Here is a 72,089-nt window from a genome sequence, read left to right as displayed (position 1 = left end):
TACAAGATCACCAAGCAGAATTTCACAGAAATAATCTGATTCCAGCTGAGAATAACCAAGGCAACCAACTGTCCAGTTTTTGATACGCATGCCTTATGCGGTCTCCTGCTGTACCTCTGCTTTAAAATCCTGCCTATAACCTTTTTTGGTCGGGCGTAGACAGAGCTTGCGCTGTCGCTTAACTGCTTGCTTAAAGCTGACAACAGAAACCAAGCTTCCTGCAACAGAAACCAAGCTCCCTGCAACAGAAACCAAGCTTCCTGAAACCAAGCCTCCTGAAACCAAGCTTCCTGCAACAGAAACCAAGCTTCCTGCAACAGAAACCTAGCTCCCTGCAACAGAAACCAAGCTCCCTGCAACAGAAACCAAGCTCCCTGCAACAGAAACCAAGCTCCCTGCAACAGAAACCAAGCTCCCAGCTCCCTGCAACAGAAACCAAGCTTACTGCAACAGAAATCAAGCTTCCTGCAACAGAAACCAAGCTCCCTGCAACAGAAACCAAGCTCCCTGCGACAGAAACCAAGCTCCCTGCAACAGAAACCAAGCTCCCTGCAACAGAAACCAAGCTCCCTGCAACAGAAACCGAGCTCCCAGCTCCCTGCAACAGAAACCAAGCTTACTGCAACAGAAATCAAGCTTCCTGCAACAGAAACCAAGCTCCCTGCAACAGAAACCAAGCTTACTGCAACAGAAACCAAGCTCCCTGCAACAGAAACCAAGCTCCCTGCAACAGAAACCAAGCTCCCTGCAACAGAACCCAAGCTTACTGCAACAGAAACCAAGCTTACTGCAACAGAAATCAAGCTTCCTGCAACAGAAACCAAGCTTCCTGCAACAGAAACCAAGCTCCCTGCAACAGAAACCAAGCTTACTGCAACAGAAACCAAGCTTACTGCAACAGAAACCAAGCTTACTGCAACAGAAACCAATCTCTCTGCAACAGAAACAAAGCTTCCTGCAACAGAAACCAAGCTTACTGCAACAGAATCTAAGCTCCCTGCAACAGAAACCAAGCTCCCTGCAACAGAAACCAAGCTCCCTGCTCTCTGGTGCGCCGTGCACTCTTCAGGGATGTTTGATTTGCTTGTATTTATCCCTTAATTAACCGCTGCCCGACTACTGCCTGAGTCGGTGCTGAGAAAGGTCAAGCTACCTGAGTGGGGCTCAAGTCCTCATCCAGCTCTCAGGCCATGGATGGAAGACTCCTCAGCCATCCAGCCTGGCAAACCCATTGGAGGAACTCACCCAGTTCCATGCAGACACATATATTTAATTAGCCCCTTAAATCCACCCGGAGAAGGCCGACTCACTCTCTACACTGACTGGACAGTGCTCGGTGGAGCCGGTATGAACACATTTTCCAGGCCTGCAGACAACCTGGGAGGACTAAACATTTATAATGCATTCATAAATAAAACGTATTATCTTAAAAATGCAATAGTTCTCTTCTTCTGCTTTGCATTTGGTATAATCAGCTGCTCTGATAAATTATATTTCAGTATTTTCTGAAATTAATATTTATCATTTGTCAAGGTTTAGTTATTTCTAAAGCCATTAGTTCACCTCCAAATGCCCTCTTGACAACTTTTAATCACTGGATCGCGCCTTTATCTTTTGCTTCCACTCACTCATTAATGGAACACGGGATCACTGCTGCATCCATTTTCGCGAACTCCATTTACATTTTGTCAAACGTTTTTTCGCAGTAATTACTTTTGGTCTCTCCATCTCAAGGTTAATCTGCACAAACACCCTTCAGTCTATTTCCACACGAGACAGCAGCCTCTGGTCAATTGTATTAATTTCTACGACCTGTCATTTGTTATAGGAGCTGTGGCAATTTTATTATGCTCTTGAATCACAATAACATATTTTCAGACAAAATGTTGTATTAATTATTAGCCGATTGCTAAGATACACTTAAAAAGAGAATGTCACCGCTTAAAGTAGTGCCTTAACCATAAATTTGATGGTATGCTCAGGAGGTGTTATCTACCTTTTTAGGTACTCCTTGTATAAAACAGTAGGCCACAGATGGACCAAAAATCAGTGTTCCTGCACTGAATCTCTGTTGGTATTCCCCCTTTAGAGACCTTTATTTCATCACCACTTTTCTCCTGCTTAATTAAGTGAAATGTCTGGGGCAGTGCTTAATCAACTCAACACGTTTCAAATACACACCACATAATTCAACAAAATAACCACATAATACAAATCAGCAACACAATTACATAACACACCACAATCATACAATCCACACCACATACTTCCACAGCACACCACATAATTAAACTCCAATGCACAACACAAAACACCATACCACATAATTACTCTCATTAACCCACAATCCCACTCCACATAATTCCTAAACGCTAAATACCACATCATTTATATCCACATATTTCCACCACACAACATACCACACAATACCACTACACACCACCACATACATCCACTCCACTCCAAACTCCAACACACATAAGTAAAAAAACATTTACAACACCAATACCTCTAATTCTTGCAAATGTGAGACCTCTTGCATTGCAAATGCCTGTTTTATCTCTTTTTGTATCCCCTGGGGCAAATTCCTTCCTGGCATAGGGGTACAGGGTTGGAATTTGCCAGTGCATGGTCTTTTCCGGAAGTGGCAAACTCCTGTCCTGGTGCTCACCTCTCGGCCACCTCATAAATATGGGTGTGAACACACACATTTTGCATGGGCCTAGGAGGGATTGCCTAGCCTGGTCAAAGATCGAGCTGTTGAGTGGGGCTATGGGGGAATCTAAGGGCAGGTATTACTGCCCCCAATCTTCCTTAGCCATGCCCAAGAACTCAAGTAACTTTTTTATGCTGGTGGGAGGGTAATATGTGGCAAAAGGGTGGGATGAGCAGTCCAGATAAACTCCAGCTAACTGTTTCTTATCCCTCCCTGTATAATCCTCACTTTCGGATTCAATTTCAGACAGATCATTCATCTCCAAATACGTCTTTGTCAAAAAGAAGATTGGAAAGAAGCTCATGTTAGTGCCAAAGCAAGGAGCCAGACTCTGTTTGGATTTTTTTCTTTAGCCTAAGAAAAAATGCTTAACAGTGTCTGACTCCTTTAGGGTCACAGACACACAATGTTGCATCCCACCTATGAGTCAGTAGCCATTTGGATTTTGTTTTATCCTAAGTAAGAATCAACACGGAGACTGACAGGCATGCACCACTGCGCCCCACTGAGGAACCCAGATACTGTTTGGATTTTTCTTAACCTTAGAAAAAATAACTGCTTGCGTAAAGCGGACAACAGAAACTAAGCTTCCTGCAACAGAACCCAAGCTTCCTGCAACAGAAACCAGGCTTCCTGCAACAGAAACCAAGCTTCCTGAAACCAAGCTTCCTGCAACAGAAACCAAGCTCCCAGCAACAGAAACCAAACTCCCTGCAACAGAAACCAAGCTCCCTGCAACAGAAACCAAATGACAGGCATGCACCACTGCGCCCCACTGAGGAACCCAGATACTGTTTGGATTTTTCTTAACCTTAGAAAAAATAACTGCTTGCCTAAAGCGGACAACAGAAACTAAGCTTCCTGCAACAGAACCCAAGCTTCCTGCAACAGAAACCAGGCTTCCTGCAACAGAAACCAAGCTTCCTGAAACCAAGCTTCCTGCAACAGAAACCAAGCTCCCAGCAACAGAAACCAAACTCCCTGCAACAGAAACCAAGCTCCCTGCAACAGAAACCAAATGACAGGCATGCACCACTGCGCCCCACTGAGGAACCCAGATACTGTTTGGATTTTTCTTAACCTTAGAAAAAATAACTGCTTGCCTAAAGCGGACAACAGAAACTAAGCTTCCTGCAACAGAACCCAAGCTTCCTGCAACAGAAACCAGGCTTCCTGCAACAGAAACCAAACTCCCTGCAACAGAAACCAAGCTCCCTGCAACAGAAACCAAGCTCCCTGCAACAGAAACCGAGCTCCCTGCAACAGAAACCAAGCTCCCTGCAACAGAAACCAAGCTCCCTGCAACAGAAACCAAGCTCTCTGCAACAGAAACCAAGCTCCCTGCAACAGAAACCAAGCTCCCTGCAACATAAACCAAGCTTCCTGCAACAGAAACCAAGCTCCCTGCAACAGAAACCAAGCTTCCTGCAACAGAAACCAAGCTCCCTGCAACAGAAACCAAGCTCCCTGCAACAGACACCAAGCTCCCTGCAACAGAACCCAAGCTTACTGCAACAGAAACCAAGCTCCCTGCAACATAAACCAAGCTTCCTGCAACAGAAACCAAGCTCCCTGCAACAGAAACCAAGCTTCCTGCAACAGAAACCAAGCTCCCTGCAACAGAAACCAAGCTCCCTGCAACAGAAACCAAGCTCCCTGCAACAGAAACCAAGCTCCCTGCAACAGAACCCAAGCTTACTGCAACAGAAACCAAGCTCCCTGCAACAGAAACCAAGCTCCCTGCAACAGAAACCAAATGACAGGCATGCACCACTGCGCCCCACTGAGGAACCCAGATACTGTTTGGATTTTGTTTAACCTTAGAAAAAATCCAAACAATGCCCAACTCCTCGCTGAGGCACAGAAACACACATGTGCCTGGGGTCATCCAAGATATACGCAGACAAGCCAATCATAGCCTTACGGAATACTAGAGATCTGGATGATGTGGTCTGCTACTGCTTTGTCTTACCCAGAATTCCCTACGCAGGTCAAACATTGGTTAAAAAGGGATTTCCTCACACTTCTGTTTGAAAGTTCCAGAATGTGTGGGTCCAGCAAAACTCCCACCATCCAATGTTCCCCACAGATCACACAATAAAGACAGCACCTCGTATGTGTGGGGGGGGCTATCACAACTGACAGCAGCAGCCTATACTTGTGACCACGTGAAGTCAGTAAATTGTCAATGTGATCATCACTTGATCACAAATTTATCCTATTTCTGTCCCATTCAACAAGCTCACCCATGTGGTGTACAGTTTTTATTGGAAGAAGTGTGGGAACGCTGGATATTAGGACATTTGCCATGTGGCACGAATACTGGAGTTTTCTGTCGCAGAAAACGGAGGAAGTGCGATTTTTTAACCATACTTCAGACTTTTACAGGAGATGCTGGGTGATAAAAGGCATTGCAGTTCATGCAAGCTACATCACCATGGATTCCCCTTTCTCTAGTTTTCAGAACTGTCTGGTCCCCTTTGTGCTGGTTGATCCTGCACCCAAATACCCCATGGAACATCCCCTGGTGTCCAGTGTCTAGAAGGAAATTCTAAACATCTGACAAGCGTAATGTTCATAGCAATTTCCTCGACAGATAGTCAGGGTGAAGGAGGTCTGGCACTCTGCAATAAAAACGTTAGGATGCATAGCTGTTGAAAATATGTAGATGGGTATGTTTCAATGCAGCCTTTGGTAATATCAGTGACCAAAACACTGGTACTCTAAACCAGCATTTTGCTTGCAGTTGCTTTCCAAAATTCCAAAATGTTCTGCACCCAGTTTATAACCTCTGGACCCCCTTAACCATTGAAAAACGATACGTTTCTGGCACCAGTCACAAAGCTGACCCTTATGGGCAAAGATGATGGTCAAGTCTTGGCAGGGTTATGTTTTTGAGCAAAGGAGACCGGAGGGAATTATTATGCTTCTGAAAAAAATTCAAAAAGTCTGACAAACATCATGTTACATGTGACTTGCCAGCCAATCAGTGCGAGGCACCCAATAATAGATAGTTAGGATGTGTAGATGCTACAAATATTAGTTGCGGTAGGTCCCCTTACAGCCCGGGGGTGCTACCTGCGATCAAAGGACACATCGCCTAAACTGATATTTCACTTGCTGTAGCTCTCAAAATTTTCTAAATGCACTACACCTAGTTTATTGCCCGTGGGCTCCCGGAGCCCAGAGAAAACTCATACATGTCTGATAACCCTACACTTAGGATACACAGATGACCATAGTTGGGTGTAAGATCTTGGCAGGCATAAGGCATGGACAGATTTCAAACCTCCCAGGGGTGACCAGGACACACAAGAGCACAATACCAGCCATAGCTAAAGGTTATTGGTGTAGCAGGAAGTAGAAGAAACAGCAGCTGCGGAGACCAGGCGATGTTGCAGGAGCCCAGCAGCCTTTCAAGAGCTGTCCTACGTCAGTCTACAAATGCAGGATAGCCAGTGGCCGGCAGGACCACCAACAAGCCTTGACAAATGCGAACAACAGTTTGCGGGAGGAGATGGTAGTTTGCAGACCAGCAAGGTCTGAGGGAATAACCCAGCAAGTGTAAGTCAGGACCAGCCCTCAGCATGCTGGAGAGTCAGTAGGAATCAGTGGAACCAACTCGAGGACCCTCTGGCAGCAGGCCCAGGATGTTGCAGGGAAGCCCCAGTAGCAAACAGGAGATGGAGGAACACAATGCAGAGGATGCAGACAGGATGATGTGCTTGGAGCTGAGCTGTGTAGTGCTAGAGGTAGGGGCTACTAGAAGATTGAAGATCTTCGGTGAAGAGAGCCAACAAGCCTTGGTAATGACAAACAGACATAGTGCACAAACAGGTGGTCTACGTTCGCTTGAGAGGGATTACAGTCTCCCCACTTAAAGGGAAGAGTGGTCAGGCCTCCAGGGAACCAACAAACCACCACCTGTGTTGCGGAGCCAGGCGATGTCTATAGGACAACAGGATCAACTAACCGGTCGTCGACATCGAGGTGCCTGAAGATGCAGGGAAGTGACTCCTTCACTTCAAGGGAGATTCCTTCAGGCTGGGATGCAGGCTCAGTCCTTGGTGCCTCAGAGGATGCATGACCACAGAGGTACAGAGATTCGGAAAAGCGCAGGGATGAAGATGCAGCAGGATTCTTCCTACCGGGAGCAGTCTTGTTGTGGGTACTGGCTTGAAGAACAGCAGAATTCGTGTCCACCAATAGAAGAGTCTTTGATCAATCTTCAGACTACAGGCAGTCGGTTCCAAAAGTTGTTGTCATGGCGAATCTAAGAACCCACCCTCAGGAGAGCCCTTAAGTAACTTAAAATGGTAAAGGACCTCTTCTCTGGTGACCCACCTATAAGAGGGGGTCAGGGGCACTACTCATCTGTCCTCGCTAGTCAGATGCTCCCAGGGGCCAAGATTCAACATGGCAGAATTAAGTGGCCACCTGGAGGAGCTCTGGGGCACCTCCCCAGGCAGGAGCTGGGCAGGAGGGTGGTCACTCCCCTGTCTTGAGAGTGATTACAGTCTCCCCACTTAAAGGGAAGAGTGGTCAGGCTACCAGGGAACCAACAAACCACCACCTGTGTTGCAGAGCCGAGCGATGTCCATAGGACAACAGGATCAACGAACCGGTTGTCGACGTCGAGGTGCCTGAAGATGCAGGGAAGTGACTCCTTCACTTCAAGGGAGATTCCTTCAGGCTGGGATGCAGGCTCAGTCCTTGGTGCCTCAGGGGATGCATGACCACAGAGGTACAGAGATTCAGAAAAGCACAGGGATGAAGATGCAGCTGGATTCTTCCTACCGGGAGCAGTCTTGTTGTAGGTCCTGGCTTGAAGAACAGCTGAGTTTGTGTCCACCAACAGAAGAGTCTTTGATCAATCTTCAGAATACAAGCAGTAGGTTCCAGAAATTGTTGTCATGGTGAATCTAAGTATCCCACCCTCAGGGGAGCCCTTAAGTAACTTAAAATGGTAAAGGACTCTGGTGACCCACCTATGAGATGGGGTCAGGGGCACTACTCATCTGTCCTCACTAGTCAGATGCTCCCAGGGGCCAAGATTCAACATGGCAGAATTAAGTGGCCACCTGGAGGAGCTCTGGGGCACCTCCCCAGGGAGGAGCTGGGCAGGAGGATGGTCACTCACCTGTCCTTTGTGTAGTTTCACACCAAAGCGGGAGCCAAGGGCTCCTAAACTGGGCAAAACTGGTTTATGCAAGGCAAGCTCCAAATGTGCCCTTCAATACAGTCTGGTGGCACTTGGAAGCGCTCCCCACTCTACCTAATTCTAAAGGAGAGGTAGTCACACCTCCCCTTCACAGGAAATCCTTAGTTTAGATTCCTCTGCCTGAGTGAAGCTCATCAGCAGTGCGGCAGAGCACTGTCTAGGGTCGGCAGCAGCACGGGCTGGCAGTCAGACCTTGTAAAGCTACACAGGTGGGTACTGGGGGTCCTCTAAGGAGCCCCCAGTACATGTTATCATGCAACTAAAACTGTAATCGGTATAGTTGCATAATTCCAACATGTTTGATACCAAACATGATCAGGTTCGGGCATGCACCCTGCTCTTGGACTGAAGGGCCTACCTTAGGGCTGACTTATAGGTTAAAAGTGCAGTGACCAGGATATAAGGGAAACCTTATATCCAAAGTGAAAGGTGCAAGCACCATTTCATGCAACTGCCATGGCAGCTCTCCAGTCACTGCATGGGCTTCCAAAGGTGACACAATACATGCTGCAGCCCATGGGAGACCCCTGGTGTTCCAATGCACTGGGTACCTCAGTACCATATAGTAGGGACTTACAATGGTACCCCAGTATGCCAATTGTGGAGTGCACAAGGTACTTACCAGAGAATTTAAAGGAGAGAGCACTGCTACTAGGGACCTGGTTAGCAGGATCCCAGTGAACTACAGTAAAAACACACAGACACCATGCAAAAAGTGATGTTATATATACCAGCAAGGTCCTACTTTCCTACACCATACCCGTGGCAATATCACGGCTGCAGTGTGCCTTCTGTCTGGATGTTGATGGTGCTTTGGGACAGGACGCTGATGGTTGTGGATCGTCTGTCTTCTGGCCTACTAAGACTGCTTAGACTTGCGAGCATGTGTTGTTGTCCCTGCTGTTGCTGCTCTCACCGTTCAGAGCAGGACAGTGAACCTTTATGGCATCAGAACTCCTTCCTGCAGGCCGTATCGCAGACCATTGACTTTACGCCCCAGTCCAACCATGGCTGACTGCTGGCGCTGCACGGGCAGCAATGATTTTTCCAAGAGAACTTTCCCACATGTCATGATCCCCACTCTCCTATCATGGCTCACACGTGCACTCTTTGGGCAGAAATTCAAGCTAAATATCACAATTTTCTATAAAGCACTATATAAATCCGTAGCGTCAATGCTTTAAAATGACGCTATTCATCAAGTATGCTTTACAAACGCATTCATTCATAAACTCATTCATTCATTGCTTGCTTTCCCTTCATTCACAGGAATGCTTGACATTGCTTCGCTTTTCTAATTTATGTCACTTTCCTGTTTTGCATAAGTCCCATGGTGCCATCCGGGCTGTGTTTATACTTGGGTGAGGACGGTAAGAGGTCTGCACTCCGCCCTCTAGTGGTAGGGCAGATGCACACACTAATGATCACTTGTGATCTGAAAAAGCTTGCGATTCATGGTTAAAAAAACACCGAAAGCTAGCAATGACAAAAATAGCTGTAACACAGAACAGAACAATAACAAGATTTGCTCACATGTCAGCACAACAGTTTCTCACCCTTTGTGTCCGCTGCCTTTCTCCGTGTGGGAAGGTTTAGCTCACACAAAAAAAGCCAGGAACATATATTAAGGTTCGTGGCAGATTTCTTCACACCCATCATTAAGCGTCCTCCATTTTTTTTTCATTAGACATAGTTCACATTATTTCCATTCGATGCTTTGTTTTGCTGCTCGGCTCAGTAAAAATAGCTTTTTTACACTAGCGACTCCCAGTTTAGCAGGTCTGCGACTGCACAGCTTCAAGAAAGGCGCAGCTGGAGAAACAAAACACGTGTAAATAGCTGAAAAGATAGGTAAATGTCTGGGCACCGGCCCAAAAACACTAAAGCATAGACTGCGAACATCTGCTTCGGGGTGGACTCCGCCGCGTGCGCGCTGGAATGAAAGAGAAAAAATACAGTATTAGTTAACATTTCTCCCCTATGATTGTTTCAAACTTTTGCAGTTATTTTCTTCTCTGTCCTACAGTTCTATTAGAGTTAATTATAGGAAGAGGCCGGTCTGCAATAGCTCCCGACCACCCTGGAGTTTTGACTTTTATGTTGTTTAGTGCTTAGGTAAGAAAATTCCAGCCATTCTTATCAGAGATATGTTCTAGGTGGGACCAAGTGTGCGGGGTGCTGTCTGCCGGAGTGTTTATCCTTCTCCGAGCGGTCCACCGGCGGCATGTGTGTGTAAAACTGCCACGCTCCTTCGGGTTCACCTGACAGCATCTTAATCAGTTAATGGACTGTCTGGGCGCATTACCTGGCCCTTCCAGCATTCCTCTGGTTTTATGAGGGATGCGAACTGCAGGTGGCCTGGAAGAACTGAGAAATCTTTCACTTTGCTTCAGCCCATGCCAGGCAGAAGCTCGGCTGCACAAGAAGTGCATTCCACCGCTCATCACGCATTGCAGCAAAGCACCTCCCACACACTCATAATCCACACCCTTCCAACCACACACCACAATAAACCACTCACCAAAGTAATGAAAGGCTCCTGCATTCTATCCCTCACTCTTGCTCACTCCTCTGCCCCTTTAGGCACAGTCAACGATGCCAGGATAAGAGCATCACTCCGGTCATTAGGTACACCACCGAAACACCACCCACACACTCATAATCCACACCCTTCCAACCACACACCACAATAAACCACTCACCAAAGTAATGAAAGGCTCCTGCATTCTATCCCTCACTCTTGCTCACTCCTCTGCCCTTTAGACACAGTCAACGATGCCAGAATAAGAGCATCACTCCGGTCATTAGGTACACCACCGAAACACCTCCCACACACTCGTAATCCACACCCTTCCAACCACACACCACAATAACCACTCACCAAAGTAATGAAAGGCTCCTGCATTCTATCCCTCCCTCTTGCTCACTCCTCTGCCCCTTTAGACACAGTCAACGATGCCAGGATAAGAGCATCACTCCGGTCATTATTAGGTACACCACCGAAACACCACCCACACACTCATAATCCACACCCTTCCAACCACACACCACAATAACCACTCACCAAAGTAATGAAAGGCTCCTGCATTCTATCCCTCACTCTTGCTCCCTCCTCTGCCCCTTTAGGCACAGTCAACGATGCCAAGATAAGAGCATCACTCCGGTCATTAGGTACACCACCGAAACACCTCCCACACACTCATAATCCACACCCTTCCAACCACACACCACAATAAACCACTCACCAAAGTAATGAAAGGCTCCTGCATTCTATCCCTCACTCTTGCTCACTCCTCTGCCCCTTTAGACACAGTCAACGATGCCAGGATAAGAGCATCACTCCGGTCATTAGGTACACCACCGAAACACCTCCCACACACTCATAATCCACACCCTTCCAACCACACACCACAATAAACCACTCACCAAAGTAATGAAAGCCTCCTGCATTTTAACCCTCCTCTTATTCACTCCTCTGCCCTTATAGGCACAGTCAACGATGCCAGGATCAGAGCATCACTCCGGTCATTAGGTACACCACTGAAACACCTCCCACACACTCATAATCCACACCCTTCGAACCACAATAAACCACTCACCAAAGTAATGAAAGGCTCCTGCATTCTATCCCTCACTCTTGCTCACTCCTCTGCCCCTTTAGGCACAGTCAACGATGCCAGGATAAGAGCATCACTCCGGTCATTAGGTACACCACCGAAACACCTCCCACACACTCGTAATCCACACCCTTCCAACCACACACCACAATAACCACTCACCAAATAATGAAAGGCTCCTGCATTCTATCCCTCACTCTTGCTCACTCCTCTGCCCCTTTAGGCACAGTCAACGATGCCAGGATAAGAGCATCACTCCGGTCATTAGGTACACCACCGAAACACCTCCCACACACTCGTAATCCACACCCTTCCAACCACACACCACAATAACCACTCACCAAAGTAATGAAAGGCTCCTGCATTCTATCCCTCACTCTTGATCACTCCTCCGCCCTTAAAGGCACAGTCAACGATGCCAGGATCAGAGCATCACTCCGGTCATTAGGTACACCACCGAAACAACTCCCGCACACTCATAATCCACACCCTTCCAACCACACACCACAATAACCACTCACCAAAGTAATTAAAGGCTCCTGCATTCTAACCCTCCTCTTATTCACTCCTCTGCCCCTATGGGCACAGTCAACGATGCCAGGATAAGAGAATCACTCCAGTCATTAGGTACGCCATGAAACACTTCCCACACAGCTCACACTGCAAATCAACACCCTACCAACCACACACCACAGATAAGTAATATCAGGCTCCAGCATTCTACCCCTCCTCTTATTCACTCCAGTGCCCCATTAGGCACAGTCAACGATGTCAGGATAACAGCATCACTCCAGTCAGTAGGCACCACATCAAAAAACGTTCCACACAGCCCACACTGCAAATCAATTTCCTACCAACCACACACCACAGATAAGTAATATCAGGCTCCAGCATTCTACCCCTCCTTTTATTCACTCCAGTGCCCATTAGGCACAGTCATCGATGTCAGGATAATAACATCACTCCTGTCATTGGGTACACCACTAAAACACAGCCCACACTGCAAATCAAGACTCTACCAACCACACACCACAAATAAGTAATATAATGCTCCAGCATTCCACCCCTCCTCTTATTCACTCCAATGGTCCAGGGAGATTGGCCTCAATAAAGCAAACATGGCCGGAGGGGTACGCGCTTTCCCAAAACACCATAAAGTCAGAGCCACATGAAGTTAGGAACACATAGCCAATCAGGACACAGCATACACAGTACACGTAGTGATCATGCACTCCCCATGCGGACATCTGGACAAGTTACCCACTGGCCGCATTGTGTCCACGCACGGTCGAGGCCCACCTGAATTCCTCATCAAATACATCAATTTATGGCTCAGCGGTTCACATTCCTTGCCAAAAAAGAATCGCCAGAACCGTTTTATTGTATTCAACAAATTGTATAAAATTCCATGGCTGATCGATTGTAAGTTGAAACAGTCCTCAGACCCTATACCCGTAACTGTTCTACCGGCCACACTGTTTAATTAAACACACTATTCCTGTTTTGCCAAATGCCTCTTGTCTCTTGTGTTTTTCTAGGTATTCACGTTCAAGCAACAAGATCTTCAATCATCTCTAGGTCATAGTTTTCCTCTTTCCATAGATACTAATTTGGATTTCACCTGATGTTCCTTTTGCATCAATCTTTTTTTCAAATACTGGCCCTCGTCTATTATAATATTTACCTTATGCGTGCCCTTTCCCCCTGACTATTCTTGTAGATGTGCGTGTGTGATTCCAGACTAGTATTAGTGTTTTTCTGTTGTTTCTTATATGTTAGTCTTTGTCCTTTTTTCTTTCTTGTCTGTTCTTTTCTCAGAGCTACTTCAGTCTTGCGGTTATGTTCATATTTTTCCTGTTCCATTATTTAGGATGGCATTTCAACTATCTTCGCCTTGCCAGTGAAGAAATTAAAATAGCCATTAATTCATGGAAACCACTTAAATTACCAGGGTCAGAGGGTATCCTGGCAGAAATGTACAAAACATTTTCCCCTCAGCTCACTCCTTACTTGTTTCAATTATTTACTAACTTTAGCAATACGGGTGTAATTTTAGGATCTTTTACTGAAGCATTGATTAATGTACTCCCAAAACCAGATTAAGATCATACTAAAGTTTCTAACGCCCTATATCTTTAATTAATCAAGACTGCAAACTTTATGCAAACATTCTTGCCAATAGATTATCTAGCATGTTATCAACTATTATTCATGTGGATCAAACCGGTTTTATGAAAAATGGATACCATACTTTTGTTCCATATAATTGCAGCTATTGCATTGTTATCTTTCCCATCTGGCCTTCTTGTGCTTAATGCTGAGAAAGGTTTTGATAAAGTTCATTGACAATATTTATTCATACTCTTTCTGCCTTTAATTTTGGTATTATTGCAGAGGAAGCAATTGATGGGCGGAATGCTGGACAATGCAAGCATTCACCCTCAGTCACAAGGATCTGGGTTAAATCCATCATTCTTTTGCTCACCACACAACCCCAGTTTGGACCCAGCCATATGCAAATCAGTCTTGACCCTGTTCCTTGTGGGAACAGTCCAGCCCGAACTGCCTAGCCAGGTCCTCCCTGGACGGGAAACAAGCATCCTGGGACCGGTTACAGAGCATCATCCTTCATCAGCCAGGCTAGCTTGAATCCAGTGGTGTAGTGAGCATGGGACCCACATCTGGGCATACCCTTCCCACTTAGGGTGACAGATGCAAAAGAAACAATTAATGGACGAAATGCTGGACAATGCAAGCATTCACCCCCAGGCACAAGGATCGGAGTTAATTTTGGGGAATCATTTATACAAATGATATCGGCTCTTTACTCACATCCCTCTGCCAGATAATTTATAAATGGACATTTTTCTAATTCTGTTCAACTTTGTAGGGGCACTAGACAAGGCTGCCCAGTATCACCTTTTGTTCGTTTGAATGGTTTTATAAAGCCCGAACAAGACCCAGATCGGGTATCAGAGCGCTGTACAAAGAGGACAATTAGCGTTGCCGTGAGGAGACAGTAGAAGTACAATACAAAAAAGGCAGCATTGGAGGAACCAGGTGAAGGCCCTACTAGATGAGGCTGTTCAGTTTAAGCAGCACACTACGCCCCAAGAACGATACAGTACATTTCGAATCAAGTACATATTTCAAAACATATAGAGAAAATGATTGTCAGGCATTCATTACAATACACAAAGTAAAAATGATTGTCAAGCACTCGAGGGAAGTGATTATCACATGACATAGAAGCTATTGCTGCCTAAGTTCTTCCAAAAGTAGCCATTTGACTTGTTTCTTGAATTAAGCAGTTGAGGGGTTGGCTCTGATTTCTGTCAGTAGGGCATTCCAGATTCTTGGACCCAGCCCTGAGAAGGTGCGATTGTAAGTTCTTTTTTTGTTGAATTTGGGTGGTTTCAGGAGTAAGGCATTAGAGCTTTAAGTTTTGACTGGAACCAGAGAGCTCTAGTTTCTTTGCCAGGTAAACGGTGCTATTGCGGTGTACAGATTTATGTGTCAGACATGCTATCTTGTAGCGGATCCTTGCTTCAATGGGAAGCCAGTTAATTTGAATTAGGTCAGGTGTAATATGATCATTTTTTCTGGAGCCTGTGATTAGTCTGGTGGAAGCGTTCAGAGTAGCTCTTAGCGGAGCTACCCTTGCTTTAGGAAGCCCTGCTAGGGTTACCAAGCCATATTCTACTCGCCAGATAACAAGGGATTGGACTGCTGACTGGATGTCCTCTGGAGGTAGGAAAGGTTTGATTTTCCTGAGAGTGTTGAGCTGATGATTGGCACTCTTAGTAGTGGCACTATTGTGTCCTTGCATGTTTAGATATTTGTCAAGGGTGACACCTAAAGAGCAAGCGGAGTCCACCACGTGCGGGGCGCAGTTGAGTGCAGAGATATTTTTGATCCAATTTTGCGTTGAGGTCTCTTGGTTGCGGGGTGTAATCAGGAGAAATTCTGTTTTGAGGGAGTTTAGTAACAGATGGTTATGTGTTAGCCATCGTTGAGTCTTTTCAGCGCTCCATTAAGAGTTTTAATGCCATCTGGAGAGGAGATCTTCAAATACAGTTGAGTATCGTCCCCGTACATGTGGTATTAAATGTTTGACCCGTTCAGAATAGCAGTTAGCGGTTCCATGAAGAGATTGAAGAGCGTGGGCGAGAGTGCAGATCCCTGAGGTACCCCAATAGTGACCGGGGTGGCTGCAGCCAAAGATTGGTTGACTTTGATTCTCTGTGTTCGGTTGTGCAGGAAGGAGGAGAACCAGTTTAAGACAGGGCAGATAGCCCCATCCTATATTGCAGAAGTTTAATCAAGGTATCATGTTTAATAATGTCAAAAGCAGAGGACAAGTCCACTTTTACTTTTTTTACTGGCTATCAAACCTTTACTTTCCATCATCAGATATTCTAATGAAATTCAAGATATCACTATTAAAAGCTTGAACCTTAAAAGCTGTGTATATGCAGATGATGTTACTAGCATTAGCAACCCAGAAACCTCCATCCCTCATATTCTCACTCATATGCATAACTATTCCTTTGTTTCGGGGTATACCTCTGGAGCAGTGTAATTTTAGCTCCACCCTACTATGGTATGTATAAACATTCATGGACTCATATATGACATTTATATCCAAAGAGTGGTTTAACTTCAAGAACATGTGTGGCACATTTTAATGAATTAATGATATGTAATCACTCATTTATTAGAGTTTCCACACATAAAGTGTATCACGTTTATTAATAGATTAATGTAATACTAGCTAATGCATATTCCTTACATATTCGCATTTAACCATGACTGTTTGCTTTTCATTGGTTTATGATATTGTAACATGCATCCATTTTCATTCTCGAGTTAACTTAGCTTGACATCGGGCCTTTGCTGAAATGTTTGCTTTCATTTTGCAAGCATGCTGTTTTCTGTCCTTTGTGGATGCGATATTGTGATCCTCGTTAGCTTGAGAAAGGCTTATTATTATGTATTAGACTGCTGATAGTAAGGCCCAAAAGGTAAATATTGGCAACAAATGTGGAGCGATGATGGTAAGAGAAACTCTCCGGTACACGATGTACCAGGGGAGAGAAACATCCAAGGCCAACAGATGTGTGTCTCATTGTATGAAGATGGGAACTTAGGTAGTACATTGACTCCCCTCAAATGTGGTTTAGTGATTGGTTCCCAGTGCTGGAAATGAGATATGGGAGTTCTGGAAACTGCTTGTTGTATTTTTAATTGGTGTTTCAACGTTAGTTAGGAAGACATCATCCTGACTTTGAGCTGGAGCAGATTTCTCTCTGCTGGGCATCCCTGAGTGTAAGATCTCATGCTGAACACTCAATCAATCAATCAATCAATCAATCAGAACATTTGTAAAGCGCACTACTCAACCATGAGGGTCTCAAGGTGCTGGGGGGGGCAGGGCGCAGCTACTGCTCGAATAGCCCGGTCTTGAGTAGCCTCCTGAAGGTTAGTAGGTCCTGGGTCTGCCGTAGGAGGATGGGGAGGGAGTTCCAGGTCTTGGCGGCGAGGTAGGAGAACGATCTGCCGCCGGTGGTTGCTCTACGGATGCGGGGGACGGTGGCGAGGGCGAGGTCGGCGGAGCAGAGCTGGCGGTTCGGGTGTAGAAGGTGAGTCGCCTGTTGAGATATGCTGGTATGGTGTTGTGGAGTGCCTTGTGTGCATGGGTGAGGAGCTTGAAGGTGATCCTCTTGTTGACGGGAAGCCAGTGCAGGTCTCTCAGGTGGGGCGTGATGTGGCTGTGGTGAGGGATGTCGAGGATCAGGCGTGCAGAGGCATTCTGTATGCGTTGTAGTTTGGCCGAGGTTCCTGCGTAGAGGGCATTTCCGTTGTCCAACCTGCTGCTGATGAGGACCTGGGTGACCGTTTTTCTTGTTTCGGTGGGGATCCACATGTAGATCTTGCGGAGCATGCAAAGGGTGTTGAAGCAGGAGGACGAGACGGCGTAGACTTGCTTGGTTATGGAGAGTGTTGAGTTGAGGGTAAACCCCAGGTTGCGTGCGTGGTCGGTGGGTGTCGGTGCGACTCCCAGTGCGGTCGGCCACCAGGAGTTGTCCCATGCTGAGGGGGTGGAGCCGAGGATGAGGACCTCCGTCATGTCCAACTTCAGCTTCAGACGGCTGTTCTTCATCCACTCGGTGACGTCTTTCATTACTTCGTGGAGGTTGGTTTTGGCGGTGATGGGGTCCTTGATGAGGGAGAGGATCAGCTGGGTGTCATCAGCGTAAGAGATGATGTTGAGGTCGTGCAGTCGGGTGAAGCGGGCGAGCGGTGCCATGTAGACGTTGAACAATGTCGGGCTGAGGGATGATCCTTGGGGTACGCCACAGATGATCTCAGAGACTTCGGAACAGAAAGGGGGAGGCGGACGCTCTGGGTTCTGCCGGAGAGGAAGGAGGTGGTGCATTCCAGAGCCTTGTCTCGGATCCCTGCGTGTAGAGGCGTGTGCATAGGGTGCGGTGGCAGACAGTGTCGAAGGTGGCTGATAGGTCCGGGAGAATGAGTACCGCGGTTTCGCCGTTGTCCAGCAGGACCCTAATGTCAGCGGTGGCGATGATGAGGGCAGTTTTGGTACTGTGGTTGCTGTGGAACCCGGACTGGGACGGGTCCAGGAAGTTGTTCTCCTTGAGGTAGCGGGTCAGCTGTTTGTTGACGGTCTTCTCAATAAGCTCCGCCGGGAACGAGAGCAGGGAGATGGGCCGGAAGTTCTGGAGGTCCCTCGGATCCGCCTTGGGTTTCTTGAGTAAGGTGTTGATCTCGGCGTGCTTCCAGCTCTCCGGGAAGGTCGCGGTCTCGAAGGAGATGTTGATTGCCTTGCGGAGATGGGGTGCGATGGTGGCGCTAGCTTAGTTGAAAATGTGGTGTGGGCATGGGTCTGACGGAGAGCCGGAGTGGATGGTGTTCATGATTTTGACAGTGTCGTCGTCGTTTATTGTGGTCCAAGTGAGCAGGGGATCGATGTAGGTGGTGGCCATGGGGTCTGAGGTGTTGGTGGCTGTCGGGCCGTTCAGGTTGTTGAAGCCGTCGTGGATGTCTGCGATCTTGCGATGGAAGAAGGTGGCAAGGAAGTAGCACAGGTCTTGTGATGGTGGAATGTCGTTGGGTGTTGGAGCTGGGGTTGGAGAGTTCCTTCACGATGTTGGAGAGCTCTTTGCTGTTGTGTGCATTGTTGTCGAGGTGGTCCTTGAAGGAGGCCCTTTTGGCGGATCTGATGAGATGATGGTGTCTGCGGGTGGCGTTCTTATGGGCTGCGTAGCTCTCCGGTGTCTGTTCGCAGTGCCATTTCTTTTCTAGTTTTTCGGCAGGTTTGCTTGGAGGACTGGAGGTCTACGGTGAACCAGCTGGCCTTCTTGCTAGTGCGTCTGTTGGAGGGTTTCTTGATCGGGGTGAGAGTGTTGGCGCAGTCGTCGATCCAACGCCTGAGGTTGCTGGCAGCAGTGTCGGGGTCGGTGGGGTCGGTGGGTGGGCTTCGGGCGAGGGTGGTGTTTAGCTGGTCTTTGGTGATTTTGCTCCAGCTACGGCAGGGGATCTGTTGGGTGTGGTGGTGCATGGTGGGTTTCCGGAAGGTGAAGTGGATGCAGCGATGGTCGGTCCAGTGGAGTTCAGTGGTTTGGCGGAAGGAGACGTGGGAGCTAGTGGAGAAGATGGGGTCAAGCGTGTGGCCGGCAGAGTGGGTGGGCATTGTGACGAGCTGTCTGAGTCCGAGGTTGTCAATCAGGGCGGTGGAGTTGGTGTCGTTGTTGTTCTCGAGGCACAAGTTCAGGTCTCCGAGGAGGATGTAGTCTGTGGAAGCGAGGGCGTGCGTGCTGAAGAAGTCGGCGATGGAGTCCCTGAACTGAGGCCGTGGTCCGGGCGGTCTGTAGATGAGAGTTCCTCTGAGGGTCGTGTTAGGATCAGTGTGGATCTGGAAGTGCAGGTGTTCGGTGGTGCTGAGGGTGTCGTTGGTGCTAGTCGAGACCTTGAGCGTGTTCTTGTGGATGATGGCGATTCCCCCTCCTACTCCATTGGTGCGGTCTCTGTGGGTGATCTTGTAGCCGTCTGTGATGGCTATGGCGATGTCCGGTGCCAAGGAGGCGTTCATCCAGGTCTCTGTCAGGAAGGCGATGTCCGGGGAGGATGTGTCGAGCAGGTCCCAGAGTTCGACGGCGTGTTTGCGTGCTGAGCGTGTGTTCAGTAGTATGCATCTGAGGTGGTTGCGTCCTGTCACAGTGGGCGGTTTCGCAGGTCGGAGGCTGGTGAAGCTGCAACTCAGGCAGGAGAAGGGTCCTTTGGTGTGCTTCGGGGTGGCCAGGAAGCAGGCGTGTGGTCGTCCGGTGTTGAGTGCGTGGAGGGTGCTGGCGGCGTAGTGGCGGTAGTCAGTGTGGCGTCCGAGGGGACCAAGGGGTCTGGCGCTGGGCACGATACAGGTGTGGATGGGCGCAGACGGGCTGCGCGCGGCCAGCATATAAGGGGAGGTGGGAGGGAGGAGCAGCTGGGAGGCGGGAGCGGGCGGCAAATGGGCGAGCAGAGGGGCGGGGCCGCAGGGGACGCAACGGCAGGAAAACGAGAGGGTAGAGCGGGCGGAGGAAACAGAATTCAAAAAGGGCCCAACAACAGTACAATAGTGCAAAAAAGGAATAACGGGGAAATACAGCGGAACACAATACAAGGGCAGAGTGCACAATTACAGTGAGGCAGACAGGGAAAAAAGGGGCAGAGCGAGTGCAAGGAGCTTACGGCCTTCCACTGGCCACCAGGGATGAGGCGCGGGTGGTAGGCTGCGGGTGGAGGAGGGCCTTGAACTTCCAGCAAGCGGCAGCAGCGTGCTCACAAGGACACGGACACACAGGTGGTGCTGTGTGGCATGGGGAGCAACCTGCCTGGAGACAGGGTCAAGGGTCGCTCTCCTCACCACGCAGCGGCCGCCATATAAGGGGAGGTGGGAGGGAGGAGCAGCTGGGAGGCGGGAGCGGGCGGTGAATGAGCGAGCAAAGGGGCGGGCCGCAGGGAACGCAGCGGCAGGATAATGAGAGGGTAGAGGGGGCGGAGGATACAGAAGTCAAAAAGGGCACAATAACAGTACAATAGTGCAAAAAAGGAATAAAGGGGAAATACAGCCGAATACAATACAAGGGCAGAGTGCACAATTACAGTGAGGCAGACAGGGAAAAAGGGGCAGAGCGAGCGCAAGAAGCTTACGGCCTACCACTGGCCACCAGGGATGAGGCGCAGGTGGTAGCCTGCGGGTGGAGGAGGGCCTCGAACTTCCAGCAAGCGGCAGCAGCGGGCTCACAGGAACACAGACACACAGGTGGTGCTGTGCGGCGTGGGGAGCGACCTGCCTGGAAACACTCTTTCACTTTCCTCTGAGCTTCTATTGAAGATTCAAACCAATGCTGACACCTTCTATGATTCTCTTCAGACGTCATCTTTAGAGTTTCTGTTCTAGCACATTGTTAGATTAAAAAGGGAAAGTTTATTTGTAGAACACCTGATCGTATCAATCCATTTCCTTTGCATTGTGGCTGTTACTATTTTGTATCTAATTATTGCGCCTTAACTTACTGGCACATTTCACTTTTCAGACTGCATTACTATATCTTTGAAATCCGATCTTGTATTGCATCTATACTGGTTGGATACATGTTTTAAAATACACCTTTATGGTTGAGATAACTGATTTTTGGTCTTTATTGTGGAGTCACTTTGGCTTCACAGAGAGGCAAATATATTTTTGATGTTAGCTGTCAGTTCGAGGTTCAGATATCCATGCTCCATCCCTTTACATGTTAATAAAACTACGTATTCGATTCTCCCACTCTATCAACTATTCCATTGCAGCGAATTGTGACTACCAACTTTCTAAAATCACATATAAAATTCATAATTGATCTCCCTTTCATCTCTCATGGCGGGACGATATTAAATTTATTAAAATGGTTATTGATCCTCAAATAGTTTATATTTTTTCTATGCTTCCAATACAATTACCTAACACATTTTATAAAAAGTTAGACAGACTTACATCCCAATTGATTTTGAACCACAAACCACCACGTTTAAGCTATACTAAATTTAAAATTGCAAAACGTAATGGTGGCCTTGGCTTACCAGATTTCCACAAGTACCATAAAACATTCAAGTTAAAACAAGGTTTGTTATGGTTTAGACAGGTAGACCCAAGTAATTCACTCAAATGATTTAATATTGAACAAGGATTAGTCTCACTCTTTCCTCTACCCACTTTATCATCAATGTCCAACTCCAATATTTCAGTAAAACCCTCTACCATTCCTAAATCCAGTAAATTAGTTTTACATGATTGTATTCTTAATTTCAATCATCTATTTCTGCTTCTACAAAATTATCCCTTTGGCATAACCATCAAATTCTGGCAATCTTGGATCAATGTTGCTATTTCCCATCTCAGTGATATTTGTAATAATGATATATTTTTAGCCTTCAAAATTGTGACTTAGGTTTCAGAAATTTGAATCAATGCTTTTAATGCTTCAATGAATGCAATGCTTCAATGCATGCTGTTTCAAAAAAAAAATCAATTATATTACACAACTGATGCTAATGTACTTTTTCTTATTAGTTTTGGAATAACAAATGATCCAACATTTACCCTTTACATACTTAGAGAAACAAAGTATGGCTAGCAAATATTTCTGGCTGGCTCCCTGTAGCCTGTATCAAACTAATATCTCTATCTCATTTAACTGTCTATGAATCCCTTATAAATTATTTAAAGGCAAACTTTAGACTCATTACTGTGTTGGCATTGCAAAATTGTTGATGGTTTATTAATACATTTTTTTTAATGTACTATTATTTCACAATTTCGGAAACATCTATGGGTCATTATTATGAAAAGACTTCATATTTTTACCACTCTTTCAAACGATATGCTTATCTGTAAATCTACTTCCTTATCTGAGACGCACAACACATTATTGGATTTTCTGCTACATTTTGCTCTCATATCTGCTAAGACAAATTGGAAAAATGCATCTTTATTATCAGTACACTCCTGGTGATTCTGAATTACCTTCACCCGAGGAGGAGCCCATTTATCTATTACGGGTGTTCTTGATACCACTTCCTCTTTTCAATTGTTTCGGAAGCCTGTTGATGATTATATTGCATTGTATATGTAATGGTTATTATTTATAGCTATAGATTCTTTTATTCTATTAACTTTGTTAATTTGCATCAAGTAGCTCTTGTTTGTTTCCCTCATTTTCAGTTTTACTTTTATTCTAAGTATTAAGTGTATTTTAATATCTTCATTTACTATGTGCCATTTCAGTATTTTTTTTATTGTCCCTTTCATTTTATAATTCAATTAAATATTATGAACTCAAAAAAACAGCGCATAGCACAACTTTGCGCTACTTTGGGATAATATCCAACACAAATCCTGATTTATGTTGGATAATAAATCCCACCTGAATACTTTGTGCCAGGCTTGCATCACAGATTTAATGCAAACCTGGTAAAAATTATTAGTAAACCGGGGCCTGAGTATCAACAAGTATGAGTGGGTGGTAATGAGTGACATCAAGAGTTTGAGGGGAAGGGGTCCTCAAGGAACCCCTTCCTCTTTGTGAATGTTCGTAGAAACATGTTTTAAGAGCAGACAGTGGCCCCAGCTAAAGAATGTTTTAATTTTTCTTTATTAAACGTAACTCGCTTTCCTTTAACCCCTTCGACGCGCTTGACGGAACGGTTCCGTCATGCACGTCGGTTGGGCTGTGCTTATGACGGAACCGTTCCGTCATGGCCCCGCCTGCGCACGGAATCTTCAGCGTGGCGCGGAAATCCGCGCCGCGCTGAAGGGGTTAAGGAAAATGGGCTGTATTAAAAAAAATTATTGCTTTATTTAGAAGCAATCACAGACATGGTGGTACGCTGACTCCAGCAGGCCACCATCCCTTTGATTTTCATGATTCCTAATGGGTCGCAAATTGCGACCTACCTCATTAATATTCATGAGATAGGCCGATGTGCGACCCACTAGGAATTGCTAAATGAAACTAAATGAGATTTATACATTAGGAATAGCAATTACCTAATTGTGATTTTCAGAAAATCACAATTAGGTAATCACTATTCCTAATAGTGATACATCCGGCCCTTTATCATTTGTACACACTATAGGTGTAGGAGTAAAGCTGCAAGACTGATGCAAATTTAGGGGCCATTTCAAGAGGACATTTCAATGAAAATGTATGCTCTCTGTAAAAGGCAGTGACCTCGCGCACCACGGTGCAGTCATCTACCTACAACGACAGCGTGTTTCATGTGTGCTGCATGAAGCAGCACACATAAAAGTGACAAAATGGCATTTTAGGATTGTTTATGTGCAGGAAGGGGCACCTTCCTACACATAAACAATCCTCCCCTGCACGCAGACACTCTTGCACTATGGTGCAAGGATGCGTCCGTTGCCGCTAAGTTGATAAACGTAGCGCAATCGCAGGTCGAAACACAAGGCTGCGCCACATTCTTGCAAATATGGTGCAGCCTTGCGTTTCAGAAGTGGCGGAGAGTGGCGTTAAGCCAGGAAGGCTAACGCCTCTCTCCGCCACGTCATTGTGCATATGGCCCTATGATCATAACACACACACACTCCTAGTAGGAAAAGGAGAGTATTTGTAGAATAAGTGTGGAAGGAGAGCAAAACATTCTGTAGAAAAAGTGAATTTAAAGTTTCGAAGAGGTTAAACTTGACCCTGTGTCGATAAGTAACAAGCGTGCAGATCGCCAAGACTTTGTACTATAAAAGCACAGCATTAAATCGAAGCCCAGCGATAGTTGACTGGTTGATTGTTCAAATATTGACAGAAGTTCCGATGGTTTTCCTGGGGGTGGCGCTAGACTACACGGAAGAAAAAGGAATGGTCCCAAAGGAAGACCCCAGCCTCTCCGGGAGATAAGTCCTTGAGGAAAGTCCTAAACAGGCGCAGGTAGCCCAGAGCACACGCACGCTGGTTGTATTTACACAGCCATAGCAGTGTTTGTCTGATGGAAGGAGGTTCTGGAACGTCATCATTTGCAGCTCCTGGAAGAAACTGGGGCTGTGATGTGCGCTATACAAGATCAGAAGAACAAATTGCGTCTGGAACACAGCTTCTCTAAACGTCAGCTGTGGATTCTCAGTACATATGCACTCAAAGGAGCTGGTAGCAGGGATATGATTGTATTGTAGTGCCTTGTATAGCGCTTTATACTCTTGATGATGCACAGAAGTGTACTTGTGCATCCATAGCACACTACTTCTTAGGCCTGCTTGGTAGGAACGGTGTGTGTGTTTCGATGCCGTGCATGAGGAGCAGAGTTGTGTTCTCGCTGTGTTCTTTCTTGCTGTGCCTCGGGGTGCAGTGAGGCGAAGGGATGGGGGCAGCATGCTAAGGCCTCTCTCAGGTACTAGTGTACCAATGAGGAGCAAGAAAGGCCACTGTCACGGCTGGACTGAATCACCAGAGTCTTTCGCTTCCAGATAGCCCTTCTAGAACTTGAAAAGAAGAGAGGACGAGCCTGGGCGCACATTACAAGATCGAGTTGATATTTTCAAGGAAAATGTAATACATATTCAGAACAACCGCCCAGCAGAAATGTAAACGTAACGTATGCATTTGAAGCACTGCCAACGGGTATCTTGGTGCAGAATAATAGATGGTTATTGTTACCCAATGATACTCATGTTATCAACCTCAGAAGGATGAAAGGCTAAGTGGACCCGCCGGGATTTGAACCTGTGACCATAATGTCAAACGCAGGCCCCTACAGCGGGTGCATTAGTCCACTGAGCCACCAGACCTGGCTTCAGACACTAAATAGAGGTAGCATGGACCAGATACAAGGCAACATTAAGACAAGAAATAGTGGGTAAAGCTAGAGACCATGTTTGTTTAATGGTAACAAGAAAGACAATGACATGAGCAGACTGCGCCCAGGCTTCTCTTTCTACCACCTAGAATACAAGGTGGCACAATAGACTCCAGCTGTCCCCCAGTGGGTAGGTTCAGCGTCGGGAGAAGACTCTGCCACCCAGCTGGCACAGTGCCAGGATCTAAGGACAGGAGACACCAGCTGAAGCTGCAGGAAGCTAGGATGCTGTGAGTGGGCATGAGCTTGACCTGGCAAAAGAGCCAGGTCCCAGCCAAGATGGCTTTGTTGGGCACCAGTACCAGTTGTGTCCTGGACACAGCAGAACACTGGTTGTCCCCATTTCCTCAAGGCACCGCTTACATGGCATCCACTGTGTAGTCCGAGTCAAGCTCAACTCGTATATATCAAGAAGGATTACAAAGTAAATGGAGGTAAAACATCTTATGTAATCAAAAATACGATTGGCCGCACTCTGCTAGTCCTACCAGCGTGTTACCCCAAAGAATTGTGGTCCATAAAGTAGGGTCGGCGGGTACGCCTATGCCAAAAGTTTAAAATGAAAATAAGTGGCGCGTTAGCCATCCCTGGACACGTGTTTTGAGGTAGTTGCCTCTCATCAGCAGGGAGTAGGTATGTGTGTAGGGTTGCTGCGTAGGCTGCCAAAAAATATTCTCAGGTAAAGTACCACTCAAGGCACGCAGGTGCGTAGCCATGGGCTCGTCAGCCCCACCGGCTCAAGGGAGCCTGAATGTAAACAAAAATCCGATTGGCCGCACTCTGCTAGTCCTACCAGCGTGTTACCCCAAAGAATTGTGGTCCATGAAGTAGCGTCGGCGGGTACGCCTATGCCAAAAGTTTAAAAAAGTGTCGCATTAGCCATCCCTGGACACGTGTTTCGAGGGAGTTGCCTCTCGTCAGCAGAGAGTAGGTATGTGTGTAGGGTTGCTGCGTAGGCTGCCAAAAAATATTCTCAGGTAAAGTACCACTCAAGGCACGCAGCAACCCTACACACATACCTACTCCCTGCTGACGAGAGGCAACTACCTCGAAACACGTGTCCAGGGATGGCTAACGCGACACTTATTTTCATTTTAAACTTTTGGCATAGGCGTACCCGCCGACGCTACTTCATGGACCACAATTCTTTGGGGAAACACGTTGGTAGGACTAGCAGAGTGCGGCCAATCGGATTTTTGTTTACATTCAGGCTCCCTTGAGCCGGTGGGGCTGACGAGCCCATGGCTACGCACCTGCGTGCCTTGAGTGGTACTTTACCTGAGAATATTTTTTGGCAGCCTACGCAGCAACCCCACACACATACCTACTCCCTGCTGACGAGAGGCAACTACCTCGAAACACGTGTCCAGGGATGGCTAACGCGGCACTCATTTTCATTTTAAACTTTTGGCATAGGCGTACCCGCCGACGCTACTTCATGGACCACAATTCTTTGGGGCAACACGCTGATAGGACTAGCAGAGTGCGGCCAATCGGATTTTTGTTTATATTCAGGCTCCCTTGAGCCGGTGGGGCTGACGAGCCCATGGCTACGCACCTGCGCGCCTTGAGTGGTACTTTACCTGAGAATATCTTTTGGCAGCCTACGCAGCAACCCCACACACATACCTACTCCCTGCTGACGAGAGGCAACTACCTCGAAACACGTGTCCAGGGATGGCTAAAGAGACACTCATTTTCATTTTAAACTTTTGGCATAGGCGTACCCGCCGACGCTACTTCATGGACCACAATTCTTTCGGGCAACACGCTGATAGGACTAGCAGAGTGCGGCCAATCGGATTTTTGTTTATCTTCAGGCTCCCTTGAGCCGGTGGGGCTGACGAGCCCATGGCTACGCACCTGCGCGCCTTGAGTGGTACTCTACCTGAGAATATTTTTTGGCAGCCTATGCAGCAACCCCACACACATACCTACTCCCTGCTGACGAGAGGCAACTACCTCGAAACACGTGTCCAGGGATGGCTAACGCGACACTCATTTTCATTTTAAACTTTTGGCATAGGCGTACCCGCCGACGCTACTTCATGGACCACAATTCTTTGGGGCAACACGCTGATAGGACTAGCAGAGTGCGGCCAATCGGATTTTTGTTTATATTCAGGCTCCCTTGAGCCGGTGGGGCTGACGAGCCCATGGCTACGCACCTGCGCGCCTTGAGTGGTACTTTACTTGAGAATATTTTTTGGCAGCCTACGCAGCAACCCCACACACATACCTACTCCCTGCTGACGAGAGGCAACTACCTCAAAACACGTGTCCAGGGATGGCTAACGCGGCACTCATTTTCATTTTAAACTTTTGGCATAGGCGTACCCGCCGACGCTACTTCATGGACCACAATTCTTTGGGGCAACACGCTGATGGGACTAGCAGAGTGCGGCCAATCGGATTTTTGTTTATATTCAGGCTCCCTTGAGCCGGTGGGGCTGACGAGCCCATGGCTACGCACCTGCGCGCCTTGAGTGGTACTTTACCTGAGAATATTTTTTGGCAGCCTACGCAGCAACCCCACACACATACCTACTCCCTGCTGACGAGAGGCAACTACCTCGAAACACGTGTCCAGGGATGGCTAACGCGACACTCATTTTCATTTTAAACTTTTGGCATAGGCGTACCCGCCGACGCTACTTCATGGACCACAATTCTTTGGGGCAACACGCTGATAGGACTAGCAGAGTGCGGCCAATCGGATTTTTGTTTATATTCAGGCTCCCTTGAGCCGGTGGGGCTGACGAGCCCATGGCTACGCACCTGCGCGCCTTGAGTGCTACTTTACCTGAGAATATTTTTTGCCAGCCTACGCAGCAACCCCACACACATACCTACTCCCTGCTGACGAGAGGCAACTACCTCGAAACACGTGTCCAGGGATGGCTAAAGAGACACTCATTTTCATTTTAAACTTTTGGCATAGGCGTACCCGCCGACGCTACTTCATGGACCACAATTCTTTCGGGCAACACGCTGATAGGACTAGCAGAGTGCGGCCAATCGGATTTTTGTTTATCTTCAGGCTCCCTTGAGCCGGTGGGGCTGACGAGCCCATGGCTACGCACCTGCGCGCCTTGAGTGGTACTCTACCTGAGAATATTTTTTGGCAGCCTATGCAGCAACCCCACACACATACCTACTCCCTGCTGACGAGAGGCAACTACCTCGAAACACGTGTCCAGGGATGGCTAACGCGACACTCATTTTCATTTTAAACTTTTGGCATAGGCGTACCCGCCGACGCTACTTCATGGACCACAATTCTTTGGGGCAACACGCTGATAGGACTAGCAGAGTGCGGCCAATCGGATTTTTGTTTATATTCAGGCTCCCTTGAGCCGGTGGGGCTGACGAGCCCATGGCTACGCACCTGCGCGCCTTGAGTGGTACTTTACTTGAGAATATTTTTTGGCAGCCTACGCAGCAACCCCACACACATACCTATGTGGAAATTTAGCTTACAAACTGAACATTATCTGCGCCATCTTGCCTCTCCCCAGCGCCACGCACAGCGAATGCACGGCCTCCATCTTAGGCACCCCACTCTCTCATTGTCACTCGCCAGCGCGTTCCCCTGACGCTGCAAGCATCCCCCGCACGCCGGCCACCCCCGCTCTCTCATACAGGCCATAAACCCTCTCCTTCTGCGCGACCCTGCTACGGAACCACTTCCGACTGACAACCCATACATGGTCATGCCTCTCCTTTGATAACCCCCTTCCTCTGCGCCCCATTGTCCGAACTGGTCCCAGGCCATCACCTAGCCCTGCGGATGCAGTTTATTGCCCCTACTGTAAGGGAAACACCCCACATCAAAGGGATTACAGTAGATCAAAGCTCCTACCCCCTGAGACCCGACCGGTCACACACACCCCCGGGAATTGACGGAATACCCTGCTGCGCAATAGCCATCTCCTACTGTGGGTGGGGTGGGAACTTCTACTGTATCTATGTATGGGATCGGATCTGAACCGGGGCTTCAGGGGATATTCCCCCATGCATCAAGGGAATCTCAAGAATGTACTATGTGTAATAAAGCAATAAACCAGTGTATAAGAGACCAGGTCTCAGAGATGCAGTTAGAGCACCTCGTGACGATACCTTGCTGTCTGATCTGATGTGTTCTGCTCCGACGGAATAAAACTTTGTTTCCTGCCTTCCAGTCTCCGGCGCCTGCCTCTTTCATTGGTAAATTATCGAGTGGTATAAGAGGCGATTACCGCCGGGCAAATACTTGAAAGGTTATCGACTGAAACTGCCGCTACCATTTAACAATTGGCGTCCCAAACGTGGGGCCCATCAGCGACACGTGGATCTAGTGGGAGAGGTCCCGACGACAGAGTGAACGACTGCAACGATCGGGAGAGCTCCTGCCCAATAGACCCTCGTCTGGCAGCCGATCATCCGAACTTCACTGATTCCGAGCAGACCTCTCTCGAGTGATCTACGGTCCTGACTGGGAACCATCAGGAGTGCCGCGGCAAATACGGAGAGTAGAGGACGATCGGGCGCTGGAGGCGGAAGACGAGAAACTGTCCACGCGGTCCGGGTAAGGTCGTGATACACGACAAATTGAGAAATAATTGATTGATTGTTTGAAGCTTTGGAAATACTAGTATTGCTCATTGATTGTTCTTTTTGAGATATTCGCTGTCTACAAACGGGGAGGAGTAGAAATACTCTCTCTCTCTCCCTTTGCAGATAGTGAAGGGTAGGTAACGCAGACTTTTGTCCCTGTTGAAACCCGTCGTGCCTATCTTTATCTCCCCATTGATTGATTGTCCGAACATTGATTGTTTTGAAGAATAGTGCTTTTTGAGATATTCTCTGTTTGCAAATAACGTAGAATAGGAATATTCTGTCTAGTCTTTGCAAATAGTGAAGGGTAGGTAACGCAGACTTTTGTCCCCGTTGAAACCCGTCGTGCCTATCTTTATCTCCCCATTGATTGATTGATTGATTGTCCGAACACTAGTTGTTCGATATTGGTTCTTTGGAGGTATTCTCTGCTTGCAAATAACGAAGAATAGAGATATTCTGTCTAGTCTTTGCAAGCAGTGAAAAGATAGGTAGTGCTGACTTTTGTCCCCGTTGAAACCCGTCATGCCTATCTTCTCCCCACTGATTGGTAGTTGGTTCTGCCCGGACCGCTTATTAGAGGTGAACCACCCGGCTCCACTGGAAGGCACCCCTAATAAGGACATGTTCACTAAATATGGACTAGTCGCCGTAGCTTATAGCAAGCTGTGGCATAAATATACCAAGAAGGACCCCGAAAGTCAATGGCCACTGATGGGATCCTTCGACGACCATAAGATAGAAGCGCTAGAAATAGCTCTGCGTAGCAATAAGACGACGCCTACTATGCTTGACAGTATCGGCATGTGGCGCAAAGAAGCAATGCAACGGAAAAAGAGGGAAGAAGTAAAAGCAGAAAAGGAATTACGAAAGGCAGCTCACCTTGCCGCTAGAAAGTTAGAAGAAGACATAAAGGAGAGAAGGGAAACTAAACTAAGACAGGAGCCCGAAACCTCAGGCCAGTACGCTGTTAGGACCCCTTCATTGCTCTACCCTGAGTTGTCCTCCAAGCAGCGAACGAATGACGAATTACTGTTAGGTCCCCCGATCATTTACATGCCCCCTCCGTATGCACCCTCCCAATCAGTAGTGCAACACCCACACACCCCGAACACGAGCGAAAGCAGTACAGGGGCCTCGGCCCTCACGGCCTCCGCGCCGGCTGAGCCTCTTGTGCCGAACCCAACGTCGACTACAACGCTAGACGACCATGAGATAGGAAAGAAAGAGTCCACCAGAATGAATCGATTAACTAAGGATGAACGAGCAGGAATTGACAAGATAGTAGGGACGCTGGTGGAGCGAAAAGAAAGTGAGGAGTATATAACAGACGTGTATAACTCGTATGCCGACAGCCGCAGACGACACTTCGTCGTACGGCTCTGTTATCACGCCCTGAATGCATATGAGGATAGGTACCACGATAAAGGTCCCGAAGGCTTAGCGGCCCTATATAGGAAGGTAGACATTGGGGAAGAAAGAGAGGGCGATGTAACGAACCTCTTCACTCGTACACTCGAGGTCTACCGACACCTTAAAGAACATGGACAGACCACCAAAACAGAAACCCCCATAGCAACTAAACCCCAGGGAGGAAGGGCTGATGCCATGATGCTCATCAAAGAAGCTGCCCCCTACTGGGTCCCCCCACGGGGTCAGGGAACACACGACGACATCAACCACCAAGATGCGAAGGGAAGGGTTGTATATAACTGGGTCTGTCAGCCGTGGGACCGGCAAGATATTTTGACTTTTAGAAAGACTCTACCCGACTTAAGAAAGAATCCGACTGCCTTCTACACGGAATTGGGTACAGCCTTAGGCTCAACGATAATGACGTTAGCAGATATCGACTTGTTCTTTGGGCTATGCCTGCCGGCTGATGTGTGGAAACAAATCCGGAGAGTTGACCACGCTGAGCCATTCGGATATACCTGGGTACAACTCGATACCATAGATAAACAGCGAGAACCAGGACAGAAACCCCCGAAAGCCATCTTAGAGCTCCCAGACAAGATTGTACAAAAGCTGAAGACTCTAATCCCAGAAAGAAAGGTAGACTGGTCGATAGTGACGGCTTGCCGTCAGAAACCCCAGGAAGATGTGTCTGAATACTTCTCCCGATTCGAGACTGTGTTTTCCGATTACAGTGGCCAAGACATGACCACCGCAACCGGACACCACCTCTTTGTCCAGAATTATGTAAAGGGTCTGTCACAAGAAGTTTCCCAGAAGCTACAGACCAGCGAGAGTAGTTGGGCAGCCTCCAAACCCGCAGCAATTCTCCAGATGGCCCAATACTACGAAAACCAGAAGAACGAGAACGATAGGGCGTCAGAGAAGAAGAAAAAGGAATTAAAGGAGAGGGTGATGATAGCACAGTTGCAAGGGGTGACCATAGGAAGGGAACCCCCAAATTACCAACCAACCGCCCCTAGAAAGCTACCCCCTAGAGACCATACACCTACACCCTACAACGGACGGAGAGACTTAGATGGGAATCAATGTGCGTTCTGTAGAGGGTTCGGACACTGGAAATCCCAGTGCCCGGTCCTTCTGGAAATGAACAAGAATAGGGACCCCAGAGACACAGCATATGACCCCAGAAATAGAGGACAGGGACGAGGGCACACGAACAACACCATCAACGACAGGCCAGGCAGACCAAACACCTTTGATCGCCCCCGCCAAAACCAGTGTCAGCAGTCCGACTATGAGAGCACTCATGACTTCGCATAGGACCGCCAGGGGCAAGGGAGGGATCCAGTCGAACTCCGTGTTGACCAGCAAGGTCCTTACGTCACCGCTAAGGTCTTGGGCACAAAATCTCCATTCCTGGTAGATACTGGGGCGACACGTAGTGCGTTATCTAAACGACTGATTTCTAGGGCACCCTTGTCTGGCTCACACGTAACCTCAATAGGCTTTGACGGAACGCCCTCCACTAACCCCTTATCAGCACCAATCTACTTTGACTTAGAAGATAACACCACTGACACGACCTTTCTGCTCTCCTCCAACACCCCCAATGCTATTATGGGACTTGATTTGCTAAAACATTTTCGAGCCACCATCAGATGCTCCCCAGACGGAGTTCGAGTCATCCTACACGATAACCCAGATCTGTCCAGACCCTGTCACACACGGCGTATGCTCTCTATAACCGATGCTGATATGTCCCTACTCGACACATTACCTTCACATCTATGGGCTAAAACCGACTCAGATGTAGGGCGCATGGTGATCGACCCGGTACACATAACCGTCCGACCGGACGCAGTGCTCCCAAAGCTTCCACAGTATCGGATATCACCCGAAGGCGAGAAGGCATTGGTGGAAATCATCGAGTCCCTGGTCGAGGCAGGAGTGGTAGAAGAAGTAGTCAGTAATGTTTGCAACAGCCCTATCCTACCCATTGTAAAGAAGCAAGGCGAGGGGGATGAGAAAGCCTACCATTTCATTGTTGACTTGCGAGAGGTTAACAAAGTAGTCATACCCCAGTACCCCGTAGTCTCAGACATCACCACCATCCTCACCCTGATTCCATCCACTGCCACCATCTTTACTGTTATTGACCTCAAGAACGCATTCTTTTCCATCCCCATCCACCCAGACAGCCGCTACCTGTTCGGCTTCACTTTAAAAGCCCGTTCGTACAGATTCTGCAGGGCACCCCAAGGCTACACTGAGAGTCCCAGTATTTACAGCCAAGCCCTCAAGAGGCAACTGGATGCAGTCCAACTACCCGATGGAGTGGTGTTGATACAGTATGTCGATGACATTCTTTTGGCGGCCGACACCACTCCTCTTGCCGTCACAGCCACCATTCACCTCCTCCGCTTCCTTGCGGAGAACGGTCACAAGGTCTCCAGAAAGAAATTGCAATTCTGCCAGCCCCAGGTAACGTATCTAGGCCACCTACTATCCAAAGACGGGAGGAAACTTACCCCTGACCGAATTCAAACCATCCTAGAAACCCCTGTTCCCAAAACTCAGAAGCAAGTACGATCCCTAGTGGGCCTCACCTCCTTTTGTCGACAGTGGTTGCCAAACTTCAGTCTTACCATAAAGCCTCTGCTTTCCCTGCTGGCTAAGGATGTCCCCTTCCCCCTCCCCTGGACACCTGAATGTCAATCCTCCTTCAAAGAATTACGAAACGCCCTCTGCTTGGCCCCAGTCCTAGGAACCGCAGACTACACCAAACCTTTCTCCCTCTACACCCACGAAAGGGAGGGATGTGCGTTGTCTGTCCTAACCCAGTCCATAGGCCCTAAGCAACGCCCTTGTGCCTACTTCTCTGCCACTCTTGACCCCGTAGCCAGAGCTTTGCCCGCCTGCCTTCGAGCAGTAGCCGCCGCTGCTGTCTCTATCCGACAAAGTGAGGGGATCGTGCTCTCGAACCCCCTCACGGTATTGGTACCCCATGCTGTTGACACCCTCCTGAACCAAACCAAGACTCAACACCTGACTAGCGCACGACTGACTGGTTATGAACTGACTCTGCTTGCACCCCACATCACATTGAAACGATGCACCACTCTGAATCCAGCTACACTACTGCCTCTCCCTGACGCTGACCCCAATGCATCCCCTATACATGATTGCGTGACCCTCACCGACGAACAAACCAAGAGTAGGGTTGACCTCCGGGATACTGCCTTCCCGGACCCTGACGGAGAACTGTGGGTGGATGGCTCATGCATCAAGCTCCCCGATGGCACCACCTCAGCTGCCTATGCAGTCACCACAGCCCGAACAGTTGTTGAGACAGCCCGCATCACACAGCGATCCGCACAGGCGGCGGAACTAATTGCTCTTACACGAGCCTGCATCCTGGCAGCAGGGACAACCGCAAACATTTACACAGACAGTCAGTACGCCTTCGGGGTAGTTCACCACTTTGGGCTCTTATGGAAAGAGAGGGGATTCTTGACTTCTCATGGCACACCCATCCTGCATGGAGATCTAGTCTCTGCCCTGACCGAAGCAGTCCTCCTCCCCACACGGTTAGCTGTGATCAAATGCCAGGCACACAAGAAGGTGACAGACATTATAGGACAGGGAAATGCACTGGCTGACATTACTGCCCGAACCACAGCCGAGAATAGGTCCACGACCCGTATGTACGTGACCAGGTCACAAACTGAGAAATGGAAGGATGCTAGGGAAACAATTAGGGATATCCAACTAGCCAGCACACCACACGAGTTAACTGAATGGGCCCGGGTGGGATTGAAGGACGATGACGGTTACTGGCGAACCAAAGACTTGAACAAATGGTTGTTACCAGATTCATACTTGATCCCCATGCTGACCATGGCACACTCCCCCGCACACATAGGGTCTGCCCCCATGATCGAACTCATCTCTAAAGTCTGGCACAACGACAAAATACCAGACTCAGCCAAACGTCTAGTCCAACAATGCCTAGTATGCCTCCAACACAACCCTGGGAAAGGAACTGCTGTACCCCGGGGAGGGTTTGGGGTCCCCAATCACCCCTTTGAAGTCCTACAAATGGACTATGTCCAGCTAGAAAGGTGCCAAGGTTTGAAGTATGTACTTGTCATTGTGTGTGCCTTCAGCAAGTGGGTGGAAGCCTACCCAACCCATGACAACACCGCTATGACTACCGCAAAAGTACTACTGAAGGAATTCTTCCCCCGATACGGCCTTTGTCGAATTTTGTGGAGCAACAATGGCCCCCACTTCGTAGCCGAAGTTATCCAACTCATCTTAAAAGGGTTGGGTGTAAAACAGAAGTTCCATGCGGTCTTCCATCCCCAATCTGCAGGCCTGGTTGAGCGACACAATGCCACATTGAAGCTTAAGATAGCAAAAATAGTCGCCACCACAGGGCTAAGATGGCCAGACGCTCTCCCACTAGCATTGCTATCAATGCGTTCCACCCCCACCAAACACCACTTAACCCCCTACGAGGTCGTCTTCGGGCGGCCCATGAACCTTTGGACTGCACCAAAACCGACATCCATCCACGACGTCCCGGACGTCCTCATGTCTGATTATCTGTACAATCTAACTAAAACGTTGTCTATCATCCATCAGCAGGTGCTGCACGCCATTCCCGATGTTTCCTGGGGCCCCGGGCACGACATCCAACCTGGTGACTTCGTCTTAGTGCGTAACTTCCAGCGCACCAAGAGTCTGGAGCCCCGGTGGACGGGCCCCCTGCAAGTCCTGATCACCACCCGAACAGCTCTTCGAGTGGAGGGGAAACGCAATTGGCTGCATGCACACCACTGCAAGAAGGTATCACCGACCCTGACAACCACGGACAACGTCACCGCCCAAGAGGAACTTCTGGACAAAGACCGACCATCCCTGAGCCGCTGCCCGGATACAGAGACACTTGAATTGATTGAATATCCCGATCCCACTGTGCCATCCAAAGAAGGGTATAACTTGCGACGAAAGGAGAGGACTTCGGCTAAGCAGACCACAGGCTAAGTGGAAATCTCAGAGCGGTAGCCTAGTCACCTCAAAGGCCACCAGGAGAGAAACTAAGCAAAGTCTGTGGTTCTGCCCGCTACCAAGTCTCTCGAAGGTGATGGAAGCGCCCGACATGAAGGTGATGGAAGCAACCGGACGTCCGAAGATCCCCTACAAAAACCCAAAGACTGAACGAATGCACAGCTTTAAGACTATAACACTTTTTATTACCCTTCTCTTTTGCCTTCTCCTCATGGTCACCTTCTGGATCATGGAGGAGAACACACCCGCTCATAAGACATTGCTGACCACCGTTCAACCTACCACCACGAAGGAGCACCATCTGATCTCACTTTCACCCCAACTCCGAGAAAGGCGTAAGGAGTTCTGGAATAACTCTTTTGTGCAGTTGCTCCACCAACACAATCTTGCCACCAACGCCACTAACTGCTGGATCTGTGGATTGCTACCACATGCCACTGGGCACTCAATCCCTTTCATCCCTTCACCTTTTTCTGTCCATGGTTCCTGCCTCGCCTGGCTGATCCTTCTGCAGGAGAGCTACAAGGACAATGCCACTTCCGGCAGAACCATGTCACACTTCTACCATGGGTTCTGGATGAACAAAACTGGTAGAACTTCCGCCCTCTTCTGCCCTCTGAGATCGAACGCTTCCTTTCACATGGACATCCCTGCCAAAGAACGAGTTGAAATGCAAGTGTTCAACAATCCAGCCAGACCCACCTTCTCTTACCTCCGAAAACGGACGGCCGCCACCCTAACAGTGGCCCTGTCCATCATCAACATCACTGGATCTGTATGCCTCGAAGGCCTGGGGGCACAGCTGGTGGGCCACAGCTCCTGCCTCATCACCCGAACATTGGATTCAGTTGACCCACCCTCCTTTGTTGCCTCCCCGAATATGTACTTCGTCTGTGGTACTAAGGCCTACACCTGGCTCCCGAAAGGTTGGGGAGGCACCTGCTACATCGCCTTTGTCCTTCCTCCGACGTATGTGGCTCCAGCAAACCATCACCGACAGAAACGGGCCAAAGACATTGTGCAGGCCGACTCCACCGGAGCACAGTTCATGGACGCAGTCAAAGGCCTTGTTCCACTCTGGGGCCCAATGGCAAACAGCCGTGCCATCCGCCACTTAACCCAGGCAGTCGAAACGGCAATGAACATTACGGCTGGCGCCCTCGCCAACAACACCGCCGAGCTCCAGGCCGTCCGCTTAGTGGCCCTTCAGAACCGCCTCGTTCTAGATGTGGTTCTGGCTGATCGTGGAGGAGCATGCCGCATCATTGGGTCCAGCTGTTGTACCTACGTACCAGACAACTCACCCTCAGTCTACAAAGCAATTGAACACCTCCACAGACTGTCCACAGAGGTCCATCAAGAGCAAGAAGAATGGTCGCTGGGGAGTTGGTTTTGGGACGCTATTAAAAGTTGGGGATGGAGGCTGTTTTCATTTATCCTAATACCGATTGTGATACTATGTGGATGTTGCTTGGGGATTCAGTGTCTGCCACCTTTATGTTCGCTTTTTATGAACTGCATCTGCCCTAAGACTTTGAACTTTGAAACAGAGCGGATGAAAGCCCTTTATGAGGTGGAGGTCCGCAGTATTATGGGGATAAATCCGAACTAGACAAGCTGGCGAGATATGTTAAAAGGGAGGACTGTGGAAATTTAGCTTACAAACTGAACATTATCTGCACCATCTTGCCTCTCCCCAGAGCCACGCACAGCGAATGCACGGCCGCCATCTTAGGCACCCCACTCTCTCATTGTCACTCGCCAGCGCGTTCCCCTGACGCTGCAAGCATCCCCCGCGCGCCGGCCACCCCCGCTCTCTCATACAGGCCATAAACCCTCTCCTTCTGCGCGACCCTGCTACAGAACCACTTCCGACCGACAACCCATACATGGTCATGCCTCTCCTTTGATAACCCCCTTCCTCTGCGCCCCATTGTCCGAACTGGTCCCAGGCCATCACCTAGCCCTGCGGATGCAGTTTATTGCCCCTACTGTAAGGGAAACACCCCACATCAAAGGGATTACAGTAGATCAAAGCCCCTACCCCCTGAGACCCGACCGGTCACACACACCCCCGGGAATTGACGGAATACCCTGCTGCGCAATAGCCATCTCCTACTGTGGGTGGGGTGGGAACTTCTACTGTATCTATGTATGGGATCGGATCTGAACCGGGGCTTCAGGGGATATTCCCCCATGCATCAAGGGAATCTCAAGAATGTACTATGTGTAATAAAGCAATAAACCAGTGTATAAGAGACCAGGTCTCAGAGATGCAGTTAGAGCACCTCGTGACGATACCTTGCTGTCTGATCTGATGTGTTCTGCTCCGACGGAATAAAACTTTGTTTCCTGCCTTCCAGTCTCCGGCGCCTGCCTCTTTCATTGGTAAATTATCGAGTGGTATAAGAGGCGATTACCGCCGGGCAAATACTTGAAAGGTTATCGACTGAAACTGCTGCTACCATTTAACACCTACTCCCTGCTGACGAGAGGCAACTACCTCAAAACACGTGTCTAGGGATGGCTAACGCGGCACTCATTTTCATTTTAAACTTTTGGCATAGGCGTACCCGCCGACGCTACTTCATGGACCACAATTCTTTGGGCCAACACGCTGATGGGACTAGCAGAGTGCGGCCAATCGGATTTTTGTTTATATTCAGGCTCCCTTGAGCCGGTGGGGCTGACGAGCCCATGGCTACGCACCTGCGCGCCTTGAGTGGTACTTTACCTGAGAATATTTTTTGGCAGCCTACGCAGCAACCCCACACACATACCTACTCCCTGCTGACGAGAGGCAACTACCTCGAAACACGTGTCCAGGGATGGCTAACGCGACACTCATTTTCATTTTAAACTTTTGGCATAGGCGTACCCGCCGACGCTACTTCATGGACCACAATTCTTTGGGGCAACACGCTGATAGGACTAGCAGAGTGCGGCCAATCGGATTTTTGTTTATATTCAGGCTCCCTTGAGCCGGTGGGGCTGACGAGCCCATGGCTACGCACCTGCGCGCCTTGAGTGCTACTTTACCTGAGAATATTTTTTGCCAGCCTACGCAGCAACCCCACACACATACCTACTCCCTGCTGACGAGAGGCAACTACCTCGAAACACGTGTCCAGGGATGGCTAACGCGACACTCATTTTCATTTTAAACTTTTGGCATAGGCGTACCCGCCGACGCTACTTCATGGACCACAATTCTTTGGGGCAACACGCTGATAGGACTAGCAGAGTGCGGCCAATCGGATTTTTGTTTATATTCAGGCTCCCTTGAGCCGGTGGGGCTGACGAGCCCATGGCTACGCACCTGCGCGCCTTGAGTGGTACTTTACCTGAGAATATTTTTGGGCAGCCTACTCAGCAACCCCACACACATACCTACTCCCTGCTGACGAGAGGCAACTACCTCGAAACACGTGTCCAGGGATGGCTAACGCGACACTCATTTTCATTTTAAACTTTTGGCATAGGCGTACCCGCCGACGCTACTTCATGGACCACAATTCTTTGGGGCAACACGCTGATAGGACTAGCAGAGTGCGGCCAATCGGATTTTTGTTTATATTCAGGCTCCCTTGAGCCGGTGGGGCTGACGAGCCCATGGCTACGCACCTGCACGCCTTGAGTGGTACTTTACCTGAGAATATTTTTTGGCAGCCTACGCAGCAACCCCACACACATACCTACTCCCTGCTGACGAGAGGCAACTACCTCGAAACACGTGTCCAGGGATGGCTAACGCGACACTCATTTTCATTTTAAACTTTTGGCATAGGCGTACCCGCCGACGCTACTTCATGGACCACAATTCTTTGGGGCAACACGCTGATAGGACTAGCAGAGTGCGGCCAATCGGATTTTTGTTTATATTCAGGCTCCCTTGAGCCGGTGGGGCTGACGAGCCCATGGCTACGCACCTGCACGCCTTGAGTGGTACTTTACCTGAGAATATTTTTTGGCAGCCTACGCAGCAACCCCACACACATACCTACTCCCTGTTGACGAGAGGCAATTACCTCGAAACACGTGTCCAGGGATGGCTAACGCGACACTCATTTTCATTTTAAACTTTTTGCATAGGCATACCCGCCGACGCTACTTCATGGACCACAATTCTTTGGGGCAACACGCTGATAGGACTAGCAGAGTGCGGCCAATCGGATTTTTTTTTTTTTTGTCTGGTGTCAGTAGGCCTTGGCGAAATGTACATTACGCCGGCGTAATTTTGTTACGGTTGCAGTGCTTTTGTTGCCAGAAATTCGCAAGATTTTGCTGTGACAACACATTGTGCAATTGCGCACCCTTCGCTGCAGAACTTTAAAAGCACCGTTTGTGGTACAAAGTTTCCGTGAATGCATGGAAACAATTTCTTTTGTTTTAACACGAATTGTATCCTCGCATTCAATGTGGAAGCGATGAATGCATTTTGCCCTAAAAAACATAAGCAAATGGAAGTTTTGCATTTTGCGTTAACACGTTTAATTTAACGTAATTTTTCTGTCATTTTGTAGATTTATACAAAAGCAAATTACATGAACTTCGCACACGTCTGTGTTATGTGCCTAGGGGGAGGGCTGCTCTCAATATGGAGAGTTTGTTTAGTGTGGTACAGAGATGAAACTGGTCATGGAGAATGTAAAGTTCCCTATCCAGGGCATTTGTGACATTGAAATGCACTGTCTTTAAACCTGATGTTAAGAGGGCATAATGGTATCAAAAACATAGGGGCATATTATCAAGCACGGCGTTAAAATTATCGCCGCTTTAGCGGAAGAAAACTGCCGCTAAAGCAGAGATAATGGGCTTGATAATATGCCGCAGAGAATTCCAATAGAAGCCCATGTTGACACCAGAACATGGGCTTCTATTGGAATTCTCTGAGGCATATTATCAAACCCATTATCGCCGCTTTAGCGGCAGTTTTCTGCCGCTAAAGCGGCGATAAGTTTAACGCAGTTTCTTGATAATATGCCCCATAGTGGTTAAAGTCACCTTGTGGTGTGCCTGGTCATTGGGGCCACTCAAAGGTAAATTACAACAGTAGAGGAGTTTGTTCAATTCCTATTGTTGGTCCACATGTTTTAGTGTTTAACTCAAAACAATTTAGCAAACTAATTAGAGCCAAAATTATCCGGGGTATCCTTCTAATAGAGCCAATGATGAAATGTGTCAGAAAAGAATAGCGTCTACAATACACGAGACAATACTGGACCAGATACTTTCTGATATGGGTTGCTAGGTAATGCGGTGACTCGTATGCAGGACGCACCCTGATCTATGGTCTGTTTCCTGACATTCGATGGTACCAGTGGTCTTACTCAGAGCAGAGATAATGGTTCTACAGGATTAAAGGTGGCGTAGCACCAGTTCCCCCAAAGGACCCCTGAAAATCTTAACTGTGGTCAATGAAAACCAAAAGACAAGCTGATGGAGTCAGCTGCCTCCCTTGGGTGCCCATCATGTGGTGCTGATGCATCTCCAGCATCCCTTGAACCCTGACTAAGGTCAACCACATGCCCACTCACATCACTCAGTGCCATGAAACTGTTTGGTGTGCGTGTGCTCTACAAACATCGCAGAGAAGTATGCATGAGTCGAGCCTTGAGAATCGGTCAAACAGATCAGGCGGAGACCTTGATAGGTTCTGCCTGAAGTAGAGCCAACGAGGTCCATAGCTATATGACTGTACTGTACTCAGTCATTTCAGAGGGCATTGCATTGCTGCATTTCTAGACCACAGACTATCTGTGGCCTTCTATTAACATTAAACTTCGCTCACGGCAGACACTTTTCTTGACGAATTGTTAACATTTGGACACAAAAACCCTTCCATTGATCTCAGATGGATGGGGGAAATTTTCTTGTGCCACTTCTGTTCTGCCCGACAATCAGGCTTTGGCTCTCCTTAGTTTTCTACTTGCTAACTCCTTACCAGGACATTATTTCCTATTTAGCCTTGAAGAAGTCACCTTGTGACAAAACATGTCGGCTGTTTTCTGCTATTCTCAACACGCATGTACAGATTACAGTTACCTGGCTTTTGTCTTCAGTAAATTACAGACTTAACATATCTACAAGAATTCTTATTTTATGGACTGCCTTTATCTGGACTTCTATTGAGTGCTTTGGTATCTTTGTCTACATTGTTTACACAGAGGAACTTATGGACCAATGTGTGTTGGCATCCCTGGTAGCAGGAGGCTGGGTACCATAACAGCACCAACATTACTGATATTGCTGTTGTTTAACTTATAGACACTTCCACTTATATTTGCTGTGAAAGGTGCAGTCTGAAGACCACTACTACCAACCATATTGTATGTACAATTTGTATGTGCTTCATGCATGTTATAAACTTTTTTTAGTGTCTATGAGTCAGCTACAGCCTGTCCTAATGGGCTGAGGGACCACGGCCCTTCACCTTTTGGCCACTAAACAAAATGTCTGTCAGGCTGAGCAAAGGTCAACTTGACAGATGCTCTTTATTTTCAGGTCAGGCAGCCAGGAGCTAGACATGCTCTAAATGTGGAGGCTCCTGGCTTCCTGTGCTAAACTTTGCCAGGCTAAAGAAGTCACAGATCCTATGGGCGTGACATGTTCAGCCTGGCAAAGCACTTCGAGGCCCTCCCGTTCGTGACGAGGGAGAGCGCCACTGATTGCCTCGGACCTGGGCGCTTCAGTTCTCAGCCCTGAAGTGCCCAGGGCTGAGTGTCAATCACGGACACCTCATCACAGAGTGTGGTGAGGTCAGCAGACTCACTGGCCCCATCCCACTCTGTGACAAATGAGGGACTGCTGCCCTCCCTCATTGACTGATCTAAGAACAGCCAGTGAGGGAAGGGAGCATTACCAACCCTCGTGGGATCTCCGAGGCAGAGCTGTGCAGGTAAGTAGGATTTTAATTTTAATCCTTGGTGCGTGAGTGCATGCATGAATATATGGGAGTGAGTGTTGTGAATGTATGTGTGTGCATGTGTGAAGGCCACCCTCCCTGCTAATAGTACAGGTCGCCACTGCTAGAAGCATAAAAATCATACACACATGCATTACAGCCACCAATTCATATAGGTTTTTTAAAGAAGATACATCTGTTTTCAGATTCATTACATGTTTAGTGAAGAATTTTGCAATGCGCTATCATCCATGTAGTCCATAGTAGTAACGACAAATGTATTCCCTTACGCCAAAATATATCACGAAATAATACTTTCCCCATGTAACAAAAACTTTAGTTTTGTCAATATGTTTAGCACACCTGCATGCTTTCTCCCAAAAAACACTCCTAATTAATATATGTAGTATTTGTAGCTTTAAAATCAGGAGTTTTTCAAAACTCATAGCTTAGGCATTTGAAACATTGTAAATGTGTACTTTACTCATTCTTCATACACATTGCCTGACATTTCACCCCTACTTACTCCTTACAGATCATACTTTCGCTGATGTATCACAAGACACAGACCAACGAACAACAAGAGAAGAAGGTGGCTTTGATCCTGGGACAAGCCACTCTGGTGAAACTAGCACTGCAAGTGGGTTAGCGAGTCAAAACCAGCCTGCAGAAACACAAGTCATTCAAAGTGTTGTTACCTCTGCCAGTATTACAGGCACAAGTACCAGCCCAGCCCCTGTGAGGTCACACACAGTAGTGTCTTCCATGCCTCATATCCCTGCAACAGCCCTCAGGGTAGCATCATATCTAGTCAAGCTGCTGTTGGTTCATCTTCTGCAGTTGAATTTCAGAGACTGGAATGGAAGATGCTGAGAGTTCAGGCAAAATGACAAAGGTCCCTGTTTAAAATGAGCTGCAAATTGGTGGTTTAATGAACACTATGGGGCCGATTCCGATCCGGGTCGGAATCGGCCCCTATGTATTGAGGCTTAGCTGCAGGGTCGGATTGGTAAGGCTGGCACTCGGGCAATGGTCGAGGGGTCGGTATCGAAGTTCCAGCAGTGGGCTGCTTTTTTGGAAGCCTGGGGGGCCGCTTTGGGCTGTGTCTGGTGTGATCAGATGTCGCCAATGGCCCAGTGGGGCCCTGAGTGGTCTTTCTGGAGGCAGATGGGCGTCGATTACCTCCCTTTTATAACCGGCAGAGGTGTCACTGCCTTTCTCTCGCTGCACAGGCCAATTAATGTGTGCATACTGAGGCAGAGGGCCTGAGCAGAAGTGGCCTCACTTGTTTTCAGGTGTTTATAAAACTTTGCTGAAGCAGTGTTTTGAGGAAAGGCAATATGCAAATGTGGGCACTTTTTTTTAGCGTGCCCAAGGCGATTTCTAATCCCAATCCAACCCTCCTTTGCCTCAAAGCATTAATGAAATGTCACAGGCAATCACTAATCTTTCTACCTTCTTAAATGAAGGTTTTGCACATATTAGACAAGAGAAAAGGCATACCATACATCACCAAGTAGCTTTCTAGAGAGCTGTAGATGGCATTGTCACTTTAGCACACATTTTGTGTCGACATGCAGCCAACTCGCAGGTTAGACTTGTTAGACAAAGCGGCGGCTTTGAAAGTAGTCTAAGATAAGTAACAAATGTCTTGATTGTGTTGGATAAGGAGTGGCTCATCATCAACATCAAAGGACCTTCACCAGGTCCAAGTGATAGCCCTTTCTCATTGACACGTTGTGCACCCTAGCACAGGTGGCCATTATTGTACAACTGGTATCTGGTGTGTCCTCTACCGCTCCTCAACTTTCATGTAGGCAACAAAACCTCCCCTTAAGTATTCCACAAGTGCATTCTACTACAGATCTGGGTTGCTTATCAGCTCTCTTTTGGTGTATGCACATTAAGGTATGGGGTCATAATCCGGGGATAAATTCCATATGTACTGCCCCCAGCATAAAGAATAGTCTGAATTACAAACTGAAAAAAGACACAGCTGTCCAGAAATCACAAAGAGAATTGTAAATCTATGCATGTAGAAGAAGTATTCCTCATGTGATCATAGTCAATATAATCACAGACTTCAATAATAATATACAAGCGAAGCAGCGCCAATCACAGCTTCCTAGGCGTACTATTTTGTGAGTCATGGGAGTTTTAGGTCTGGCTTGACTGTACAGCTATCTGCTTGACTTATTGTTACTGATTCTTTAAATTATACCTAGAGAGGGTTTAGATTTCTTCCACAGGAGAGGTGGACGAGCCACTGAAAGCCTGAGCCAGAGTCCTTTAAAAAGTACTTCATAATGCAGTGCTACAACGTGACTAATAATGGCAAAGCTTCGGCTTGCTAAAGATTTGCACTATTTTGAATTTTGTAAAGACTTTGCCATATTTTATGTGATGTTGGTTATATGCCTTCATGGTAAAAATGTTCAGGGCTCTGCTTGTGCAGGGGCTCTAAGAGCCAAGCCAGACCATTGGCTCAGCTCTGGCTCATCTCCCCCTGTTAATTTGTTGGCTTGCCCACCTCTAATTCCACCTTCAACAGAGTCCTGGTTTGCCATGCATGAAGGAATATTTTCAACTCAAAAGTACACTGAATTGTGACACATTGAATTCTCATATTCATATCTTGCAGATACATTGTATACGAAATCAAAAACAATGTTGTTTTATTTTCCACTGCAACATTGTTTTGATTCCTTTATCCAAGAATCAAAATGCAAGTCTCACCTATTGGCTATGCCAAGGTTTGCTTAAAATGCTGCTATTTCCTCACTATATAATTGTACCTAATGTAAAATTATGTACTGTGGAAAGGACAGCCTATGTGGAAAACATTGTTTCCTCTTCATATTTTTCCCTCTCCAACACCCCAAAGAAGTTTGGGGACGTTACATTCTCCTTCTCACCCTGGAAGTGGCGTTACGCCAGCCCTTTGCTGGAGTAAAACTCTGTCTGGTTTCAGGTTGAGAACGTGTTAGATTGGAATAAGGGAACATCCACAAACTTGTGTCCCCAAATTTACAAGGCCATCTCTACTTGATCCATCCACCCCACCGCCCCCCAGCCTTATGCCTAGGTTTAACTACTGTGTAATTGTAAGGACTTGTAGAGATAAAATACATAGTACCAATGCCATTTACGCCTGGCAGATATCTTTTCGTGGGCTGTTGGTAGAAGGAAATGGTTTGAGCAAAGCTTTAAGTGGAATGAAACAAGGGGTGTGGCCTATGTAATAAAGGGTATGGATTAAACAAGTAAAGTACATTTCTGTGATTCCCATCGTGTGCCACCACAACCAGTATTTTGCATCCACTCTGAGCCTTCTGTTATTTCATCCAGATAAGTAATGCAACAACCGACATACTCTAAAACCAGCCAGGAATATTGGCTTTGTCAATGGGGGTTAGCTGTCCTAGATAAACGAGTAAAAACAATAATTATGTTCTAAATAATTAATATTGAAAATGGTTCAATTCTGAAGTTGTGGGTCTGAGAATTAAACATTATGGCGGCCTGTGGAAGGGATAGTGGCCTTCAGAGTGTCTCAATCACTCTGATTATGTTCACTCTATAGCAGAAATGTACGCCCTTTTTCTCTCCATGTCTTTATCTTTTCAATCTCTCCTGAATGCACTTCCTTGCATCTGCTTCCCTTCCCCACCCCCTAAGCACACAACACATCCAGTCACCTGTAAGCAGAAAATTGTCTTTTACTTTCGCCTTGCCAATATATTGACAACGGTGTACCTCCTTCACGCACATTTGCACAGAATCACAATTGCAACTGAAATACGGGACCCACTGACAGCATTGTGAGAAACTCACACTGCTTTTAACATCAACCCCAGACTGCTCGGTCGTGGCCCGTTAAAACCCCTGGAGGAGACTCAGTTCAAAGTATGAACTATACAAGCGGAATATGCTAAAAGACAGGAGCGGCTCCTTCACTAAGGCGGAGGATCGTTGCCCCACTAAGTACAAAAAGAAAAAGAAAATGATAATAAAGCAACGTTAAAAATTTTTACGTTATTATCCTCGTTGTACCAGATTAAGACCAGGATTTCCCTGGTCTTATTTTTGGCGCTGCCCTATATTTACGCCAGAGTTGTAAAGGGGACAGCGTCAAAAAGCAATGGGTGTTGCAGCAGAACGCCCACTGCAGCACCCGTTGGCCGCCCCTTTCAGGCTAAGTGCTGCGTGAATAGGATCATTATTTACAAGGCGGCGTTAAGCCACATTAAGTGGCTTAACGCCACCTTGTAAATAAGGGGAAGGGGTTATGGCCACCAGAACGTCAAAAAAAGGGACGTTTTGGTGCCAATAACCCCGTGTAAATATACCCCTTTGTTTTTTGTCTGTATTTATCTGTAAAAATCAGTAAAAACAGAAAAGTGGGCGCTTTAATTATAATGGACATGATGACCAACCAAAAGAGAGATTTGTTTTTTGCAGGGAGTTTCGACTGCTGAGACCTCAGGCCGGCACCCCCCGGGACTCATTCTCAGCACATGATGTCACTGTTTATCGCCTTATCCTTCAGTGCTGTGCCTAATACACGACAGGAATGGTCGCATATGTTCAGAGATGCTTTTCAGGGGCTCTCTCCAGTTACAAAGCATACATTACATTTCACATCACTGCCAGGCAGGTGGTCCTCACAGCTCTGCAGCGCCTTCCAGACAAATGGCCTAAAATTTTTGAAAGCATCAGCAATAAACTCCAATGTATGTATCCAAATGTAAGCGAGGGTCGTCCCTTACTTCACATTCCAGACCTGGCTTTGGGTTTCAAAGATGCGGCTAATTCATTTATTTGATTTAGAGAAATGTTATCCATGTGTCTACTAGGAATTATCCACCACAAGCCGCCCAAAGAAAACGCGGCTTTCCTTTTAACACAATTGCTACAATATGTGTGACGAGAAAATGTTGAGAATTATTGAGTACTTTCGGCCTATTATTACAAAGCACCAGAGAATGTTTGTCCAATCAGAAGCCTGGACCAATTCAACTACCAAAGGAAATCAAGGATATGGGCTGATTATCGTACGTGTCAGGCAACGCAGCGCAACACCGAAAGATGCTGCACTGCATTGCGTGACAGGGAGGGCGCAGGAGAGCACCATATCTACATAGAGATGGCTCTCTCCTCCCCTCACCCTAGCGCCAGTGCTGATTTCAGCTGCTGAGCGCCTTGCACACACCTTGGAGTCATAATGCTACGGTATGTGTGTGAGTGTAGTCGTCTAGCATAGGTTTTGTAGAGGAAGGGTATCGTTCCTGTACAAAATACTATTCTTGGACAAGTGGAAATGCGTTTCCTACTTTGTATGTGTGCTGTACAGTGTTGCACACATGCAAAGTCGGAAAAGAACAGAGAAATTAACATTTTCTCAATTTAACGCCTGCTCTTCAGCAGCATTAATTTATGCCGCTAAACCCTTTCTACTGATGTTTGAGCTTAGGATTTAGCTCCAAAAAGCATGAGTGGTGGCACGGGTATGTCTATGTATTTATTTATTTTTTTAATTTAATTTTTTTATTTATTTATTTGAGTTTTATATAGCGCTGGCTAGACTCGGCGGTATCAGAGCGCTTTACTTGAGGATCAGAGTTACAGGTTACAAGTTACATTTGTTCCAAGAGCAAAATCAAACATAGGAAAAAAGAAAGCAAAGTTACGGAAATTCGTCAGGTGAGGGGGAGGGATGGGAGAAAAACGGAGACGGGGAGAAACTGTGCCCAATGTCCGGCTGGGTAGGTGACGGCCGAGGGGATGAACCAGGGCCGATCTCTTCTATAGCTGAACCGAGCAGCTCCACCGGGCATCGGACATAGTGCTCGGATTCCGCTGTCAGGATAATGATCGCGTGCAATCAGAGAATATCATAATAAAGCGGGGCAGTTGGAGAGATGAGAAACCGCAGTCCGAACAAAATCCAGATGCCATCTTGAGGTCAGGCACTGTCCTGAGAGGGCACTGTAAGGAATATTTCGGCTTAGAATAAAGTGTGTAAACAGTTTTAGTTACAGCCCATGGGGGCATCGTCATAGTTCCAAAGAAGGTATCATTCCCGGTGTTACTGGTGGGCGTCTGCCTCATCTTCAGCTAGACCCTAGGGAGGGATCACTGGGGATGTCACGTGTCCCCAGACTGCACTTAAAAGCTCCTCGGGAGACTGGGCCGATCTCAGTTCCAGGACTGTGCTGGCGGGGGTGCAACCCTGCCCCTTGTCACTACTGCACACGGTCGATGGGGGCGGGACACTTGCCTCGCACTCCCTTCCGCTGAGAAATGTAGGCAACTAGGCCCTGACTGGCGCCATTTTAGGGTCATGTACCGCCAATGTAACGGCCCCTTGACGCAAAAGTAATGCAAAGCAGCGTTTCGCGCTGCTATGCATTACTTTCCCACAGAAACCAATGCAAATACCAATTTGCGTTGGTTTAGGAATCCCAAAAAAGGTTTAGCATCGGTTTATACAGTTAAAAAAAGTATCGCTAATCCGACACGAAACCCTTGAGAATCTGGGCCTATATTTTAGGTTTAAAAAAAATACTGATTTAGCTTGTTGTATTCTCTTATCCAGTATTAGGGGTGTCTTTCATAGATTCACATGCCTGAATCATTCCCCGTCGTCGAGACGGGAGCCTCCGGTACATCTCTTCTTTGATGCTGTTCTGTTTTTGCACTTTCTTTCTTTATGTGTTTCTCTAGAGTATAGGATTTTGTGTTATATTCCCTTCTGACCTTTCACCTCGATTAGTCTCTAAAGGGAAACGGGTACGAGTCAGATGCATCTCCGGGGGAGATAAGGCTGAGCCCGATCAGCACCGTCCGAGGTTCCTGAACTCACCCTCTGGGTAAGTGACAACAGGGGTGAGTTTACCAGCTGGAAAATCTGGCCGGAAAAATGACAAAAGGATCCGGCATGGGTTTCGGGCACCAACCTGGCCACACCCAATTTCCTCCTATGGCCGGGGACTGGGTGGAGGGGGTATGGATAACTCACCCTTCCCTTGTTTCAGCCTCCCTTGAACCGGACAACCTCCTCGGCCCTCCACCCCTGACCCACAGTCACTCTGTACTCCCATTTACCACCCGTTAAAACGTGTTTTTTACCTGGTAAACTGGGGGTCCATGTTGTTTCCAATTTCACACAGAATGACTCACAATAGCTGGATTTAAGTGGAGGGTAAAAGCCAGAAACGTTATTTCCGGCCTCAGGGTATTTCCGCGCCTCAATCTGTCTCACTCACAGTTGGGCCTAAGTGGTCTTTCGAGGGGCGCATTTATGTCTAACTAAATAAACACGGGGTGATCTCTCCAAGTATACCCCTGAGGGATGTAACATTGTATGCACGAAATACCAAAATATGCGGCCAGAAACAGGAGAAGCAGCATTATCATGTTTAAAATAACAGCGTATACATCACAACTAGAGAATCTGAGGTTCTGACGCTGAAGTAGAGGATGTCCGGGTTCTCCATAAAGCACATAAGTGCGGGTGGCCGCACAGACCTGCCACTTACCGATGAGTGGCACCCCTTAACCTCGTGTCCTCTGGACCATGCCTCAGGCTCCTTCTGGATCAACCGATGCTACAATTAATTACTCCTATCAGAAAACACCCTGCACACTCACTGTTGCCATTTTGAAACCCCACTCCCATCAATGTCATTTTAGGGAAGACACACCTCACATACCTGTACCACTGTGCGGGGAATGCACCTTGTCTTGACTGAGCAGATTGTGTGAGTCAGCCCCCAGACCTCTCTGCTTGTTTCATTTGACAGAATGAGCAAGTGTGCTGTTTTTAAGGTGTCTATGGCCCAGGCATGTCTAATTTAGGAGAGCGAGAGCTCTGCATGCATCATAACTGGTCCTGAAGGTGGCAATGGTATGACTAAAGCGATTAGGGGTTGCACCACAGTTCTGGGATTTCTTAGCTACAGGGAGTGATAGCTGGCTGGATGGTCTTGATATAGGATTGGTGAGCTGAGTGAGCTGAACTCTTAAGGTTACCCGATGGAGTCCGGTGGTGCAAAGATAGCTAGAGCTTACATACATCACTCCACCCTCGGGTACAGAAGGTGATTATGTGGGGTGTTGTTATTAGTAGGATATTTTGCACGTAGTTTCCGGTTATGTTGCCTTATGGTTTTCATATTGGTGTCGTGGGGTAGGATGTTTACTACCGCCTGTATTGTTTAGGTCTCGCTGAGCCAAAGGCTCGAAGAGACATTTTATATGTGGGATTTTCAAAGTGCTACCCACAGTCTTTTGGCTGGCCTAAACCTTGAGTGCACGATCACATGCAAGTGCACAGCTGCTCCTCTGCTCATTGCATTCCCCCCTCCCTTCTCACCCAGCCCTTTGATGCTCTGCTCGATTACTTTCACTTTCGCCGCTTTGACCCTTGCATTGCCCCCTCCCTTCTCACCCAGCCCTTTGATGCTCTGCTCGCATCTCCCTCCTCCCTGGGCGTGAAGGGAGATAGAGCCATCCTGCTTGATTAATGGCTTTGCATTCCCATGTTTTCCCGTAGTAAACATGCCCGAGGCGCCAGCCGAGCACAAGGCTCACGGAGACATTCTCTTTACCCTCGTTAGTCCCTGTATCTCTATTTCCTTCAGAAGCTCCTGCTTTTCCTACCTTTCTGCCGAGCGATTTGCTTGTTTTTCTTAACTTTTGATATAAGCGCGGCACTCGGGTGCCACGATTATACCAAAGGTAAAGAAATAGAAAAAAACCTCTATTTCTTTACGTTTGGTATAATCGCGGCACCCGCGCTTTACTTATAATGTTATAAGTAAAGCGCGGGTGCCGCGATTATACCAAAAGTAAACAAATAGATTGTCTCAGTGTTCCAGCATCATTCACTGTGTTCCCATCATGTTTATAAGGTTACACGCGAAGGTAGGATACAGCATCAAGATAGCTCAGTGAGTTCATGTGCCCATTGCGGAGCTGCTATGTGACAGTGACTTTACAGCATAGCGCTTCTGTTTAAACTTCTACAGTTTCTAAGCGTTGATGATGCGAGTAGTACCGCATCTATTGCAAATATTAAAACATCCATTAGCAAGAGTTAATATTGCCCTCTCTTCCGGAGCAAATTGCTAACTTCTAATTAGGGGCTATTTTTGGTGAGAACTCAGGCCTTGCAGACGAAGTTGTGTAATTATGGGCGGGAATATATGTCGAGCTCTCGGGCCAACCCTGCCTGTTTGGGCTGTGAACGCCTCTCTGGTTTCAGAGAGGACAGGACACTGTGCTATTAATTGGGGACAGAAGCCAGGAGGGTCCCAAAAAATCAAAGCCACCTCATGGTCGGTATTATTAAGCCGTAATGTCATGGAAACAGTCCATTGCCACCGGGGGCTTTATATATTACATCATACTGCTCTGTAGCGGTTGCAATAGCTAACAATGGGATGGGTTCTCAAAAAAATTTCAATGTACATCTTTAGTAGGTTTACTCCTCGGTTTGGGCGTACATTTACTCATTTTTGAAACTCAAAGGATTCCAGGAGTTTTCCTAAAAAAGCTACGTGCATTAATACTTCCTCACTCACAACGGCAGTTTTGCATGCAAATCTGTAAAGGATGTACAACTACCATGCAAAAATGTTTTGCCTGAATCAATTGTAGCTTTAAAAAAATGTTTCACTTCACCTAAACCCTCACCAATTTTGGAGGTATTCCTTGACCATTTCCACTATGGGAATGGATTTACTCCTGCTGTCGACAGAAGTAAATCTGTAACAATCTCCAAAAGGAGAATGAGCTGAGAAAAAGTTTTTGAAAACCCCAAAACAAAAGCGTAGCAGGACATTCTAGCAACGTGACACTCAAAGAATACCTTATAGGGCATTTATTCACGCAAAATTACATGTGTGAGAAAATCTTTTCAAAAGCGGAAACGCATGATTTTTTTTAATGATAAAAAGATGCTGTGCGCATGCACATAGGCGATTCCTCCACGCTACCTAAACGTGCACATGCTAATTGCCCTGACACTGTGTATCGTGATTTGCTAAGAATACCACGGTGGGGCATGCACGACTCACGAAGACAATTACACATGTACATTGAACTTACGTCAGCAAGTGGATTGTTTTGCGAGCAAGGGAGTAGACAGAGAATTAAAACACCCCTCACTTTTAACCAAAGCTCTTATGGCATGATGCAAGTCAATGTGACCCTCCCCATAGGAGTTCTCTTGTCTCTTCCACCCAAGCATCTATCCTTTCATCCTTCCAGCTACCCACTAATATCCACCTTTTCACCTTTACATTCTGTCATCCATTCATTCTTTCATCTATCAGTCAGTCTTTCACCATTCTGTCTGCCCAACCACCCATCTCCAAACCTCCCCATCCATCTCCAAACCTATCCATCCTTTCTTTCAACCCTCCATCCACCCTTTCACTCATTCATCCATCCTTCCACCCCATCCATCCACCCACCCATCCAACCTTTCACCCATACATCCCCTTTCACTAATTCATTCATCCACCCTTCGCTCAGCCTTTCACTCTTCCATTCCTCCATCCATCCTTTCACTCATTCACCCATCCTTTCATTCATCCATCCATCTTTACCTTATCTATCCATTTACCCTTTCACACATCCATCCATTCTTTCACTCACTCATCCATCCATGCTTTGACCATATGTCAATCCATTCACCCTCCCTTTCATTTGCCCTTCCATTCTTTTACCCATGAATTCATCCTCCCTTTCACCCAACCATCGACTCTTTCACTGAGCCCTTTTCACAGCCATCCTTTCACTCATCCATCTTTACATCAATCCCTTCACCCATCCATCCAACCATCCATCCTTTCACTCATCCACCCTTTAACTCTGTCCATACATCCACCCATTCACTCAATTCATCCATCCATCCTCCCTTTCACTCATCTATGGACTCTTTCACTCATCCACTCTAACAGCCATCCTTTCACTCATCGCTCTTTACTCCAATCCTTTCACTCATCCATCCATCCACTCATCCACCCTTTCACTCTGTCCATACATCCACCCATTCACGCTAGCCATCAATCCATCCATCCGCCCATCTTCACCTTGACTCATCCATCCATCCTTCAACTCATCCATTCTTACATTCATCCACTTTCATGCAGTCCATCCATCCATGCATTCTTCTATCCTCCCATTTACTGATCCATCCATTCCATCACTCATCGATCAGTCCTTCCACTCATCCACCCTTCTACTCCATTTATCCATCCACCAGTTCATCTGTTCAGCTATCTCTCCATCCTCTCTTTCCCTCATCCATCCATTCTTAATTTCATTCATCTATCCATTCGCTCATTCGCCCACTCTGTCACGCAACATATCCATCCATCCTCCTTCACTCATTCATCCATTCTTTCCCTCATCTAGCCATAAATCCATCCTTTCACTCATTCATCCATCTTATTTTAAAAACTTTTATACAGCGCGAACGTGACCCTAGTGTGTATCAGCGCACTTTACATATGAGTTGAGGAACCCATAGGTAGATAATTGTGGGAGAACAACAATGATATAACAGCCGGGAAAAAATGACAACAAAATGACATAAAGAGGCAGGCAATGGGACAATACAATTGCCAAGTAGGCCATCAATCAGCGGTACGTGATAGGACACAAAAGGACAAAAGTTTCTAGCTCAGCGCGGAGTTCATCAGTGTAGTTTTCACTTCCCTTTTGAAGACGAGTATAGAAGGAATCAGTCTAGTTTCCGGAGGAAGGTAGTTCCAGATTCTTGGGGCAATACCTGAGAATGTACGATTGTAGAAATCCATCCATCTCCCATCTACGCTTTCACTCACCCTATTCCACCCTTTCACTCACACATTCATCCATCCCTTCAATATGCCACCCATGCACCCTCCCTTTGGTTAACGTTAATTATGAGCCTTTGTCTGCCGAGTTGCAGAAAGAGGAGGCCCATCAAGAACCCCCGCTGTTGCTGCTAAAGAGGGGGATTCACAACACCCCACTTTGCAAATGTGAATTCACACTCTGTATTTCCAAAATGTGAACGTGAACTTATAAATCTGTGTACATTAGATGGGTCTAAATCTGCTTCAATGGATGGCAAGTGAATGTTCCCTGTTGGGGGTGCCACGGAAAGTCTATGTATACCCACAAACTTGTGAGTTTGTTGGCATTCACATTTTTAGGTCTCGCGCCTAGCATTGCACTGCATAGCAGTGCTCGCGCAGCGAGAGTCCTTTTGTCCGGGGTTCAGAAATGGACCCTGGAATCGTACATGTTAGTGCTTGTGTTTTTTGTTTTGTCTTCTATTATTCAGCTTTTAGTGGCTGGATTTTTTAGACAGAGTACGCAATAGGCCAAAGGAGGGCGCATCGCTCCACCCACTGCCTATTGGTGTCTGTTACGCGCACTAAAGCCTATCTGGCTTCAATTATCGTGCCCAAACACGGGCGCGATAATTGAAACCATATGGCTGTCTGTGGCGTGCGCACCATTGGCGGCTGTCTCTGCTTCCAAAAGTGATTCGGTTTCGCGATCGCTTTACTTGTTGCTTTGCTTTCAGTTTTGCGATCACTTTACTTGTGGCTTTGCGGCTGCAATACAGTTTGTTGCCTAATTGGGAGGAATGCGTGGCTAATCTTTACGCGGTTACAAGGTAAAATAAATGAAGGCGGTTACAAGGCAAACTAAATGAAAATATGCGGCAAATATTTACTTCGTTACAAGGTAAACAATGCGTGCCTAATAATTGCACTTTACTTCTCTTTTTCTAATGTCACGTCAGGCTTACTGAAGTAATTGACTGTATCTGCTTAGTTACAAAACAAGGACTCGTTGGGGCTAAGTCATACTTTCTGACTGGACTGAAAACGTGGGATTTTGGATAGAGTTCTTTCGCTTTCCGTTACCCGATTCCCTTAAGTTGTGTGTGGTTGTGTGTGGTTGTGTGTGTGTGTTTGTGTGGGTGGCTGTGTGTGTGTGGTTGTGTGTGTGTGGTTGTGTGGGTGGCTGTGTGTGTGTGGTTGTGTGTGTGTGTGTGGTTGTGTGTGTGTGGTTGTGATAGTTGTGATTGTGTGTGTGGTTGAGGTTGCGTGTGTGGTTGAGGTTGCGTGTGTGGTTGTGGGTGTGTGGTTCTGTGTGTGTGTGTGGTTGTGTGATTACACATCACATAATTACACTGTATTCAATACAACATAAATACACTCGACATATCACTCAGTACTACATGATTGCACATCCCATAATTACTCTCTACTTAACGCAAGATAAATACACTCCACACAATACCACTCTGTGCCACATTATAACACAACACATAATTACACTGTACTCAATGCGACATAAATACACACCTTTCACTCAAGTTCGTGCTATATAAAAAAAACAACAAAAAAAACAATTGCAATGCAATAGGTCTCACATTACTGAATCTTTGAGCTGCTATTGGTGTTGCATTATTATTAGCAATGCCAACAGCTCAAACTTTAATAATGCGAGACCTATTGCATTGAAAATGCTTGTTTTAATAATGTCTTGATGTGTTTATATGGCGTGAGTATTATTTGTTGTTTTTTGTATATATGTTTATAGCCCTGAAGAAGTTCATTCCATGAAAGAAACGCATTGGCTTGTTTTTATGATTATGGAGTAAAGAAAGCAAAATAAACAAGATTCTCTGAGACTGGATACTTTAGATTTTTCATCATCCTTCCCCAGAAGCAACTGTGGGTTCAAGAATGTTCACAAAACATTCTCCTCCACTATTCTAGCATATGGAACGTGGGGTTCTGATATGATTTCACCTTCAACCTTCGATTAACTCCTGGAGACAACATCAGCATTATTTCATCCCTCCCAGAGTGTAAGTGTTAGACCTGGCATCCTTGGTGTGGGTTTCCCCTGTATTTTTGGCTTTACCTCCTGTGTGTTTACTGTGTGTTGGACTTCGTTTTTGCTGGTCTACAAGCTTTGGGCACTTTGCCACTGCTGTTCAGTGCCAAAGTGCAAGTGCTCACTCTGTAGATTGTTATCATGGATAAGTGTTTCCATAAATGGCTTATTTGGTCTACTGTTAAGCCCCTAGTACAGTGCACTGTGTGTGCCCAGAGCCTGTAAACCAAATGCTTCTAGTGGGCTTGCAGCACTGACTGTGCCACCTACACAAGGAGCCTTGTAAAAGGGTCTCAGGCTTGCCATTGCAGTGTCCGTGTGCAGTCTGGTACGGACATGTCGACCTGGCAACTGCTGTCGCCACCTCCAGGAAGCTGCACCAGAGAGGATGGAACTGGTTTTGGCTGGGTAAAGAGCTTCTCTGCCACCAGAGAATAAAGGCATTTGTGTTATAAAAGTGGGGCCCAGACCCCAGACTTTTAGATTACTTCTGGAATTCAAGAGGAAACTCTGCCAAGGAGAAGAGCTGAGAGAAGCTGGAGAAGTACTGCCCCTTTGTTGTGTGCTGCCTGGGGTTGGCCTGCAGTGGCTGTTTCCGCCAAGGAGAGGCACTGTGTGTGTGTATCTTACTTGAAAAGTATCTCCAATGGCTTACGTAGAGCTTGTCCTCTGCTCAAAAAGTATCAGGAACAGCAAAGACTTCACCTTCCCTCTGGGCACCACCTCTGGAACCACTGGTTTCAGTTGCCATAGAGGACAAGAGCACTGGTTCCATGTCCTGAAGGCACTGCAGAAGACACCGCCGCACTTCGAACAGCATCTCTGGTCTCAACGACGCAGCTGGGTGACCGTGACAAGCCGCTGCTTGTACCGGTCCTATGGGCACCGCACTCCGCACCTCCTCACTTCACTCTGCCCGGACCTCACCGACACCATCACTGCCTGCCCGAACACCGACCAGCCCGTCGCCTGCACCTTGACCTGCTACCACTGCATCAAGCACTGGCTAACTCCACATCATAGCCTTGGTCTCACCAACGCCGTTGGATGACCGTCACCAAGCCGCTGCCTGCACCGTGCCGTGAGGGCACCGTGCACTGCACCACTTCACTTCACAACCCAACTGTGACGGTTGCCCCAACCAACTCGTACCAACGGGATCTGCCGCAATGAGAAAGGTACTGTCTACGAGTCTGTTTATGCTACAGCTGACCCTTACTGATGCAATCTGCTGGATCTGATAGACTGTAGTTTTTAGCATCGTGGTAGCCCCCGACGGAGCTACCGACTCAGAATATCTTGGTTTTTGAGATATTTCTGCAATTTAAAGGTTATCTTGCACCTATTTTTCCATTATTGCAAGTTGGATTTTTATCGTTGTTGGTCTTGTTGGTTTAGATACAGACTTGCTAATTTTCTAAACTGGTGTGGTGTCCATTTGTAGTATTTTCACTGTTTTACTGTATGCATGCACAAATGCTTTACACACTGCCTCTGAGATAAGCCTGTCTGCTTATGCCAAGCTACCAAGGGGGTGAGCAGGGGTTATTTTTGAAGTGTATCCCCCTTACCCTGTCTATAAAGCAGGGTCCCTACTTGGACAAAGGTGCAAATCATTGCTAACTAGAGACCACCATTTCTAACAGTAAGCTTTTACATACTGTTGGGAAATGGAATTGCTGTAATATGTTTGAGGGTACCTACCAATGGCAAACGTGAATCAAGAGAGAAAAGAAGAAAATAAGGACTCCTCCTCCTCTGCTGCTGAAAAAGACTGTTTTGTTTCTAGCTCGAATATCTGATTCCATGGGGTTGCTACAGCACTCTAGGAGGTAACCTCTTGAGCCCACCTTTAGGGTTATTGGGATCTGGCTGTACTGAGGACATATTTTAAGCAGGTCAAGTCACTTATCAGTTCTGACCACACACATTCTCCAGTTGTCTTCACAGAGTCCTTAACTTCCACTAACAATTACATAAAGGAATACATAATGTTTAAAAAAAAAATCTTGAACTACTTTTTCCAATTGAATTTAATTGGGGTTTTCTTGCTTAATAGCCTTTTGTAACATTCTGCATTTCCTCTAATTTTTGTTACAGTGTCCTTAATATATCTGTATCCTTTAAATTAAATTTAGTTTGAACTTTATAGACATTGAACCTGATTTAAGGGTTGGCAGATGGAGTAGAGGTAGGCAGGGTCGCGGGGAACATTACATCTGCTACCCTATCTTTTACTCTTCATTCCAAATTGAGGGATTCTGCCTGCCCCGCGGACATCTTCATACATTAGCAGGAAGTGCCTTCATGGTGGTTCATGTCAATGTTGGAAACATTTGATGGATCGGACCGTCAACCATGACGGCTAGCCAACGAAATATTCCAAAATGTTATATTTTTCAAAAACACACTCCCAAAGAAGGAGTTGGTTTTTGAAAAATGTAAAACTAATGGTCCTTCATCATGAGAGTTTTCTCCCAGGGAGTGAGAGTAAATATTTGATTTTTACTGCTGCTAAACTGGGTCAGAGGGCCGAGAGTTTGGCGCAAAGGGTACTGCTTCACCATTGCAACAAAGTAACTGCTCCACCAAACTCTAAATCAGGACTAATATTTCTCTGTATTTCTGTTTGCTTGTTACACATAACACCACAAGCATAAGTCTTTGAAGGTTACCCCGCTTTTAAGTTCAAGCTTTCAAAGTTACCATTGATGAAATCTGATAACCTTTTGTCAGCTCTTCCATTAAACAATATGGGAACTCATTCCCAGGCCATATGAAGGACGTGGTTCCTTCTCGGTATCTTCCGGGCTTGGTTTCCTTACTCGAGGGCACCACCTGAGGGAAAGTAGTGGAGAGTGTGAGGTGGCTGTGCCCAACGTGAAGGACAAGGAGCTGTTGGAGAGTATTGCTATATCAAACTGAGCATAGGTGCCTCCCACCTGGGTGCCAGCTCACCATGACCAGGGACTTGTTAACCAAGCATACAGAGTGGGGGAGGAGAAATGTAAGAGAATTATAGTGGTATTTGTTTATTAAAGAGGGTCCTTGGTGATGGCTGGCACCTAAGATTCTAATGGGTGCATGAAACCATTGAAAGATTACTATGAAGTACAGGGGCTACGCCTTTGAACAGATGACAAGTGTTTTTAGACAAGTGGTCCTTTGGTGAAGCCTCTAAAAGGAAAGGATGAGGTGATAGGTGCAAATAAGACCTCTATTAATCACACCTTGATTACAGACTACCCGAAGCTCCAGTGGTATGCAAATCATCCCATGCTTTTGCCTCCCAAGCCATGTGTGAATACTGGTGTTTTTAAATGCTTTTCATACCTGTCTTTGAAGTTAAGCCTGCCTGCTCGCAACCAAGCTACCAAGGGTTGAGCATAGGAATAATTTTCTAAGACCTATTCTGAGCCCTATACTTAGTTAGTGGCCTTATTGCCAGTGGCAGATATACATTTGCCCCTACTAATAATCTACTTTCCAACAATGCAGGATGTCATTTAGAGGGTAATGAGCAGACTGTAAGGCCACTGAGGGGGACATTGCCATTATGAAGATGCAAGAGTATGAGTGCTTGAAGGGCAGTTCAGAAACCTCTTTCTGGGAGGAATAATTCCACCTTCTATAGCAGAAAAAGCTGGTACCAGGGCATCTTAGGTTTCTTGAAAACAAGGACTAATTTAGGCTATCGATATTCACCATTTATAGTTTCTATTAATCGTTCTAAATAAATTATCAATACTATATCTATTAAAAAGAAGAAATTATCAAAGTGCTAACACTTAACGACGTAAAACAATCACTTGTTACTTCTTCGAGGCAAATCAAATTTAATTTATCTTCCTGCATTATCCATTAACTTGAATTCTAGGAACCATTACGAATTTTGTTAAATAATGTTGAGACCAGTAAACAGAGAGCCTAGCTTGATACTGATCTAAATTAAACCTTGTTGGAGTGAGCAAGAGCCAAAAATGTATCTATTGTTTAGTGTGTTAAAAATGAAATGGGTATGATAGTCAGAGCTTCCATACGAATGACCAAACAGTTGAGTTTTCTTGGTGCTGTCTTTCTTGGCGGTATTGGTATCCATGGTGAATACGAGAAATTTTGCATTGGGTTGAAAGTGAGGCTCAAATCCATCCAGGTTCCTGTCATTGAGCCAGGTTTGAACTACTTGTTGCTTGTTGTTCTTGGTGAATAGCAGGAATCCTGTTTTGGTGGGGTTGAGCTCCAGGTAGGTACCGGACTTTCAGGTCTGGATGAGGTTCAAGCAGTGTTTGAGGCGTTAAATGTCTGGAGCAGAGGAGACCTTCAAATACATATGTGTGTCATCTGCGGATTTGCAAATTTTAATGTTATCTATGAGCAGAGCCCGAAAGGTCTCCAGGCAGAGACTGTTGATAACAGTGAACAAGATGAAACCATGGGAAACTTGTGGAACCCCATAGGTGATTGGATATTCTGGGACCTGGAGGTGCCCTGGTGAATGAAATGATATTGGTGGGATATGTAGCAGAAGAACCAGTGAAGGGCACTTGCTGTGAATCCCTATTCAAGACTTCAGGGTGTGGATGAAGGATGGGTGATCAGCAGGGATGAAGTCAGCTGAGAGGTCCAGTAATGTCAGGAGGCAGTGTTATCTTTACCTGTGTTCAAATGGGCATCATCTAACATTTGTACGGTAGCTGTCGCCATACTGCAGCATGATCTGACACTTGATTGATAATCATGCTGGGGATGATTGGTGTTGATGTGATCATGAAGTTGTGCACAGCCTTGTTATTGAGCTGTCCGTATGCATTAACTGGCCTGATCCATGATCAGCAAAACTCAGTTATACATACTACACTTTGCAATCATACGTTATTTAACTAAACAGAAATAATGTGCCCAATAGGAAAGCTACTCATTAAAGACTACTCTTATCCATGTGCCGTGTAAATTGGACCTTCCTTTGTTCAATATTCTTTAATCCAGTAAAGATAACTAGCTACCTCTTGTAGAAGAGAAATCATTAACTATTTTAAGACCAGTCCTAGCAAATGTTAGGGTCAAGTCTTGCTAATGGTATTAGTTGAAAGTCGTTTTTTTAGGGATATGTTGAATTTTGACTGCTATTTTGATAGACTATATTTTTAAATCTCTATTTTCCCATGCTGCCTGGAGAACAGATAGCCCTTCATTTAGGGCTTTGATGGGCAGGCTGCCATGCCACTGGAGTAGCAGATGCCTTGTGTCTCTCATCTCTTCTGCTACCCACCTGCTATACTTAGACATACCCACCATACTGCCGGGGATGTTTTGCCAAAAGTTCTTCCACCAATGTACTAGGAGAGCTTTCAGGGAAAATTCATTAGCCAATCCTCTTGACATGACATAGCAGTAAGGCAGGCCAGTCTTATTTTCAAAAACAAATGCCAAAATATGCGGTTGCTTTTGAAAAACAAAATGAATGTCCACAGTGTCCTAAGTATTTTCTCACAGCACAGGAACATAGTTCTGTTTTTCCTGCCTGATACCACCACGCCTTGCAAAGCAGACACAGTCTGAAATAGGAAGTAGAGCAACCATTCCAGAAAAGTGATGCCAAGATCCTAAAGGGCATGCCTCTTCATTGTAGATTGCATTAGATTTTGTCTACAGCTGGTTGTCCTACATTCACTCAGGTGTTTGCTTCGTGCCTGCATGCGTGTGTGTTTGTCCTTGGCAGGCTGGAGCAGTTTTAAATGTAATATTTCACAGATATTTCAGGGATGTGATAATATTATAATAAGATATTACTTTGTGTGATCTTTCATAGCCATGAGGGCGTTATTTTTATAAGTATAATCATGAAAATGTCCAGGCATGCAGTTACACTCTGGGAGCGATGAAGAGAGGGGTATGCATACCAGTTCCTGGAGCACACCATGTGTCTGTGGTGCATGGGAGGCCACGGTGGTGGCACGAAACAGTGCCTTAATCTTGCTAGGAGCAGCGGACTTACACTGATTAGGACAAATCAATCTGTATTTGGTCCCTGCTCCACCACAAAGTATTGGAAGTGATGTTTTGGCTGCAGTGGCTAATGAACATGCCTGCACAGTAGAGTGATGCTGAAGTAGACAAATGGGAAGCAATGGGCGGGCTCAAAGCCCTTTCTGGATAAAATAATGTCTTGCAAGAGCAGGCTCGACCCTGAAAAGGGCCGGAAGCCCTACCGTAAAAGGTTGTCTGCCCTGCAGCTGCCCTCCGGGGATGGTGTCTCTGAAGGCAAAGGCAACTGAACCTCTGCTTGTTGGAAACAATGAGGGGGACACAGAGAGGTAGATGGAAGGGCATCTACCAGTTTGGCAGATGCTCTGTTAAAACCCACATGAGGCCTGCAGTTGTGTTCTATGGGAATACAAAACCCATTTCAAAATCAGATGCATACAAAAGCTGTTTTTTTCTAGAGACAAGTCAAAGACATTTCATCCAGACAATCCTGTGTCATTTAATTATGATGTACCCCCCACCACAGGATCCGGATCTACTGATCTCACCTGGTGCCAGCTATCCTTCAGATCCTACTGCTCTGTACCTCACTCCTTTCAGGCCACAACACAGTGAGAATAGAAACTCATAAATTGTTCACAGATAACCGTCACTCTGACAGTCCTCGACAGCTAAAAAGCAAGAACATTTTTTGCTAAATGTCCCTCAGTCATGAGCAAAGAAAAAACTGAATTAACTGGGGATCAGCTTTCATCTTTTTCATATTTGTACACCATAAACATAATATTGTTAGCAAAAAAAAAGAAAGAAGAAGAATATTGACTCATTGTGAGATGTGGAACTCCTGAGCCATATTATACATTGTGCCCCATGGATGCGATGGGTGTGTGCGCATGTTTGTGCGCCCCAGGGCCACAGTGGTATTACAGAAGGGGCCGCAGACGCTTCTGCATCTCTTGTGTAATACTGACGCCACCAATGTGTCAGCGCTTTCATGAGAGGGAGTTCCTTCATTTGCATGGGGGCGTGGCCCCATGAAAAGGAGGAAATCACTTTGCCTAGGGTTCCGCTCCCTATTACCGAAGCAGGCTTCAAACGTGCCTTTAGGAGGCGCACTGAAAGTGAGCCACAAGCACTTCCTAAAGGCAGCCATATGGAGAGGATAAAGGGGGTCCCATTGACCCCCAGACATTGCCCTGCAGGTGGTGCAGTCACTCACTGCATCCACCTGCAAGGGATCTCTCTCAACTCTTAAAAGGGCAGACGGGTTGCTGCCTTCACTGTGAAACATGAAGCAGCTGCTCGGTATTTCACTTGAATGCGCTCCCCCAGGGCGACACGAGTTCCCAGCTACCCTGGGGGCAGTGCATACTGTGTAATATGGCGCACTGTCGCTGTTTGCACCTGGTGCACCTTTTGAAAGGAGCGCCATGGCACAAACAGGGTAAACATAGTGCACATTACCAATTTTGTGTAATTTTAATGGCAGGATGTTGGTCAACCATTTTCAAAGGAATGGCGAAGACTTGCACAAACGCACATCATGCATTCACTCGAGTATTCTCGTAGCTCTCACAAGAGACGTAAACAGCACATGGAAGCCAATACTATTGGCTGTGTGAAGATCCACACCATTAACACAAGGCCTTCAGATTTTATCTTTGAGAAGCCTACACTCCTAGATACAACATGCCATGTTCCCACATGCATGTGCACATTAACACAAGGTCTTCTGATGTAATCTTTGAAAGCACTAGACACCTGGATCCAATAGACCATGGTCCATAATGCCTGTCCTCATTAACACAAGGCTGTCAGATTTTATCTTTGAGAAGCCTACACTCCTAGATACAACATGCCATGTTCCCACATGCATGTGCACATTAACACAAGGTCTTCTGATGTAATCTTTGAAAGCACTAGACACCTGGATCCAATAGACCATGGTCCATAATGCCTGTCCTCATTAAACACAAGGCATTCAGATTTCATCTTCAACAAGCTTAGACTCCTGGATCAGACAGGCAATTCTCCCAACTGCATTTGCTCATTAATACAAAGTCTACTGATGTAAGCTTTGGCAGCACTAAACACCTGAATCCAACAGACGCTGGTACTGCATGCATGTGCTCATTAGCAATTGTACTTCTGATTTAACTTTGACAAACCTAGGCTGCTGGCTCCAACAAGGCATGGCCCTAATTTCCTGTGCTCAGTGCAAGGATACACTTGCGGGTGGTAGGGCGCTATGCAAATCTTCATAACAAAACATGACACTAACACCAGACCTTCAGATTTCCTATTTGACAAGCCTAGACTCCTGGAACCACCAAGCCATGCTCCCACCTACACGTGCTCATTAACACCAGACCATCTGGTTTAATTTTTGACAACCATAGAATTTCGTATCCGAGAATGCATCATCCCTCCTGCACATACTCATTAACACCAAGGCTTCTGAGATAATCTTTTATAACAGTAGACATCTGGATCCAACAAGCCATGGCCCCACCTGCACTTGCTCAGACATTCAGATGTATTCGTTGATAACCTGAGATTCTTGGATTCCACATGGAGTAGGAACACGTGTATGTGCATGTGGACAACAAATGATTACACAGGTTCTGGGGACAACCTGAGCTTTTGCTAACTCATTGGAAGGGCATGGTGGACACACATTGAAAATCACCAGGATTGTCAGTAAACTGTCACCGGACCCCAACCTGAGGTTTGCGCTGGTAAATTCTTGCAGAAACCTTGCTGGCTCAGGGCCTAGTCTTACTCGTTAGCAATCATGGCTGGTTCTAAATGAACATTGATAATATCCTGTATATTTTTCTGTGTAGTAGCTGGAGAAGGGGGTTGCTAGTTGCACATTTTATGCATATGCAAAAAACAATCAAGCATTATATTTATGAGTGAATGGAGTTTGGAAATGTGCCCTTTTACAACTATGATTTTTTTTAAAAACTTTGTCAATCTCACAGATTTGTATGAAGTGGAAAATTGGCAAAAAGTAGGTTTCAGTGTGAACAGAAATCGTGAAGTGAACATTTTGCAGCGTTGTTAAATTATGAAGACCGCCAACTCCATAAAACTGTTTTGATAAAAATATAACTTTGCAAATCCCTATTCGTTTGTTGGGGATCTGTAATAAATAATTATTAAGAAGGCCTTATGTAGATGCATGAAGCTTTTATTTCGATTTAGAATTGATGCATGAATTGAATATGTGGATAAATGTACCCTGCTGTACTGACCTAGAATCTCTAGACACAACATGGACTCACTGCTCAATAGTCTCTAGTCCACAAACAAATAAGAAGCTTTGGGAGTCGTATTTTTACATAAATGATTCTCACAAAGTTACTCATTTTAAGGATTTACAAAAGTCCTTAAGGCTTGCATGGAATATGGATGAACATCGTAGATTTCCATGCGTATACCGATCAATAAAACAGGGAAATATCAGCAGATTGACAAGCTGCTGTTTTATAAAACAGTTACACTAAAAATGCACCATAACTATTTCTCCAAGCTGAGAAATCTTCCCTTCTTTTAGGAGAGTGTGTTTTTACATCCGAATATTTGCACAATTACTCCAGCATTTTTGGCACAATTTGCACCCAAACCACTGCTCTTCTATCTGTGGGACATGTGCCTTACTGGTCTACTTTTCAGTCCTAAACCATCTTTTTTCCAGTCCTGAGAGTAAATTAGAGAACTGGAATGTTGGTAGCTCCGTTAAAGACGGGAGAGTGGCAAAGGGCCAATAATGGCTGGTATAGTCTTACTGCTCCAACATTCCAATGTTTGTCTTTCTAATTCTCACTGTTCAGTTTGGAACATTCTAACAAAAGTGAGTGAATGGTTCAAATGGAATTATATACCTTTTTCCTTAGTCTTTACCAGTCATAAAAAAGCCCTGAGGCTCAGGCCTATAACTGGGATACAGAACGGTTGTCTTCCTTCATAGTCGTCTCCAGCAGACAAGAATATATAGCTATCTACAGCAGTGCTAGATTATGCTGAGAGCTCTATTGAAGACAATGGGCCCGAGGTTGCTGGGAACACCACTGACAGGCCGTCGGTGGCGGTCCCACTGACATTCAGCATAGCGGTCCGACCGCAGCAGGTGGAGGGACCGACCATAATCCCAACAATGGGGGCTGTGCCTGCGGAGACACTGCCGTAGGGATTACAATGTCCCTCTTCCATCTGCCTTTACATGGCGTTCGGACCGCCATGTAAAGGCAGACGGAATGGGACTTAGGAGCCCCTAGCAAAGCCCCTGTCTCCCGTGGGCCTCTGCAATGGGCTCAGGGGGGCACATGTGGTCCCCCCCCAAACATCCATGCACCTTGTGTCAGGCATCGCATGGGCCTGGGACACGGTGCATGGATGTTTGAAAATGGCTCTATCCTACTGCGGCTTGTGCTGTGGCCTTTTTCCTGAAGCCGCAGCACGAACCACAATTAAAAACAGCAGTTTTCCGACCGCCTGCATAGTGGTCGCATTGTAATTGGGCATGTGGAACCATCAACATGTAGCCGGTCGGACACCTGCCCGATGCGATGGCTGGAATAGACACCTCAACATTCCAATGTTTGTTTTTCTTTGTCCCCCTTTTTAATTTAGAATATTCTACCTTGAGTGGGTGGAATGTTCTAATAGCCTTGTCGTTTATCTACCTCAAATAGAGTTTTTAAAGGCCCTCTTCCTCGTTATATGCCCTCGCCTGCAGCTCAGTCCTAAAACTCATGGCATTTTATAGATAGTCCTTGGCAATGGGCTATAATTATGTATATCAAAATAAGATTCAAGATTTCAATCAATGGTAAAAGGGGCATCTCCTGTTAGATGGAACACAGAAGACTTTGCCAGTCGAGGACGTCATGTCAGGGAGGACGTCTCCATCAGCCCGGATTCCCTAAAATCACAGTTGCCCAGAGTGTTCTCACTAGTGCGACCCCCAGGGATGCAGCAAAGGGTCTCGCCTTCCTGAACCCTTTTACACAGAGAAAAGGGGGGCAGAGTGGGAGTTATTATGACTGAAAGGCCTTTAAGAGGTGTGTAGCAGGACGACCCCATTAGTTCCTTAGGTTTCACAGAGGGAGGGGCTGGTAACGCAAGCTAGGATGGGGGGGGGGGGGGGGGGGGGTCATGCTCAGTCCCCAGACGAGCATCCTCATAAATCCATACGGTTCACCTTTCTCTGGGGTGGGGGTCCCTGCCCAGCCGATAAATAAGGCATCTTGTCAGAAAGAAACACCAAACTGGGGCATTATTCACACTGGAGGCTCCTGGATGTTTTATGTCACATCAAGGAGGTCACGACTCACGCTGGGGCCAATCAAATGCTTTATGTGACCCCCAAGTAGAAAGAAAGACATATTTTATTCTTCCGACCTTTGCTCAAAGGAGTCTACATTTCGCAAAAGGCTTGGGCCTGGGCATGTTCCTAGAACCTTAGGCTCCTGTTTGCCTTGTGGCTGAGGGCAGGCAGTCCAGCAGGCCTGCAACATGTGGGCACCGCCCACTGTCAGCCTCAACACAACAGGAATTTCATATACAAAGGCCCGAATTCACAAACACTCAAAATGACAGCTGCAATGCACTTCTAAGCGCGGGCCTAATTTGCATTTCTGTCTCTAATGGTCACATGATGACATACAGGATTTCTTTATGTACTAGATTGTCTCATTCAAAAACACTTCCTATTTTTCTTTACCCATGTTGTAAATTATTCTTGAAAAGTACTCCTGACGATTGCTGACCTATGCCTGATTCCTGTTAATTCTGAGATACTCTCTGCATGCAGCAAGCATGTATAGCAATAGGAAATTTGGATTTTTGTTTTTTTTCATTTGATCAATTTCTTTTATTTAGGTATTATTTAGACCCTAAAGTGCCTTTCAATTGGGCTCTCACCTTGTAAATGTCACTGTTTTTTGCACCTCCCCACACTTATTACGGCATATATGCCTGAACCTTTCAGGTGTGAGTTAGAAGTGATGATAAGTGTGGGAATTGCATTGTACATGTTCATCACTACATTGAAGATACATGACCCCGCACTGACATGTGGCTGAGAATGTCCACTGACATAAACTGGTAAGGCCCTTATAGGGTGGCGTAAAGTACTCCAAATGGAAAGCATCTGTACAGTGTTCTAAAAAAAAGTCAGCATACCCATGAACGCGGTGTACAGAGTATGCTCCATGTGCTATGCGTGGCACATGGGTTTGCGTATCTTTCACGCTTGGTAATCCAGTGTGATCTAAGTTGCCTTAGTTGGTGACTTTTTCCAGACCCAGTTTTCACCTACAGCAGGGTAAACTCCGGGCGCAATTCACCGATCTATTATCATATCTAATTCTAGTGTTTGGTAGATGCACACAAATTTGTGCTGTTGATTCGCAAAATTAAAATCCCGATTTACAGAATCAAGATTTGTCACATTTAACCAAAGTGAATCTGTGTAGTATATAGGCAAAACTGCTGAGATGGTGGGCTTTTCTGCTTGGGTGAATCCACCTGAAGGGAGATGTTACAGGAGCCACAGAAACTCCAGTGAATACACTCAAATTTATCCGACCCAGACATTTCACATTTCACCGTCAAACAAAAAAAGTTTAAATTTGTATGTGTAATGGCTCCAAAAATCATTGATATGACGCTGGGCAAAGAGAAAGAAGGTAAGAGATAACTACAGGTGAGATAGAGAGAAGGTCAGCTATCCCCGGGGAGTGGGGTTTCGAAGGTGGGGGCCCTAGCAAACGCATCGTCTAACAACAGACCCCCCCCAAAAAAAATTCTGCCTATTCATCTAAATAAAAAAAATCCATGATCTTGTTATGAAAACTCCACAATGTTGCATGTTTCTTAGCTGCTGCTTCTTCGCTGGTCACCAGGCTCATTATGTCTCAGAAATCACCCCCGGGCTGATGAGGCTGACCTCGTTCATTTACATATGTCAAACTTCCTGCACAGAATGTGTACCGGAAACTGGGCTTCAGTAGGACCCACAAACATACAGGAACCAGGCCTGTCGGAGCCCTGCTCCCTGCATCCCCTGTGTAACATGATGAATGCGAGCGTCATTTCAGCTCAGCAGTGTCAACAAACGCTGGGAAATGTAAGATCCCTTCACACTGCACCGCCCTGGTGCACCCAGCTGTGTCCTGCTGTGATCTTCAAACCAGCCGGGCATTTCTCTGCCATGTGGCAGCGAGGGTATTCTGCAGCACACAGGTTTCGTGCCTTTAATTAATTATTATTCATTTATTTGCATTTTTATATGTCACCTATAATGCCAAACAGTTGCCAGATAGCTTTAACAAACAGCAAATTATTTATAGGATAAGCATAACAGCGTGAGCGTAAGTGCAGTGAATATAGAAAAATACAGGAATAATAGAAAAGATAACGCCTAGGGATATAAAAAGATGTAAACAACCTGACATTAGGACATGAATGAAAGAGGTAGCAAAGAAGCCTATTTAACATATTCCAAACAATGAATAGACTGTTGAGTGACTTCACATAGGATGTACACACTACAGGTGCATATACAATGCCGGATTCACAAACGTAAACTTACCCTTGTGTGTCAGTTTATGCTTTTTCAGTGTTCACAAAACTGCATTTTAATCAGTGGCGGCTCGCACAGGTAACGCTGTGGGGCGAGCCGACACTGATTTTAATAGAAAGTTTACGACTGCCAGACACCGTAGTCGGGCGGAAAACTCTGCACATAAAAAAATAGGACAGGCCTATCTTATTGTCTGTGTACTTCTCCACCTCGACTGTGGAATCTCCGCAGCCATAAGCTTACGATTGAATTGTTTGTTTGTGAATAGCAAAAAAAGAGCAAACTTACACAAAAGTGTGAGTTTACCCGTGTGCATCAGACCCACATTTTATAGTAAGTGGAAAAATGTTATCTCTCTAGTAGTGGACCCACTTTTCTTATTACACACAGCAGAAAGCACCTTCAATGAAAACAATTGCATCACTGTTCACTTGTAGTCATTTATTGCAAGCAAAGAAAAACCTCACTTCACCATGTCATCTTTGTGCCGGTGCTTGAAGACTCCCGCCCCGCCTCATCTGCAATCTCACCTATGGGAGAAGGGAGCCCTGTCAGCATGAACGTCAATTCACCAAAATGCCAGGGGTAGTGAAAGTGACATCACACACCCTTTTACAATCAATTTCACTCACACACTCATGCTTAAACTTATACACACATTCACACTTATAGATACTGGCTCTCTCACGTAAGTACACACTCAACCACAAGCAGGTGTAAAGTAGTTAGTTTCTCCGCAAGGTAACACACGAGGACAATCAGGCATGGGGATGGATTCACCGTTTATTGTATAAAGGCATTGGGAGCACCGGAGCGGAGCTCCATACTGGATTGAATTCGGCGCGCTAATGCCGATACGAAAACATGGCCGCTACCGGATGTCCGCTGACGTCACACGCAGTGTGCGTCGCAGACTAGATCGCTACACCACATCTCCCCCTTCATAACCTTAAAGCTACTACAACCCTCTAACCAACAACAACAACAACAAACCCTGCTGGAACAGTCTTACTTGTTGTCCATATTGAACTCCTCGAACCTCCTGGGCAACATTACTCTTCTCCCACATCGTGTCCTCGCACTGCCCCCACCTGGGGTCGGGGTGGTTTCGACCCAGTCCAGGCAGGATGTTTCACCTT

This window comes from Triturus cristatus, chromosome 5_2 (assembly GCF_964204655.1).
Source record: "Triturus cristatus chromosome 5_2, aTriCri1.1, whole genome shotgun sequence".
Taxonomy (NCBI): domain Eukaryota; kingdom Metazoa; phylum Chordata; class Amphibia; order Caudata; family Salamandridae; genus Triturus; species Triturus cristatus.
The sequence above is the reverse complement of the archived record's forward strand: the minus strand, read 5'-3'. Positions refer to the sequence as shown.